The 72,089-nt window shown below is 46.4% G+C and overlaps 1 protein-coding gene across 1 annotated transcript; it reads right to left on the bottom strand.

Annotated features, from left to right (window-relative positions):
- Window positions 1-44,423: 44,423 nt before the first annotated feature.
- LOC139245437 (neuronal acetylcholine receptor subunit alpha-3-like) lies at window positions 44,424-59,444 on the bottom strand. Its single transcript, XM_070871170.1, has 6 exons — window positions 59,384-59,444; window positions 59,069-59,208; window positions 58,897-58,941; window positions 50,188-50,297; window positions 49,064-50,066; window positions 44,424-44,546 (listed from the first exon to the last, which is right to left on the bottom strand). Exons 1-6 carry the CDS (start codon window positions 59,442-59,444, stop codon window positions 44,424-44,426), a joined length of 1,482 nt encoding a protein of 493 aa, XP_070727271.1.
- Window positions 59,445-72,089: the final 12,645 nt, after the last annotated feature.

Raw genomic sequence — 72,089 nt, 5'->3', positions numbered from 1 at the left:
TGATTGTAACCTTATTGGATTTTCCAGTCCTTTGCATTCCGTTGTTCACCCCGGAGGGCCAGAAATGGTGGCGATGAGGGCAGCTTCCAGGGCCCCGCAGGCGGCTTTGGGGCTGGTTTTGCAGCGGCGCAGAGTAACATCACTGGAAGAGCTGCGCCGGTGTGCAACACCCCTGGTTGCAACACTGGTGCGAGTTTTGATTCCCACATGACAAGTACGCCCCGCAGTGACCATCTAGGCAACGGGCGGTCCAACCTATACCAACTGCAGAGAGGTAAGAATTGTCATCCTAAGGTAAGTGTGATTGTTTTTTCTTTTAATTTTTTTGTGATTTATGTTGTGGTGGCGTGGGCTATGTATTGGGAATGTTTTTGTGGGGCTTTATTTTTATTCTCCCCAGGAGTCTTTCAGAGTGCTGCCGGCCATCTCTACAGCTCAGGATTTTCCCAAGCTATAGCCCAAGAGAGGTGTACAATGCTCCCCGCCTTAGCGCTGCGCCCCAGACTCAGGGCCCAGCTGTCCAATTTTGATGACGGAGGCGCAAACTGTTCCCGGGTGCAAACTTTACCCCACCCCCCTAAGTCATCAAAGCCAAAAATCCAGCACCAATCTCAGCACTAAAACCGCTGCTCATTCGCTTGCCGTTCAACAGGTGGGCCAAATCGGGTCCAGTCTAATTCCCAGTCATGTATGGCACAGGATTTAATCAGTACTTTAAGGGAGGGGCATTGATGCCACAGCACCTCATTGTCATGTCAGTAGTGGCAACAGATGGCGGATCCTCAGCACACGGAGAGAGCCAAGTGTGGCACCAAGGAGCCCTAGTAAAACTGAAGTCAATGGGAATCAGGGGGAAAACTCTCCACTGACTGGAGTCATACCTAGCACAAAGGAAAATAATTGTGGTGATTGGAAGTCAATCATCAATGCCCCAGGACATCACTGCAGGAGATCCTCAGGGCAGTGTCCTCGGCCCAACCATCTTCAGCTGCTTCATCAATGACCTTCCTCCATCATTAAATCAGAAGTGGGGATGTTCCCTGATAACTGCACAGTGTTCAGTGCCATTCGCAACTCCTCAGATAATGAAGCAGTCCATGCCCGCATGCAACAAGACCTGGATGACATTCAGGCTTTGGCTAATAAGTGGCAAGTAACATTCGCACCACACAAGTGTCAGGCAATGACTATCTCCAACAAGTGAGAGATTAACCACCGCCCCTTGACATTTAATGGCATTACCAGCGCCGAATCCCCCACCATCAACATCCTGGAGATCGCCATTGAGCGGAAATTTAACTAGACCAATCACATAAATACTGTGGCAACAAGAGCAGGTCAGAGGCTGGGTATTCTGTGGTGAGTGTCTCACCTCCTGACTCCCCAAAGCCTTTCCACTATCTGCAAGGCACAAGTCAGGAGTGCGATGGAATACTTTCCACTTGCCTGGATGAGTGCAGCTCCAACAACACTCAAAAGCTTGATGCCATCCAGGACAAAGCAGCCCACTTGATTGGTAGCCCATCCACCACCTTAAACATTCATTCCCTCCATCACCAACGTACCGTGGCTGCAGTGTGTACCATCTACAAGATAGACTGCAGCAACTCACCAAGGCTTTTTCGGCAGCACTTCCCAAACCCACGACGTCTAGCACCAAGAAAGACAAGGGCAGCAGGCGCATGGGAACACCACCACCTCCAAGTTCCCCTCTGAGTCACACACCATCCTGACTCAGAAGGATATTGCAATTCTTTAACGTCACTGGGTCAAAATCATGGAACTCCCTCCCTAACAGCACTGTGGGAGTATCTTCACCACAAGGACTGCAGTGGTTCAAGAAGGTGGCTCACCATCACCTTTTCAAGGGCAATTAGGGATGGGCAATAAATGCAGGCTTTTATAAGTGACGCCCACATCGCAGGAACGAATAATACTTTTTTTAAAATTGAGACTTGAACCCACTCCAGGGACTTGACTGTGAAACCTATTATTAGTTTAGCGCATTTTGCAACAGAACTCTAAGAGGGCATTTAGATCGAATGGAAATGTCACAAGTCACAGTATGTGATGGTCTTCTTAGGTGGCTTTTAAAATATATTGTTGGGGTAGAGTGAGGAGAGCAGTGCCCTGCAAGTTACGTCATTTCTGCCCTTAGAATGTTTGATGCAAATCTTGGGTGCCTAATCTGGAAGTTTGTTGCATTGTCATGTGGTCTGCTTCACTTTAATGAACACAAAAGCCCACATAAAGGGTTCAATTTTGCCCAAGCCCGTTTTCTTCATATTGCCAGAGTTACGCCTGTTTTTCTAGGCCAGAAATGCACCGAAAATATTTTGCCAAAGTTGCCCCGATCTATAATTCAAATTTGGCGCCGCACAGTATGTCCAGTCGCATTGGGGGTGGGGTGGCTGTGGAGCCTGCTATCTGCACTGAAAAACAATACCACACCTTCTACGCATGTGCGACAAAAAAAGTTACATTTTTGATGTTGTTGCAATGGATGCCCTTGTGCAGTACAGCTCCAAGTTGGCAATCGGCCATTTTTAAAGAGCCAGTTGTGTGTGTGTGTTACAAGTGCTGTGTGAAAGCATTGGAAAAATCAGATTTGCAGCAGAATAAGATGCAACATGGAGCAAGGACCCAAAGTTTCTTGCAGGCTGAAGTGGAGACACTAGTTACTGTGATTGAGAACAGATGGCAGGAGCTGGTCACCAGCAGAGGTCACATAAAAGTTCCACCCAAAGAAATGAAGAAACGGTGGAACCAACTTGCAGAAGATTACTGTGCAATGGTGACCACCCTGAGATCTGGAGGCCTGTGTAAAAAGAAGTGGCAGGACCTTGGTCAAGTAGTTCGTGTAAGTAATAGTTTCATTTATTCAATGCAATTGCGATTATAAATGTGACCAGCTATATATGTCCCACCCAGCAGAAAGACATCCTCCCTAAAAAGTTGTATTTTCATCCTTGCAGAGGAAAGTGACACACAACAAACAAGTAAGAACTCGAACAGGAGAAGTCCCGGCAAATCTGCAGCCACTGACACCCTTGGGAAGGTCACTGCTTTGATGGGTCCTGCCTGGAGAAAAGCAATCACCACTGCACAAGCTGGGCCCATACTCAAGGGAGAGGGTAAGTCCTGCAAATTCTACAGTCTGGCTTTGCTAAGTGTTAAGTACTGCGCGGGCTAGCTATGCTTTGGTTGCTGTGCATGTCTCCATCAGCTATACTTCGGTTGATGCAATGTGCTATCATTCATCGTGGTCCGTCAAATCAGCCTGCTGCCTGGCCTGCGCTGTGTGAGCCTACTCATGTCACCCACCCTGGCCCCTCCTCTGCTGCTAACCATTTGTCTGTGTTCTGTTCTTTTTTGCAGAACTTGAGGCCGACCCTAACGATGTAGAAGAAAATTCAGACGAGGACCAGTCTGAAGAGGACCATCATCAAATCCAACCCTCCAGACCATGGGGGGGAGGGGGAGGGGGAGGAGATGGAGCTGGATGAAACCCGCACTGTTTTACTGACGTTGGAGGAGGTGCCACTCATTGCAGTGACAACCCCTTCCATGACGCTTGGTTTGAGTACTGGTGGGACATTCCATGGTTTCCAAATGTCCGAGGCTGTGGGTCCCAGTGGTGAGGTGCAGCGAGGCACACCCATGGCCCCACCTTCTGAAGTTGCTGGTCCCAGTGGTGGGGTGCAGCGAGGCACACCCAGGCTCCACCTTCCGAGGCTGTGGGTCCCAATGTTGGGGTGCGAGCCACACCTGTGGGGAGGAGGGGAAGGAGAGCTCGACCATGTTCTCCTGAGGTGCAGGATCTAACAGATGTAGTTCAGATGATGTCATTGAGTGCGGAGAGCATTGACCTTACCCGATCACTCCTGGACACCATCAGTGGGGTGAGTGATGAGGTAACGGGACTGTCAGGAGAAGTAACAGCAATGACACGACAAATGGAAATGATGTCCGGGACCATCAGTAAGGGAATAATGACCATGAGGGAGGGAATGTCAGAGGTAGCTGATGCACTGTCAGTGAATATCAGGGAGGGAACATTAGAGATAGGGAAAACACTGTCACTGACCATGAGGGAGGGAATGTTGCAGGTCGTTGAGACACTGTCAGGGCGCATGAGGGACGGCATGTTGGAGTTAGCTGCTGCAATGAGGGAACATGCCCAGACCGCGCGCCCATTGACAGAATCAACTGTCACTTCCACTCCAATTCCCACACCAGCCTCTGAAAAGCCCCAAGCTGGGCCCTCCACATTGCCTCTTGGGCTCTCCACATTGTTGCCCAGGCCCTCCATATTACCGCCTGCCCCCCCCCCCCCCCCCACCAACAGGTGCGCACTACCCGAGATCTTAGAAAGAATAAGGTTGGTACCACCCCCAGAAACACTGCGGCACTGCCTGCGGGCAGGGGTGGAGTCACCAAGATCTAGCGCGGCGGGCAATTAGAATAAGGTGGAGGAGAGATGGGTGCAGCCTTTCGTTGCTGATGTTGTTATTATTATTGTTACTGTTTTAACTGTTGTTCTCAAAGTAAAAGGTTTTTGTAAGTTATGTAAATTTACACATTTATTAGGAAGTGATCTTAAAGTTTTAAGTGATTTTAAAATTTCTAAGCGTTCCTAAAGTTTGTAAGTGATCGGAACTGAAAACTTTAAAGTTTGATAGAAGAATAATTTTATTAAAGTTAAGTTAAGTACAAACTGTTTGTTAAACTTTTGAATAAAATATATTTTACATTAAAACTGAATCATTTCCATTATTTGTTCGATTATTAAAACTTCTCTCTTCCCCCCCACCCCCCCCAACTAATTGCAGTCTAAGGACATTAGCTTGGATGATGTGTAATCTGTATGGGTAGAGCTGCGGAACACCAAAGGGCAGAAAACGCGAGTGGGAGTTGTGTACAGACCACAAAACAGTAGTAGTGAGGTTGGGGATGGCATCAAACAGGAAATTAGGGATGCGTGCAATAAAGGTACAACAGTTATCATGTGTGACTTTAATCTACATATAGATTAGGCTAACCAAACTGGTAGCAATACGGTGGAGGAGGATTTCCTGGAGTGTATAAGGGATGTTTTTCTAGACCAATATGTCGAGGAACCAACTGGAGAGCTAGCCATCCTTGACTGTGTGTTATGTAATGAGAGAGGATTAATTAGGAATCTTGTTGTGCGAGGCCTCTTGGAGAAGAGTGACCATAATATGGTAGAATTCTTCATTAAGATGGACAGTGACACAGTTAACTCAGAGACTAGGGTCCTGAATTTAAAGATAGGTAACTTCGATGGTATGAGACGTGAATTGGCTAAGATAGACTGGCGGATGATGCTTAAAGTGTTGATGGTGGATAGGCAATGGCAGACATTTAAAGACCACATGGATGAACTTCAACAATTGTACATCCCTGTCTGGTGTTAAAAATAAAACGGGGAAGGTGGCTCAACCATGGCTAACAAGGGAAATTAGGGATCCAAGGAAGAGGCATATAAATTGGCCAGAAAAAGCAGCAAACCTGAGGACTGGGAGAAATTTAGAATTCAGCAGAGGAGGACAAACGATTTAATTAGGAGGGGGAAAATAGAGTATGAGAGTAAGCTTGCAGGGAACATAAAAACTGACTGCAAAAGCTTCTCCAGATATGTGGAGAAAAAGATTCGTGAAGACAAATGTAGGTCCCTTGCAGTCAGAATCAGGTGAATTTATAATGGGGACCAAAGAAATGGCAGACCAATTGAACAAATACTTTGGTTCTGTCTTCACTGAGAAAGACACAATTAACCTGGAAATACAGGGGACTGAGGGGCTAGTGAGAAGGAGGAATTGAAGGAAATCCTTCTTAGTCAGGAAATTGTGTTCGGGAAATTGATGGGATTGAAGGCCAATAAATCCTCTGGGCCTGATAGTCTGCATCCCAGAGTACTTAAGGAAGTGGCCCTAGAAATAATGGATGCGTTGGTAGTCATTTTCCAATATTCTATAGGCTCTGGATCAGTTCCTATGGATTGGAGGATAGCTAATGTCACTCCACTTTTTAAAAAAGAAGGGAAAGAGAAAACACGGAATTATAAACCAGCTAGCCTGACATTGTTAGTGGGGAAAATGTTGGAATCAATTATTAAAGATGTAATAGCAGCGCATTTGGAAAGCAGTGGCAGGATCGGTCCAAGTCAGCATGGATTTATGAAAGGGAAATCATGCTTGACAAATCTTCTAGAATTTTTTGAGGATGTAACTAGTAGAGTGGACAAGGGAGAACCAGTGGATATGGTGTTTTTGGACTTTAAAAAGGCTTTTGACAAGCTCCCACACAAGAGATTATTGTGCAAAATCAAAGCACATGGTATTGAGGGTAATGTATTGACGTGGATAGAGAACTGGTTGGCAGAAAGGAAGCAAAGAATAGGAATAAACAGGTCCTTTTCAGAATGGCAGGCAGTGACTAATGGGGTACCATAAGATTCAGTGCTGGGATCCCAGCTATTTACAATATACATTAATGATTTAGACGAAGGAATTGAATATAATATCTCCAAGTTTGCAGATGACACTAAGCTGGGTGGCGGTGTGAGCTGTGAGGAGGATGCTAAGAGGCTGCAGGGTGACTTGGACAGGTTAGGTGAGTGGGCAAATACATGGCAGATGCAGTATATTGTAGATAAATGTGAGGTTATCCACTTTGGTGACAAAAACAGGAAGGCAGAATATTATCTGAATGGTCACAGATTAGGAAAAGGGGAGGTGCAACGAGACCTGGGTGTCATGGTACATCAGTCATTGAAAGTTGGCATGCAGGTACAGCAGGCGATGAAGAAGGCAAATGGCATGTTAGCCTTCATAGCGAGAGGATTTCAGTAGAGGAGCAGGGAGGTCTTACTGCAGTTGTGCAGGGCCTTGGTGAGGCCACACCTTGACTATTGTCTACACTTTTGCTCTCCTAATCTGAGGAAGGACATTTTTGCTATTGAGGGAGTGCAGCAAAGGTTCACCAGACTGATTCCTGGGATGGCAGGACTGACATATGAAGAAAAACTGGATCGACTAGGCTTATATTCACTGGAATTTAGAAGAATGAGAGGGGATCTCATAGAAACATATAAAATTCTGACGGGATTTGACAGGTTAGATGCAGGAAGAATGTTCCCGATGTTGGGAAAGTCTAGAACCAGGGGTCACAATCTAAGGATAAGGGGAAGCCATTTAGGATGAGGAGAAACTTCTTCACTCATAGAATTGTGAACCAGTGGAATTCTCTACCACAGTGGAATTCTCTACCACAGAAAGTTGTTGAGACCTGTTTGTTAGATATATTCAAAAGAGAGTTAGATGTGGCCCTTATGACTAAAGGGATCCAGGGGTATGGAGAGAAAGCAGGAATGGGGTACTGAAGTTGCATGATCAGCCATGATCTTATTGAATGGTGGTGCAGGCTCGAAGGGCCGAATGGCATACACCTGCACCTATTTCTATGTTTCTATGTTTCAGTCTTCAGAAGCCTTCCGATCGTCACCTCGCTCCCCAGGCTCAGCGCATAAGCCATCCGATTGGTCGGGACCTCAGTCTCTTCCGCCCCCACTCCCCACCTCCCTTACCCCCCGGGCTTGTTTTCCAGCCAAGCCCCAAGCCCCTGTGTCCGGGCACGGGGCCCATTCTGCCAGCCAAAGCTATGACCCTCCAGCCCTGCTTAAAGACGTTTAGTAATGACTTGTGAATAAGAAAAAAAATGAAAACTTCTAAAATCCAATAAACTTCCATTTAGTATGTTAACGGGTAAAAAAAGTTTAACTTTATTATTGATTTTTAGAATGTTCTTGATTCCCTCCAAAATCTTCAATTAAAAACAATGGTGTCTTTCAGTGCTGATTGTCAATGTGTGCTGCTTTTTGCTAACTCACCAGAAGGATTTTCGGGAGTGACCAGATACGCCGACCCAGGCGGAAATTTTTTTGGCCAAAGTGTGAAAAATTATGAAAACCAGCGCAGACATGAGGGAACGCCTCCTATTACGTCAAAAAAAACTCACCTAGAAAAATCGTAACCATCTCAGTTGCGCTGGTGCAGATCGCAGGGGGAAACTTTGAAAAAAATAAATACGCCAGAAAAAAGGCGCGCGCCAAAAAAACGGCACAATGACCTGGGAAAATTGAGCCCAAAAAGAGCAAAAGACACATATTTGTGAATTTTACAAAGTTCCACTCCTGCAGAAAAACCTTGTTTGACGAGGGTGCGGAGTTGGGAGAATTGGACATAGAGTTTCGCATGACCAATTTGCAGCACTCTCAATTTTCTGATTTTTAAAAGAAATCACCGGAAAAATCAGGAGCACCTGATTCTCCAATCCGTGCCCCAGTCAATGAACCTTGCCACCAGCCAATGTAACCATGTAGATACCAGTCAGGCCAAAGTTAGCACATAATGGAACAGATAGTTCAAATGACAGTGTGATTGGAATGGAAAACTTTATGGAGAAGTAAAACAAGTTTGAAACTGCCTGAACTTCAAATGCAAATTAGGTAAATTTGTTTCAGAAAATAATATTCTCCGATGCAGTATATGAGTAATTTGAGACATGCTGTGTGGTAAGTGCTTGGGCGTAAAACAGTGACTATGGTTCTCAAAGCTCTTCACCATTGAGGTTTTCCTCGTGTCAGTTTTTGGGGTCTGTGAAAGAGATTTATTGCTATGATTAGTCAACAACTTGACTAGAAGGGGAACTAGATGGACCTTAGTCTTTTTTCATCTAGCAATTCCTATTTTCCTGTAGAAGCCTGAAATTTACTGTCAACAGTGTTATACAAAAAAATAACCTGCTTGTATAAAGTTCCTTCTTGAGCTATTTGAACAGAGATTTAAAAAAAAATACGACTAGTGCTTCTATTGAAATAACAGAGAGAAATTTGAAATAAGTGGATTAAGTGAATAAATGATGGCATCTCTGACCGTAATTTCTAGCCTTTAGTGACTCAGATAGATGCAGAGTAGTAGATGATTGTATAGGTGACGCCTCATTATAACGGGCAACATTCTAGCGTAGTAACACCAATTGCGAGCAATAATAACATCGACTGACGAAAATTGATGAACTTCTTCATAGCAGACTTGAAGAATTGTCATTATTTACATTTCCAAATGTCTAGTGGCTGATTGTAATTCCAATTGGTTGCCATAGAAACGATCAAAGTCTCCAATTTGAATTGCCTATTGTTGGGAAATTATCCTGCTTCACATATTCACTATAGGATAAATTCTTTAATTTTGTTCAGAAAGATCATAGAACAAGGCCTGCCGATTTTAACGAAAATAACTCTCTCTTCCACAGTCCATTAATGGACCAATAGCATAGCCATATAGAAGTGAATGGAGCTGGCTGATGAGCCACAATCAAAATGCTGGTCCTTGGGAGAAAGAAAATAACCAAGAATCACAGAATTATACAGCAGAGAAGGAGGCCATTTCCCTATCATGCCTGTGCCAGCTCTTTGAAAGAGCTATCCAATTAGTCCCCTGTCATTTTTCTCTTTTTAAGTATATATTTGTAGTGTACTTGCTTCATGGGTTTTTGCCTAAGAATTCATGGCTACAGATTTCATAGAATCATAGACGTTTACAGCACGGAAAGAGGCCATTTCAGCCCATTGTGTCCGTGTGGGCCAACAATAGGCTATCCAGCCTAATTTCACTTTCCAACTCTGCAGGTTATTGTACTTCAAGTACACATCCAAGTACCTTTTAAATGTGGTGCAAGCTTCTGCCTCTACCACGCTTTTAGGCAGTGAGTTCCAGACCCACACAATCCTCTGTGTGAAGAAATTTCCCCTAAATCTCCTCTAAACCTACTACCAATTACTTTAAATTTATGTCCTCTGGGTGTTGACCCCTCTGCTAAGGGAAATAGGCTCTTTCTATCCACTATATCTAGGCCCCTCATAATTTTATACACCTCAATGAGGTCTCCCCTCAGCCTCCTCTGTTGCAAGGAAAACAAATCCAACCTATCCAATCTGTCCTCATAACTAAGATTCTCCACTCCAGGCAACATCCTTGTAAATCTCTGTACCCTCTCCAGTGCAATCACTTCTTTCCTGTAATGCAGTGACCAGAACTGCATGCAGTACTCCAGCTGTAGCCTATCCAGTGTTATATACAGTTCAAGCATAACTCCCCACCCTGCTCTTGTATTCTATGCCTCAGCTAATAAAGGCAAGCATTCCGTATGCCTTCTTAGCCACCTTATTTACCTGGTCTGCTACTTTCAGGGATCTGTGAACATGTACTCCAAGGTCCATTTGTTCCTCTACACTTCTCAGTGTCCTATCATTTAATGTCTATTCCCTTTCCTTGTTAACCCTCCCCAAATGCATTTCCTCACACTTCTCTGGATTAAATTCCATTTGCCACTGTTCTGCCCACCTGACCAGTTGATTGATATCTTTCTGCAGTCCGCAGCTTTCTTCTTCATTATCAACCACACAGCCGATTTTAGTATCATCTGCAAACTTCTTAATCATACCCTCTATATTCAAGTTTAAATCATTGATGTTACATTTGCTGTATAGAATTAGTTGGTTTATTATCAAAGGTTTAACAACAAACTGAACACGACCAGTTCATCTACCTGGCTCACAACAGCCCACCTCATCATGGAGAACCTGAACTCAATTAACAGAGGTTTTATTGCATCTTGTGCACGTCACATGACTGGGTAAGCCATTCACAGTGCAACAGCGCCACAACTATTTTTGTAAAATAATAAATCAAGTGCCCCCCTTATTAAAGGGGCACTAGAACTGACAAATTAAGCAATAAAACTTTTTAAACAATAAACAGTCAAATTAAAATTTGGTTGCCGGGCGTGATGATGCACTCCAGTTCCTCTGGCACCCACCTCTCGTGGAAGGCCGCGAGCGTTCTGGTGGACACCGCGAGCTCCATCTCCAGGGACACCCTGGCTTGAATGTAACCGCGGAAGAAATACAGGCAGTCAGGCTGAACGATCCCCTCGACCTCCCCGCTACCTAGACCAGTTAATGGCCACTTTGACCAGACCCAGGAGCAGTCCTATGAGGAGGTCTTCCTACCTGCCTGCTCCTCTCCGCACAGGATGCCCAAAGATCAGGAGTGTGGGACTGAAGTGCAACCAGAATTTGAGGAGCAGCCCCTTCAAATATTGGAAGAAGGGCTGCAACCTCACACATTCCACTTATACATAGAACAAGGACTCCTCTAGACCGCAGAAATTGTAGGTGGCCTGGGAGTCCGTGAATCGACTTAAAAACATAGTGCACGGGACTGCCCCGTGCAACACCCTCCAGGCCAAGTCCCCAATAAATAAAGGGAGGTCTCCCACGTAGACAGCACTCCATTGGGGACATCCACCTCCTCCGGACGGCAAGATAGTGCGCCATGGCGTGTCCGGACAGCAGACGAGGATGGCCAAGTGGAGAGTGTACAAGAGCAGCCCATACAGGAATCCCCTCTGTGCAGAACTGAAAGGCATAGAGGGGAGTTCCCGGAGGCGACTCAAGTTGTGAGGTGCCACCTCCCGAGGGAAGTTTCAGGGCTTGGCGCCAATGGGAAATTCCGTCCGGACGGGGGTCAGTTCAGACGGGATCTCCCCATGTGCTTGAGCCTCCTCGACACATCTAATCGAGTCAGGGCCCAGTGCTGTTTTAAGCAACTCGATGGCACTGGCCGCGCACCGGACGTCGACCCAGGATAGGCACCGTGCCAACTCGTCTGGTGCCATCCAGCCTGCTCCTCCACCATCCAGTAGGTCCCTGACCCTGGACACCTTGCCAAACACAGTCCTCTCGACCGCCTGCGACCTAAAAACGCGGTCGTGGAGGTACGGATTGCAACAGCTCCACAAATTTTGAAGTCGAGTATCCCGCCTTTGGGGACATTGCAGTCGGCAGCACACCCGAAGTGCAATGGGCTAGCCTCGTCCTGGGAGAACCACCTTCTTGATCACGGTTACTGCCCTGCGGCATGCTCACAGGTGCATACATTACAATATCCACTTCCCTTTTGAAAGTCACTATTGAATCTGTTTCTATCACCCTTTCAGACAGTGCAGCCCAGATCATAACAAATTGCTGAGGGAAAACAATTCTCCTCATCTCCTCCCTGGCATTTTTGCCAATTATGTAAATCAGTATCCTCTGGAACATAGGAACAGGAGGAGGCCATTGAGCCCCTCAAACCTGTTCTGCTATTCAATGAGATCATGGCACATATGCGACCTAAACTCCATAGACCTGCCATTCCCCCCCATCCTTTAATACATTTGGTTCACAAAAATCTATCAATCTCAGATTTAAAATCAACAATTGATCTAGCATCAACTGCTGTTTCTTTGGAAGAGAGTTCAAAACTTCTACCGTTGTGTACAAATATTTCCTAACTTCACTCCTGAAAGGTCTGGCTCTCATTTATGGCTATGTCCCCTAGTACGAGACTCCCCAACCAGCAGAAATAGTTATGCTCAATGTACCTTATCTTTTCCCTTTACTATCTTGAAAACTTTGATTAAATCACCCCATAAATTCTAAATTCCAGGAAATACAATCCTAGTTTGTGTAACACCATTCTGGTTACCGACCCTCCTGCCAGTGGAAACAGTTTCTCCCTATCTATTCTGTCAAAACGCTCCATAAGCTGAAACTTCACTTTCATTTTAGTTCATGGTGATTTAGAAAAGAAATAACTTCATTTTAAGGAAAACATTTGCTGAAACGTGCTGGGGTAATAACTGAAGTGTGCCCAACCCCGCCTCCTTCAGATAATTGCCAGCTTATTGGAGGCTATGGAGCCCCACTGAAATGTGTAGGTTGGAGCTATTAATAGTTGGAAGAGGTGTTATTGATATCAGGAAACTTATGAATAACTGATTAAAGGCTAAAAGTGTTTTAATAAGTTCAAAATGGAAAGGAAATGTTTCAGTCTTAGCAAAAAGATGGGAAATAAATACATTCCTCCAGAATGTTTTGATTTTAAGGCTTGGCTTCATAATTCACTTTGTTTAAAATAGTGGAGCAGGAGCAAGGATGTCTTTGAGAGAAAAGGACAAGCTGCTACAGACGAGGGCAGATAGCCACAGACAATTCAGTTCAGAATATATATCGTGCCATTTACAACGTCAGGATGATCCAAAGCTCTTCACAGCCCATGAAGTTCTATTGAAGTGTAATTATTGTTATAATGAAGAGAATCAAAGTAAACAATTTGTACATAGCAAGGTCCCACTAACAGCAATGTGACCAGATATTCTGTTTTAGTGATGTTGGTTGTTGACCAATTCCCCTGCTCGTCTTCAAATAGTGCCATGGGGTCTTTCACATCATCTGCGGGGGTTGCTAGTGCCTCGGTTTAACGTCTCATCCAAAAGATGGCACCTCCAACAGTGCTGCCCTCCCTCAGTACTGCACAGAAGTGTTAGCCTCGATGTGTGCTCAAGTCTGTGGAGTAGAGCTACAACCGAACATTTTCTGATTCAGAGACGCCTACTACCACTGAGCCAAGGCTGACAGCTGACAATAGGGAAAGGTAGTTTGAAAATACAAATTCAATTATTTTTTTAATCGGAAAATTTAAAAAAACTGCTATCTGTAAAAATGTAACCATGAAGCTGTCAGATTATCATAAAAACCCAACTGGTTCACGAATGTCCTTTAAGGAAGGAAACCTGCCACTCTTACCCAGTCCAACCTATACATGAGTCCAGTCGCACACCAATGACTCAACTGCCCTCTGAAGTAGCCTGGCAAGCCACAGTTGTACCAAACCACTACAAAGAAATGGACTGGAGGGGGGACATTTTGGCCAAATACTTTAAGGGCTGGATTTTCGGTTCTGCTCATTTCGGGGAGGTAATAGCGGCGGGGCGGTAAAGTTTGCCCCCGGGAACCGTTTGCGCATCAGTCAGCAAAATTCTTCAGCTGAGCCCTGAGCGTGGGGCGGAGCGCTAAGGGAGGTGTTCCACATCTCTTTTAGGGCACTAGACCGGCTGAGCAAATAAAATCCCGAGGTAAACAGCCGGCCTCGAAGTGCTCTAAAAGAGGCCTGGGCGAAAAAAAAACTGAAAAACACCCACCAAAAACATTCCCAATAAATAGCTCACACAACCACAACATAAATTGCAAAAACAATGAAATAAAAAACAATCATTCTTACCTGAGGTCACCATTACTTACCTCACTGCAGCCGCGAAGGCTTGGAACGCCCGCTTTCACAGGTGGTCCCAGCACAGCGCTCTACTGAGTGCTGCAGATCAGGCGGCAGCCAACAATCGAGCCGGTGTCATGGGCACCTCGATAGGGGTCCCCTTTAATCTGGATGAGGATTTGGAGGAGGACATGAGGCTAGACAGAGTAGCACCAGCTGCTACAGGAAAGAGGGACAGGATGGATACAAGGAACAGGAGGGCTCTCAGAGGGTCAAAACCTTGGAACTCCCTCCCAAACAGCACTGTGGGAGTACCTTCACTATAAGGATTGTAACAGTTAAAGATGATGGCTCACCACCACCTTCTTAAGGTCAATTAAGGATGGGCAATAAATGATGGCCTTGCTAGCGACGCCCACACCCTGGAATGAATTTTAAAAAAGGAGACCCTATTCACCCAGGTTCTTCAGAGAGCAAAATACTCCTATGTTCACATGGCCCAAGACCAGTAACCAGGAAGCTAAGTGTTGTGTATGAAGATAGAGTCAGACTGGACACTGTGAGGTCAAAGTAAAGTGTGACCTTAGTCTTTTATTGCAGGTCTCCAGAGTGCCTCTCCAAACTGTGAGGACTCCTTAAATACCTGTGTTCCCAAGGGATTATGGGATCCCTTGGGACACCAGTGGATGAGCTCTCTGGTGGCTGTACAGAGTATATACAAGGTTACAAATATAACAACATTCTCCCCTCCCCCCCAAAGTCAATAGTGTAACTATTTACAATGTGCGGCGATCTGGGGCCCTTCTTTCCCTGGTTGATTGTCTCGGGGCAAATGCTGGTATTGGTGAATCGTCTGTTGGGCCCTCGCTGGGCTGCTGTGCAGCTGGCCTTGCTGGGCTGCCTGGTGTGGTGAGTCCTGCTGGGCCACTGTGGATGATGGGTTCTGCTTCGTGGTCAACCGCGGTGTCGGTTGCCACTGGTGTGTATGTTTGGGGGTCAAAGAAGGTAGGGTTCAAGGTCGGTTGCTCAGGATAGTCCGTGAATCTGAGTTTGATTTGGTCCAAGTATTTCCGGTGAATGAGTCCATTTGAAAGTTTGACCCGAAACACCCTGCTCCCCTCTTTGGCCACAACAGTGCCGGGAAGCCACTTGGGACCTTGTCCATAATTCAATACAAATATAGGATCATTGACTTCAACCTCGCGTGACACATTTGCGCTATCATGGTATGTACTTTGTTGAAGCCGCCTGCTCTCTACCTGTTCATGTAGATCAGGGTGAACTAACGAGAGCCATGTCTTAAGTGCCCTTTTCGTGAGCAGTTCAGCAGGTGGGATCCCAGTGAGCAAGTGGGGTCTCGTGCGGTAGCCATGCAGGATTCGGGATAGGTGAGTCTGTAGTGAGCCTTCCGTTACCCTCTTCAAGCCCTGCTTGATGGTTTGCACTGCTCTCTCTGCCTGACCATTGGATGCTGGTTTAAATAGGGCAGATGTGACATGTTTGATCCCTTTGCGGATCACGAATTCTTTGAACTCGGCACTGGTAAAACATGGCCCATTGTTGCTCACCTGGACATCGGCTAGCCCGAGCATGGCAAACATGGCCCGCAGGCTTTCAGTGGTGGCAGCGGACGTGTTTGCCGACATTATCTCACATTCAATCCATTTGGAGTATGCGTCTTGTAAGTTTCTGCAAAACCAACTACGGAAACATGTGGCAGGGAGAATGGGAAGATGCCATGTTAAAAATGACCAACTGCAGCCAACAGCCTGTAAACTGCGGAGGATGATGGGACTCTGGCCACCCTGTACAGTAACAGACAATGTTGCAGGGGCACGGAACCAGATGGGGGATGAGCCAGCTACTGTAAGGGGGAAGAGTGTACATTCGGTTCTTCCAGGAAAATGGATACAAGGCAACTTTATATTTTAAAAGGACATTTCTCCAGCTTTTCGTGTAAAACCCTCACAGAAGAGGCAACATGTCCAGGCAAAATCTCCCCAGTATTACACAAGGCAAAACAAAGAGTGTCAGTTTGAATAATTAAACAAAGGCCCACAGGCCAGATGCAATCATTTTGGCCAGCCCACACAGAGTGGCACCTCTGTCGAGATAGTGAACAATTATCTTCATTCACCCGATCAGCGAGCGACAGGATACAGGAGGTGTGGCTAATCTCCCATTCCTGACAGATCGATACACATCGAACTGCCATTCACACCCCATTTTTATTCAAGGAAGACCCAAGACAATGGCATGCAGTTTTGGCGCGAAGATGAACGGACTATAAGAAAAGACTGCAAACACACAAGGAGGGTTCTTTGGAGGTTTTTTTGGTTTTGGAGGTTGGAGTTTGGAGTTTGGAGGTTGGAGGTTGGAGTCAGCTTTTTGCATTGAGTTGTAGAGTTGAGTTAAGAAGGTGGAGTCATTTTTCGTTGTAGTTCAGTTGAGTTAAAGGGGAGTTGAGTCAGCTTTTCACAGGGCCCTCTCTCAGGGGAAGGTGTGCTTAACTCCAGCAGCTTTTTGCGTAGGAGCCAACTGAGAGGAAAATAGAAGACACCAACGCAACATCGAGGAGGAAAACCGAACCGACCAACAATGTAAAACCCACCCCAGAGGGACCCCGAGCTGAAATAAGTGCCCCCCAGAACCCCGGAGTTGATAGGATTGTGAGTATAGACCAAACCCACTCACAGACTCAATTTAGGATAGGAATTGGTAAGAAGGGTGGAAGTGGGAGGTGTGGTTGTGTGTGGGTGGAATGTTTCAACCTCTTATCTTCTCCTTCCCTGTTGTGAGAATTTTTTGTGTTGTTGAGTGAGATTGTGCCATTTCTGCTATTTACGACCTCTTCCTATGCCCTCGATCTTTGTGTTTACTATTCTAAATAAACAACATTATCCATTTTGCACTCCTACCCTCTGTGTCTGGTGTCTCGTTACTCACCCATCCTCATAAACCGCACGTACAGAACCCCAGGGGAGTGTAGATTCGAACCCACACCCCAAACTCCCCTTACAATCTACAACCACTAGGAACATTTTACCCAAGAACGGGCCTGCATAGTCGACATGGACCCTAGACTATGATTTGGAGGGTCAAGACCATAAACTTAGTGGCACTTCCCTGGGTACATTACTTAACTGCGAGCATGTATTACATCTGTGCACACAGGACTCTAAGTCCGCATCGATACCGGGCCACCACACTTGGGATCTGGCTATCGCTTTCATCATTGCGATGCCAAGTGGGTGCTGTGAGGTCACTGATGAAGATGTCTCTGCCCTTCTTGGGAACAACTACCCGATATCCCCACAAAAGGCAGTCTGCCTGAATTTCAACTTTGCGCCGTAGGAACGGCTTTATGTCTTCCTGCATTTCCACTGGGACACTGGACCAGCTCCCGTGAAGCACACAGCTTTTGACTAGAGACAGTAAAGGGTCCTGGCTCATCCAGGTTCTAATCTGTTGAGCTATGACAGGTGATTGCTCACTCTCAAATGCTTCTATACCATGACTAAATCTGTGGGCTGCGCCATTTCCACCCCCGTGGTGGGCAATGGCAGCCTGCTGAGAGCATCGGCACAGTTTTCTATGTCTGGCCTGTGGCGGATGGCGTAGTTGTATGCGGACAACGTGGGCACCCATCTCTGGATGCGGGCCAATGCATCAGTATTTATCTCCTTACTCTCGGAAAACAGGGATATTAGTGGCTTATGGTCAGTTTCCAATTCAAATTTTAGCCGAACAGGTATTGATGCATTTTCTTTACCCCATAGACACACGCTAACGCTTCTTTTTCAATCATGCTGTAGGCTCTCTCAGCCTTAGACAGACTCCTGGATGCATATGCAACTGGTTGCAATTTTGCAAAATCATTAGCTTGTTGCAATACACAACCAACGCCATATGACAACGCATCATATGCTAGTACCAAACGCTTACATGGATCATACAACACAAGCAATTTGTTTAAGCATAACAATTTTCTAGCTTTTACAAAGTCATTTTCTTGGCTTTTGCCCCATACCCATTCATCCCCTTTACATAGTAAGGTGCGCAGTGGTTCTAACAGTGTGCTAAGACCCGGTAAGAAGATACCAAAGTAGTTCAGGAGTCCAAGAAATGACTGCAGCTTTGTCTCGTTCTGTGGCCTCGGTGCATTCTCGATTGCCTCAGTCTTTGAATCGGTGAGCCTGATGCCGTCCACTGCGATCCTCCTCCCCAAGAACTCCACTTCAGGCACCAGCACCGATCCCTGTGGAACCCCACTAGTTTCCGTTTGCCAACTAGAAAATGACCCATTTATCCCGACTCTCTGTTTTCTGTTAGTTAGCCAATCCATTATCCATACTAATATATTACCGCCAACTCAGTGAGCTCTTATCTTGTACATGGAACCTTATCGAATGCCTTCTGGAAATTCAAATACACCACTTCCACTGGTTTCCCCTTATCCACCCGGTTCATTACATCTTCAAGGAACTCCAGCAAATTTTTCAAACATGATTACTCTTTCATAAAATTATGCTGACTCTGCTTGACTGCATTATGCTTTTCCAAATGTCCTGCCACTACTTCCTTAATAATGGATTCCAGCATTTTCCCAATGACAGATGTTCGGCTAACTGGTCTATAGTTTCCTGCTTTCTGTCTGCCTCTTTTTTAAATAGGGACGTTACATTTGTAGTTTTTCAATGCGCTGGTTGTAATCTACCAGAATTCAGGGGATTTTGGGAGATTACAACCAATGTATCCACTATCTCTGATGACACTTCTTTTAAGACCCTAGGATGCAAGCCATCAGGTCCAGGGGACTTGTCCACCTTTAGTCCCATTATTTTACCTAGTATGTTTTCCTTAGTGATAGTGATTATTTTAAGTTCTTCACTCCTTATAGCACCTTGATTATCTATTATTGGGATGATTTTAGTGCCTTCTACCATGAAGACTGATACAAAATATTTGTTTAAAGTCTCTGCCATTTCCCTGTTCTCCATTATTAATTCCTCAGTCGCATCCTTTAAGGGACCAACGCTTGCTTTAGCCTTTATGTATACCTGTAGAAGCTTTTACTATCTGTTTTTATATTTCTCATACTCTATCTTCTCTCTCTATAATAGTTTTAGTCGGCCTTTGCTGATTTTTAAAAATTTCTCAATCCTCTGGCCTCCCACTAATCTTGGCAACTTTGTATGTAATTTTTTCAATTTGATACCATCCTTTACTTCCTTTGTTAGCCAGGGATGGTTCTCCCTTCTCTTAAAGTCTTTCCTTCTCATGGGAATATATTTTTGTTGAGAGTTATGAAATATCTCCTTAAATGTCTGCCACTGATAATCAACCGTCTTACACTTTAATCAATTTTCTCAGTCCACTTCAGCCAACTCTGCCTTCATATCCTTGTAATCGCCTTTATTTAAGATCAGGACACTGGTTTGAGATCCAACTTTCTCACCCTCCAACTGAATTTGAAATTCAACCATGCTATGGTCACTCATTCCGAGAGGATCCTTTACTATGAGATCATTTATTAATCCTGTCTCATTACACAGTACTGGATCAAAGATATCCTGCTCCCTGGTTGATTCCACAATGTACTGTTCAAGGTGGGACAGAGGATTGGCGCAGGAGGAATGAATCATGGCTGTTGTTAAGAAACCATGCACAGACCTGTATTATGCACTGCCTGTGATCGCATCCAAGCTGGACCTTGAAGGAGTGGTATCCGTTTTAATTGAAGATGATGCCAGGCTGGTAATGGGGAGCAAGGAAGGCAAAGTGAGTGCAGTCTATGACCCCTTGGACCCTGGCGAAGCCTGCAATGCATATGAAGCCCAGTGTTCTTTCATCCTGCTTTTCTTGGTCCTTGGGGAAGGAGATGTACATGTTTCTGATGGAGAATAGAGCTCCAGTCACCTTCCTGATGCAGCAGTGAACTGCGAGATATCGCTAATATCACCTGCTGCAGCTCGGAATGGCCTTGTGGTGTAAGGGCCGCAGTGACCTTGAAATTTACAGCACAGAGGGAGGCCATTTTGGCCTTTCGTGTCCATGCCGGCTGACAAAGAGCCACATGGCCCTTAGTCAGCAGCCCCAAAGGTTACATATAAACCTATGAACAATGACGGAAAGGCAAAGAGCACCCAGCCCAACCAATCCGCCTCACCACAACTGTGACACCCCTTATACGAAAACATTCTACACTCCATGTGCTCTCCTGGGAGATGCAAAAACAGAATAAAAACCCAGGCCAATTTCGGGAGAAAAAATCTCGGAAAATTTCTCTCTGACCCATCCAGGCGATCGAAACTAGTCCAGGAGATCACCCTGGCCATATTCTATTCCCTGCAGTATTTACCATTATATCTGCTCCGTCCAACAAAAGGTCATCCAGTCTAATCCCAATTACCAGCTCTAGGTCCATAACCCTGCAGGTTACTGCACTTTAAGTGCCCATCCAACCATCTCTTAAAAGTAGTGAGGGTTTCTGCATCTACCACTCTTCCAGGCAGCGAGTTCCAGATCCCCACAACCCTCTGAGTAAAGAAGCCCCCCTCAAATCCCCTCTAAACCTTCCACCAATCACCTTAAAACTATACCCCCTCGTAATAGACCCCTCTACCAACAGAAATAGACCCTTACTAACCACTATGCCCAGGCCCCTCAATATTATGTACACCTCAATGAGGTCTCCACTCAACCTCCTCTGTTCCAATGAGAACAAACCCAGCCTATCCAATCTGTCCTCATAATTAAGATTTTCCATTCCAGGCAGCATCCTAATAAATCTTCTCTGCACCCTCTCTAGTGCAATCATGTCCTTCCTATAATACGGTGACCAGAACTGCACACGATACTCCAGCTGTGGCCTAACCAAAGTATTATACAATTTAAGCATAACCTCCCTGCTCTTATATTCTGTGCCTCAGCCAATAAAGGAAAGCATTCCGTATGCCTTCTTAACCACCTTATCCACCTGGCCTGCTACATTCAGGGATCTGTGGACCAATGGTGGAGATTTGGAGGCGTGACCTATTCACTAGGAGCTCTGTTGCTGTGAGAGAAGGAACTCCCTGCTTTGCTCCTGTCTGGAAAGCCTAGAGTGAGCCCTGTGAAACAGCCCAGGAAGAGGAGGAGGGGGCTTTCTACATTCCAATCCATCCAGAGGGAGAGGAGGAGAGCAGAAAACTCAACAACTTTAATACTGCTACAGAGAGTTGGAGAGAGGGGAAAAATAAACAACTATCCAGTGTGGAAGGAGGGAGAAACTTCATCAACTAAAGGTGGGTGTGTTTTGGTGCATTCCCCGAAAGACTTTGTTGGATCGGTGGGGGGAGGAAAGAAGATATCTCGAGGGCCGGAACATCGCGGGGGGTGTGTGTGTGTGGAAGTGTGTGTGGGGGTCTTGCTTACAGCTAGGCCCCACACACCACTGAAGCACCCCTCCCCCATTGCCTAGCCTGGGATAGCTGGAGCTACCTGGCTGAAGAACTATTAATCACCTATTTAACATCGTTGGGAGTGTGTGCCTGGGTGGCTCCAGCTGTCCCAGGTGAAGACATCTTCTCCCCCCACCCGAAGACTATCTACAAAGACTGTGTTTGTTTCGCCATCATCTGGGGAGTGCACCCCAAGAAAAACAGCCACCCATCGCTGTGAGGGGAGACCTGCCCTCACAGCTTCCCTCTTTCCCACCCCCCACTGTCTTTCTCTCTCTCTCTGTCTCTCCCCTCTCTCTCTGAGAGCTCCTTTCCTCCTAATTGAAAAACCAATTAAGACAACTGAGCAGAGGGAGCAAGGCCCCTCCCCAATTGTCAACTAGGGGAGAGGTGTGCCTCTTTTAGAGCTCCCTCTGTTCAAACACCAACGAGGCCATTTAAGACCATTAAGGCCTGTGACTTTGGGGTGGGTGTAGCCCTTAAAGGGACCCCGTGATGGCGACCCCATCCACGCCGGTGGCAGGGCCAGCAAAGACATATGCGCAGGCGGCGTCCACATCCACGGCGCCTCCTGCGTCTCCTGCTGCCCTGCCACCGTTCAGACTTATAACAAAAAAACACGGGGTCAAGAGCATCGAGGAGTGCGTGCGGGCGATGGCTTGGGTAGTTGGCCCCTCGGCCGTTGTCGCAGCCTCCAAGCTGTCTGGGAAGGCCGTGTTCTTCCTGGGGTCGGAGCGGGCGGTGTCCCTGGCCCTTGAAAAGGGGCTCACGGTGGGCGGGACGTTCCTGCCGGTGGACCCTCTCGAGGCCACCGCGCAGAGGGTCATCCTTTCAAACCTCCCGCCCTTTGTTCCCGCTGAGCTCCTCCTCCCTCACCTACACCAACTGGGGGAGGTAAGGTCAGGGATCAACCCCATACCGCTCGGCCTCAGGGAGAACAGCCTGCGCCACGTGTTCTCCTTCCGCCGCCAGCTCTTTGTCCGGCTGGCGCGGAAGGAGACGACGGAGGGATCATTTAATGTGGTGCATGAGGGGACTGCCTACCGCGTCTTCTGGACGTCGGACGGCGTGCGGTGCCATGCCTGCAGGGAGGTGGGGCACGTTCGCAAGAACTGCCCCGCCTCCAAGACCGCCAAACCACCGAGGGCGGCCAAGGCTGGCGCCGCCGCCAACCCTCCCCCTAGTAGCGTCCGCGTGCCGGGAGCCATAGGTGCGCGGGCATCGTCGGGGGCCTTTGTTTTCACGGCCTCCGGCAGGGGGGAGAGAGAGCGTCCGATCGGAAGGAAGGCGCGGAGGAAGGCGAAACATCTCGAGGCGGGTCCCCTCAGTGCGCCAGACAGATTGATCACCGCGCTCAGCCCAACCCAGTCATCGGCGAGCGCGGGGTGCCCTGAGCCCGTGCCCGAGCCCTTGACCAATACCGCAGAGGGGTTCGGGCGCGGGCAAGATATGCAAAAGGGGGGAGTGGAGCGGGAGGCCTCGGCAGACATGGAGGTCTCCCTGCCTCCGCGCCACCTCAGGAACAAAAGGAGGCGCCGCTCCAATGAGGCGGAGGGGGAACAACATCCCTCCGCGGAGGAGTCGGTGCCTGCCGCGTGTCCCGCGTCCCCCACCAGCGCCCCCAAACTGCTCCATAGGCGAGAGGAGTCTGTCCCCGGGGAGTGTGAGACAGTCGAGGCTGCCCAGCCTCTGCCTCCCGGGGATGCCGTGGAAGATCTGCCTGTCCTGGGGGGCGTGGGGCCAGCGGAGGAATGCGTTGCCGCCAGGTCGAGCGTCCCGGGGACTGAGGCGGGCGGGGCCGAAAAGGCCGAACCTGAGCCCGCCCAGCTATTAACCAACTTCCCCCGGGAGTCGCTCGGCCCGGAAGAAACGGAAAATATGAACAATTTTAATGATTTTGCACACGCTGGGCCGGGGGGAGGCGGCGGGTAGGGGGAAGAACAACAACCCTCGCCCCCTACTTTGGAGCTGGGGTACTTGGAGGACCTGGAATATTTCTTTGACGGAGGAGGAACCCCTTCCGCTGTCGCTTCCTGACCCAGCACCGCTTTTAAAAGAGCCCAGTGGGGACTCCTCTGCCGACGATCCTGGGGGTGGGATCGGGGCAGAGCCAGGGACGGATGGAGTGGCCGGGCCGTTTGCCGAACCTCGTACGGTCGACGGGCCGGCTGCTGGCGGCGACCTCCCGGAGGGTGACGGGGACTCGGCGGGGGACTCGGGAGAAGATTTCGAGTCCATCGCCAGTGAGGCGGTAGATCTCCTCGTGCCTGCCGCTGAGTCCCCCCTCATTCCTGCAAAGGAACTCCGGGACTTTTTGGTCCAGAGCCAGGGTTGCCACAACCGAGCCCATCTGGCCCAGGAAAGATGGTCCGAGCCGGGGCTGCTCGTCGCGTCCGTCCGCGCCGCCGCTAAAACCATGGCCACAGGCGGGCCCTTATCAAAGGCGCAAGGCCTTGAGCTGCGCCGGCTCAAAAGGTTCCTCGCTGGGCTGCTGAAGGAGTGGAGGTCAACAAACGACTCCACTCCCCCCCCACAATAGGTTAGGTAGAGGTTGCACTATGCTTTTGCCATGAAGATAACCATAGCCAGCCTCAACATCAACGGCGGCAGAGGGGCACACCGTAGATTTAACAATTTTTCGCTCCTGCGGGAGGGGAAATATGCGGTGTGCTTCCTGCAAGAAACCCACACCGTTCCGGGAGAAGAAGCCACGTGGCTCCTGGAATGGCACGGAGAGGTCCGCATGAACCACCTCACTACTACTTCTTGTGGGGTGGCCATCTTGTTGGCCCCGCATTTTCAGCCGGAGATCTTGGGGGTCGAGGAGTCCATGCCAGGCCGCTTGCTGCACATCACGGTTTGCCTGGGGGACGTGCCGCTCCATCTCGTGAACGTGTACGCCCCTCAGCCCGGACCGCAGCAAACGTGCTTCTTCGAAGAAGTGTCCGCTCTTCTTGGCTCCGTTGACGTCGGCGACTGCATTGTCCTCGGGGGGGATTTTAACTGCACCCTCGAGGCGAGGGACCACTCAGGTGCCCCGCAGAGCATGACGGCGATGGAGAAGTTGATGGAACTGGTCGGGTCCTTCGACTTGGTGGACGTCTGGCGAAATCTCCATCCCGACTCCAGCTACTTTACTTGGGTGAGGCCTGGAGTAGGATGGTCTAGAGTCGACCGCCTTTACGTGTCTCGGGCGTACGTTTCATGCATCCTGGCGGCCTCCATGCAGCCGGTGCCGTGTTCGGACCACCACCTGGTGTGGGCGGAGCTCGCTTCGCTCCGCGCGAGGACGGGGTCTGCATACTGGCATTTTAACAACCAGCTGCTGGAGGACGTGCGGTTCCAGGACTCGTTCCGTAATTTCTGGGCTGACTGGAGAAGGAAGCAGGTGGGCTTCCCCTCCTTGAGGCTATGGTGGGACGTGGGCAAGACTCATGTCCGCGTCTTCTGTCAAGAGTACGCGAGGGGGTCGACCAAGAGGCGGGCGGCCAGGGTCGGGCGCCTAGAAAAAGAGGTGCTCGACCTGGAGTCCCGTCTCGGTCAAGTCGTCGAGGACCCGGCCCTGAGGATGGTGGACGAAGCGAAGAAGGCCGCGCTGAAGGACCTGCAGCTCGTCGGGGCCCGAGGCGCGTTCGTGAGGTCGCGGATCCGGTTCCTGCGGGATCTGGACCGCGGCTCCCCCTTCTTCTACTCGCTGGAAAAAAGACAGAGTGTCCGTAAGCAGCTCTTGACGCTGCTGGCTGACGACAGCTCTCTTGTCTCGGATCAGGAGGGCGTCAACAACAGGGCCCGTGAATATTACGGGGCTCTGTTCTCTCCGGAGCCGTCCAGCGAGGAAGCACGTAGAGTTTTGTGGGAGGACCTGCCGAATGTCAGCCCGGAGAGCGCCGAAAATATGGAAGCTCCGCTAAGCCTGGCAGAGCTGACCGGCGCCCTCGACCAGCTCTAGAGGGGAAAAGCCCCGGGGCTAGACGGGCTGACCGTGGAGTTCCACAGGGCATTCTGGGACGTCCTGGGGGGCGACTACGCGCGGGTCCTGGGGGAAAGTCTGGCGACCGGGGAGATGCCCCTCTCTTGGCGCAGGGTAGTCATCGTCCTGCTGCCTAAGAAGGGCGATCTCCGCCTACTTATGAACTGGCGCCCGGTCTCCCTCCTCAGCACGGACTACAAAATCTTCGCCAGGGCGATGTCTGCTCGCCTTGGTGCCGTGCTGGATCACATGATCCACCCCGACCAGTCCTACACGGTCCCGGGCCGGACAATCCACGATAACATCCATCTGGTCCGGGACCTCATCCATCATTCCCAGGAGGCTGGTCTGTCGGTCACCTTCCTATCTCTCGACCAAGAGAAGGCGTTCGACAGGGTGGGTCACGACTATCTGTTCGGAACTCTGCGCGCTTTCGGGTTTGGGACGCATTTCGTCGCCCGGATCCGACTTTTGTATGCCGCCGCAGAGTGTCTGATAAAGGTTAACGGGTCCTTGACGGCGCCCCTTCGCTTTGGGAGAGGGGTGCGCCAGGGATGCCCCATGTCCGGCCAGTTATATGCCATCTGCGTGGAGCCTTTCCTGCGCCTCCTGCGGATGAGGTTGACGGGACCCTCTCTGCAAGGGCCAGGCGTGGAGGTCGTCCTCTCGGCCTACGCCGATGACGTGCTCCTCGCGGTAGAGGATCCCGCTGACCTGCGGAGGATGCGTGAGTGCCAGGAGATTTACTCGGCCGCATCCTCTGCCAGGATCAACTGGGAGAAATGTTCCGGACTCCTGGTGGGTCAGTGGCAGGTGGACTCCCTGCCGGAGGAGCTCAGGCCTTTTGCCTGGAGCACGACCCATCTCCTCTATCTGGGAGTCTACATTAGCCCCGACGAGGAAGCCTGGCCGGCGAACTGGCAAGAGCTGGAGGCCAAGGTCGCCGCTCGCCTAGGGCGCTGGACAGGACTGCTCCGAGTGCTGTCCTACAGGGGTCGAGCGCTAGTCATAAACCAGCTGGTGGCCGCCATGTTGTGGTACCGGCTGGTCACTTTGACCCCTCCCCCTGTGTTTGTCACCAAGATACAGAAGAAGCTGGTGGACTTCTTCTGGAACAACAGGAAGCACTGGGTCTCTGCCGCGGTCTTGAGTCTCCCGCTTGGGGAGGGCGGTCAGTCGTTGGTGTGCGTCAGCGCCCAGCTCACGACTTTCCATCTTCAGACCCTGCAGAGATACCTTTACGTCGAGCCCCCTCCTAGGTGGCGTGCTCTGGCGACGTATTTCTTCCGCCAGCAGCACAGCCTCAACTACGACATGCAGCTCCTGTTTGTGAGCTTGGGGGGCGTCAGGACCGCCTTCCAGGAGCTGCCTGTCTTTTACAAGGAATTCACCAGGGTCTGGAACAAAGTCTCCACCAAGCGCAGCTCTCCACCGGCTGGAGTGGCGGCTGTCCTGCACGAGCCGCTGCTCGGGAATCCGTACCTCCACGACTGAGTTTTAGGTGGCGGTCGGACGAGAGGGCTGTGGCTGGTGAGGTGACCAGGGTCAGGGACATGCTCGATGGCGGAGGAGCGGGCTGGATGGCGCCAGACACGCTGGTGCGGCACCTAAATTCCGCCAACGTCCGCCACGCGGCCGATGCCATCGAGTCGCTAAAAACAGCTCTGGGCCCTGACTCCGTTAGGTGCATCGAGGAGGCTCAAGCACGTGGGGAGATCCCGTCCGAACTGACCCCCATCCAGACGGAATTCCTCATCGGCGCCAAACCCCGGAACCTCCCTCGGGGGCCGGCGCCTCACAACTTGAGCCGCCTCGGGGAAATCCCCTCCGTGCCTTTCAGTTCCGCGCGGAGGGGTTTCCTGTACGGGCTGCTCCTGCACACTCTCAACTTTGCCATCCTCGTCTGCCGTCGGACACGCCATGGCGTACCATCTTGCCATCCGGAGGAGGCGGGGGTCCCCGATGGAGGGCACTCGATGTGGGAGTCCTCCCACTATTTATAGGGGACTTGGCCTGGAGGGTGGTGCATGGAGCAGTGCCGTGCAACAAATTTTTAAGCCGGTTCACGGACTCCCAGGCCGCCTGCAATTTCTGCGGTCTGGAAGAGTCCGTGTTCCATGTTTTTATTGAATGCACGAGGTTGCAGCCCCTGTTTTATTATTTAAATGGGCTGCTCCTGAAATTCTGGCTGCACTTCAGTCCCACTCTCCTGATCTTTGGGCACCCTGTGCGGAGGGGAGCGGGTAGGTCCGAGGGCCTCCTCGTAGGACTGCTCCTGGGCACGGCCAAGGGTGCCATCAGCCGGTCCAGGCAGCGGGCGGTCGAGGGGGTCGTTCAACCTGACTGCCTGCCTCTCTTCCGCGCGTACATCTGCGCCAGGGTGTCCTTGGAGATGGAGCACGCGGTGTCCACCGGTACGCTCGCAGCCTTCCGCAAGAGGTGGGCACCGGAGGGACTGGAGTGCATCATCACGCCCGGCAACCAAATTTTAATTTGTATTTATGTTTTAAAGTTTAATTTGTTTGAATTGCCGGTGTTTTTTTTAGTGTCCCCCTCCCCTTTTATAGGGGGCACTTGGAGAAAAAAGAATATGGTTTTAGTGCCTAAAAAAACTTTTAAAAAAAACACAAAAAAGGGCCTTGTAAATGTTTAGTGTGCCCCCCAGATCGGGGGGACACGATTTAAGGATTAATGTTTTAGTTTCCTCCCAAAAGAGTTCTGTGGACAAGCACTCCAAGGTCCCTTTGTTCATCTATTCTATTAAGTGGCCTACCGCTTAATGTTTATACCCTTTCCTTATTAGTCCTCCCAAAGTGCATCACCTCACACTTCTCTGAATTAAATTCCATTTGCCACTGCTCTGCCCACCTGACCAGTAGATTGATATCCTCCTGCAGCCCATGACTTTCCTCTTCATTATTAACCACACAGCCAATTTTAGTATCGTCTGCAAACTTCTTAATCATACTCCGTATATTCGAATCTAAATCATTGATATATATCACAAAAAGCAAGGATCCCAGTACTGAGCCCTGCGGAACCCCATTGGAAACATCCATCAATCATTACCCTTTGCTTCCTACCACCAAGCCAATTTTGGATCCAACTTGACACTTTGCCCTGTATTCCACGGGCTTTAACCTTCATGATCAGTCTACCATGTGGGACCTTATCAAAAGCTTTGCTAAAGTCCATATATACTACATCGTACACACTGCCCTGATCGACCCTCTTGGTTACCTCCTCAAAAAATTCAATCAGATTAGTCAGACACGATGTTCCCTTAACAAATCCATGCTGACTGTCCCTAATTAATCCTTGCCTTTCCAAGTGCAGATTTATGCTGTCTTTCAGGATTTTTTCCAATAATTTTCCCACCACTGAGGTTAGGCTGACAGGCCTGTAATTACTCAGCCTATCCCTTTTTCCCTTCTTAAACAAGGGTACATCATTAGCAGTCCTCCAATCCTCCAGCACCATGCCCAGATCAAAAGAGGACTGGAAAATGATGGTCAAGGCCTCTGCTATTTCCTCTTTTACTTTGCTCAACAGCCTGGGATGCATTTCATCCCGGCTTGGGGACTTATCTACTTTCAAAGCTACTAAACCCCTTAATACTTCCTCTCTCACTATATTTATTTCATCCAGAATATCACAATCTTCCTCGATAGCAGTATCTGCATTGCCCCTTTCCTTTGTGAAAACAGAACCCTCCCAACATCTTCCGCCTCCACACAAAGATTACCCTCATGGTCTCTGATAGGCCCTACCCTTTCTTTAGTTACCCTCTTAATCCTAATATATTTAAAGAACATCTTCAGGTTTTCCTTAATTTTACTGGCCAAGAATTTCTCATGCTCTCTCTTAGCATTCCTAATATCCTTTTTAATTTTGCCTCTCAACTTTCTATATTCCTCTAAAGATTCTATAGTATTTAGCCATTGATCTATGACATAAGTGTCCCTTTTTTTCTTAATCCTCCCCTGTAAGTCCCTAGACATCCAAGGGGCTCTAGAATTATTTTTCCCAGCCTTTTTTCTTTAAGGGCACATGTTTGGCCTGAGCCTTCTGGATCTCCTCCTTAAATATCTCCCACTGTTCCGACACTGATTTACCCACAAGTAGCTGTTTCCAATCCACCATGGCCAAATCACTCCTTAACTTAGTAAAATTAGCTTTTCCCCAATTCGAAACTTTTAGCCATATTTTAGGCCTATTCTTGTCCTTATCCATAATCAACTTGAATCTCACTGAATTATGGTCACTGGCACCCAAGTGCTCTCCCACTAATACCCCTTCAACCTGCCCAGCTTAATTCCCCAAAACTAAATCCAAGACCGCCCCTCTCATGTTGGGCTTGCTACATACTGACTAAAAAAGTTCTCTTGAATGCCTTTCAAGAATTCTGCACCCTCTATACCCTTGACACTCAATTTGTCGCAATCAATATTTGGATAGTTAAAATCCCTTACTATTACTACCCTTTGGTTTTTGGACTTCACAGCAATTTGCCTACATATTTGATCCTCTAACTCCTCCCACTGTTTGGAGGTCTATAATACACGCCCAGCAGTGTGATCGCCCCTTTTTTATTTTTCAATTCGACCCATATGGCCTCATTTGATGATCCCTCCAACATATCATCCCTCCTCACCGCTGTAATACTTTCTTTAATCAGTACCGCAACCCTCCCCCCCCTCCTTCTTACCCCCCTCTCTATCTTGTCTAAAAGTCCTGTAGCCAGGAATATTGATCTGCCAAACCTGCCCCTCTTTCATCCATGTTTATGTAATGGCTATAATGTCATACCCCCAAGTGTCTACCTGTGCTCTTAGCTCATCCGCCTTATTCACTATACTCCTTGCATTAAAGTATATACCATTCAGCACAGGAAGACCTCCTTGCTTACTACTTACTAATCCCTGTTTCCTCTGTCTTACAGATTCACTTTCTAGATTCTTGCTATCCAATTTCAGCTTTACTTCCCTCTCTTTTGAATTCGTTCTCAGGTTCCCATCCCCCTGCCAAGCTAGTTTAAACTCTCCCCAACAGCACTAGCAAAACTCCCCGTGAGGATATTGGTCCCGACGCTGTTGAGGTGCAACCCGTCCGGTTTGTACATGTCCCATATCCCCCAGAAGCGGTCCCAATGCCTCAAGAATTTAAAGCCCTCCCTCCTACACCAACTTTCCAGCCATGTGTTCATCCTCTCTATCCTTCTATTCTTATACTCATTAGCACATGACACCGGTAGTAACCCGGAAATTACTAACTTTGAGGTCCTACCCTTTAATTTTCTTCGTAGGTCCCTGAATTCTTCCTGTAGGACCTCATCTCTTATTTTACCGATGTCGTTGGTCCCGATATGGACCATGACCTCTAGCTGTTTACCTCCCCAACCCCCAGGATGCCCTGCATCTGCTCTGTGACATCCTTGACCCTGGTACCAGGGAGGCACAAAACCATTCGGGAGTCACGTCTACGGCCGCAAAAATGTCTGTCTGTTCCTCTAACTATAGAATCCCCTATCACAAGGGCTCTTTTGTTCTTTGTCCCTCCCCGCTGTTCTGCTCTGGCTGCACTCCCCAAAGACACCATTGTCCTTACCGATTTTCAGAAGTGAATATCGGTTTGAAAGCGAGATGGACTCACGGGGAGACTCCTGCGCTACCTGCCTAGCACAGTTAATACATCTGATGGTCACCCACTTCCCCTCTACCTGCATGCCTTTAAGTTGCGGGGTGACCACCTCCTGAAACAATCTATCCACGTAGCTCTCAGCCTTGCGGATGCAACTTATTGACTCCACCCACTGCTCCAGCTCCGAAACGCGGAGCTTGAGCAGTTAAAGCTGGAGACACCTCCTGCGCACATGGTTGTCTAGGCTGCGCGAAGCATCCATCGGATTCTCCTGCTCTTAGACTCTCCCGAACTCCTTCCTGCACTTAACCTGAACACCTATGGAGCATCCTGACTCCAGACCCACAGCAATGTAGCTAGGGGCTTTAAACTAATTAGTGGGGGAGAGGGATCGGTGAGCGGAAATTTAAAAAGTCAAAGAGAAAGGAGAAGTTAATAGTGCTGGGTAGCGATAAGGGTAATGATAACCAGAGTGTGACAGGAAGGGACAGAATGTATACACATAAGAGTGCATCAGAAAGTGGGGTCAGAATAGGGATGAATGGTAAAAAGACAAAATTTAAAGTTCTTTATCTTAATACATGCAGCATTCATAACAAGATAGATGAGTTGATGGCACAGATCAAAATAAATAGGTATGATCTGACAACCATTACAGAGATATGGTTGCCAGATGACCAAAGCTGGGCACTGAATGTTCAGGGGCATTTGCCATTTTGGAGGAATAGGCAGAAAGGAAAAGGGTTGCTATGTTAATAAAGGATGAGATTAAGGCAGTAGTAAATTATATTGGCTGAGAAAATCAAGATGTAGAATCAGTTTGGCTGGAGATAAGAATAATATATAGGCCCCCTAACAGTAGCTACACTGTAGTCCAGAGTATAAATGAAGAAATAATGGAGGCTTGTAAGAAAGGTACAGCAATAATCATGGGTGATTTAATCTTCATATTGCTAGGACAAATCAAATTGGCAAAGGGCGCCTTGAGGAAGAGTTCATAGAGTTTATGCGGGTTGGTTTCTTAGAACAATAGGTTGCGGAACCAACTAGGGAGAAGGCTATTTTAGATTTGGTAATGTGTAATGAGACAGGATTAATGAATCATCTCATAGTAAAGGATCCTCTTGGGAAGAGTAATTGTAGCATGGTAGAATTTCAAATTCAGTTTGAGGCTGAAAAAGCTAGCTCTCAGACTAGTGTCCTGAACTTAAATAATGGCAATAACAAAGGTATGAAGGCAGAGTTGGCTAGGGTGGACTGGGAAAATAAATTAAAGGGTAAGACGGTAGATAACCAGTGGCAAACATTTAAGGAGATATTTCATAACTCTCAGCAAAGATATATTCCAGTGAGAAAGAAAGACTCTAAGAGAAGGATGAATCATCTGTGGTTAACTAAGGAAGTAAAGGATGGTATGAAATTGAAAAAAAATGCTACGAAGAATAGTGGGAGGCCAGAGGATTGGGACATTTTTAGAAACCAGCAAAGGACGACTAAAAAAATGATAAAGAGAAATAAAATAGTTTATGAGAGTAAACCATCAAGAAATGTAAAAACAGACAGAAAGCGTTTCTGCAGGTATATAAAAATGAAGAACGTAGCTAAAGTAAATGTTGGTTCCTTAGAAGATGAGACTGGGGAATTAATAATGGGAAACAGAGAAATGCCAGAGACTTTGAACAAGTATTTTGTATCGGTCTTCACGGTAGAAGAAGCTAAAAACATCCCAATATTAGATAATCAAGGCGCTTATAAGGAGGGAAGTACTTAAAATAATCACTATCACTAAAGAAAAAGTACTCGGTAAAATAATGGGACTAAACATAGAAACATAGAAACATAGAAAATAAAGGTGGATAAGTCCCTTGGGCCTGATGGCCTGCATCCTGGGGTCTTAAAAGAAGTGACATCAGAGATAGTGGATACATTGGTTGTAATCTACCAAAATCCCCTGGATTCTGGGGAGGTCCCAGCAGATTGGAAAACCACAAATGTAACGTCCCTATTTAAAAAAGAGGCAGACAGAAAGCAGGAAACTATAGACCAGTTAGCCTAACATCTGTCGTTGGAAAAATGCTGGCGTCCATCATTAAGGAAGCAGTAGCAGGACATTTGGAAAAGCATAATACAGTCAAGCAGAGTCAGCATGATTTTATGAAAGGGTAATAATGTTTGACAAATTTGCTGGAGTTCTTTGAAAATGTAACGAGCCAGGTGGATAAGGGGGAACCAGTGGATGTGGTGTATTGGCTTTCCAGAAGGCATTCGATAAGGTTCCATGTAAAAGGTTACATACTGCACAAGATAAGAGCTCACAGGGTTGGAGGTAATATATTTGCATGGATAACGGATTGGCTAACTAACAGAAAACAGAGAGTTGGGATAAATGGGTCATTTTCTGGTTGGCAAACGGTAACTAGTGGGGTTCCAAGGGATCGGTGCTGGAGCCTCAACTATTACAATATATATTAATGACTTGGATAAAGGGACCGAGTGTAATGTAGCCAAGTTTGCTGATGATACATAGATGGTTGTGAAACCCAGTTTTGAGGAGGACACAAAAAATCTGCAAAGGGTTATAAATAGGCTAAGTGAGTGGGCAAACATTTAGCATTTATATACTGTGGGAAAGTGTGAGGTTATCCATTTTGGCAGGAAAAATAAAATAGCAAATTATTATTTAAATGGAGAGAAACTATAAAATGCTGCAATACAGAGGGACCTGGGGGCCCTTGTGCATGAAACACAAAAAATTAGTATACAGGTACAGCAAGTAATCAGGAAGGCAAATGAAATGTTGGTCTTTATTACAAGAGGGATGGAGTATAAAAGCAGGGAAGTCCTGCTACAACTGTACAGGGTATTGGCGAGGCCACACCTAGAGTACTGCGTACAGTTTTGGTCTCCTTATTTAAGGAAGGATATATGGTTCTTGCATTGGAGGCAGTTCAGAGAAATTACACTAGATTGATTCCGGAGATGAAGGGGTTGACATATGAAGAAAGAATGAGCAGTTTGGGCCTATACTCATTGGAGTTTAGAAGAATGAGAGGTGATCTTATTGAAACATCTAAGACACTGAGGGGGCTCGACAAGGTAGATGCATAGAGGATGTTTCCACTCGTGGGGGAATCCAGAAATAGGGGGGCATAGTTTAAGAATAAGTGGTCATCCAATTATAACTGAGATGAGGAGGAATTTCTTCTCTCAGAGAGTCGTAAATCTGTGGAGTTCTCTGCTCCAGAGAGCCGTGGAGGCTGAGTCATTGAATATATTTAAGGTGGAGATAAACAGATTTTTGAGTGCTAAGGGAATAAAGGGTTATGGGGAGCGGGCAGGAAATGGAGCTGAGCTAACGATCAGATCAGCCATGATCTTATTAAATGGCGAAGTGGACTTGAGGGGCTTAATGGCTTACTCCTGCTCCAAATTCTTATGTTCTTATATTCTTATTCCAATCAGACAATCATGCCAGAGCCTGGCTACTTGGTGACAAGTAATCTCCCATCCAGATATGGAGCATGCCTCCTGTCAGGAATCCGGTACAGACACAGAGCAGGCCTACAATGAGACACATGTCATCACCAGAAATATCTTTGAGCAGACCAGTGGTGTGATTCCACTGCCTGGGCAATTCTGGAGGAGCTCTGTAGTACACCCCTGACCATATATTAACATTTGTTGTGGTGGGTTGCATGCTGCATAACTATGTTGCACAGATGGACCAGTCCTTACCACAATCTGGGAAGGAAGAAGTGGAGGAAAAGTAGGTGGAGGAGGAGCAGCAAAATGGGCAGGAAGAGCAGGGATCCCTAGTTGCCAGAACTCTAAGAGAACAACTAATACAAATTGGGCTCCACCTGAACCATCCTCCCCTCCCCAATAGACCAGCAGTCCTGCCGTCCTTAGAACCACCATCTGATTACCTCCTTCAGTCCAGCCTTATGGGTCTTGCTCTCATTTGAGTATAAATAATAACACCAAAACCAAATCCAGGTCAAAAATCTCAACTCCAGCAACTCAATTCATATTTATCTGACTTAACCTGCTGAATTAAGAATCACCCTCATGCAGGTGCTTATTGCCTGCCTTGTGTGCTCATTTACCTGTCCTAGTGCTCCGATGAAGTTTATCCCCAGTGGATATGGCTTGGAAGGCTGCTGAGCTTGCAATGAGGATACTTCAGATGACAGTGGTGGGCAATCTCGAGCAACTCTGGGCCTTGAGGGCTGGCCGCAGACAGTAACTTCTCGGCGTGGACCGGACCTGGGCAGTCTGGCCCAGCTGGGTATGTTGCACTGAATAGGGCACTGGAGGAGTGGCTAGCAAGGATGCAGCCATGCTGAGATCCTGAGAAGGACAACAGGTGGATCTTCCATGGAGCCAATGTCAATCTTCTAAAGCTGCACCTCAGCACTCCTCTTGCTCTTTGCTAAGTGCAGGAGTGATGTGATGTTCTGGAAGCCCCTATCAATGCTGGACCCCAGAGCCAAAATGACAACAGTATGAGCTGTCACCAGAGGCCCCATCATGGTAGGCCCCACTGCCGTGTTCATGGAGCTGATCGCTCTCTGAGAGTTTTGAGAGGTTGAGGTGCAGAGCGTGTAAGGAGGAGGAGAAGGTGGAGTTAAGTGTGGAGCAGTGATTATAGGAAAACGAAGGGAAGTGGGGAAAGGGAATGTTATGAATATTAGGGTTGCAGGTAGTGCAGGTTTGAGGAGAGAGTAATTGAGGTTAGAAAAGAAAAAATAAAGACTTGAATTTATATAGCGCCTTTCACGACATCTCAAAGCACTTTACAGCCAATGAAGTATGTTTGAAGTGTAGTCACTATTAGAGAAAACATTGTTACCATGGAAACTCTGATGAGGTCATTAAACATTTTAGGTTATTGCAGCCGTGTCCTGGGAACCTAGCTTCTTGTATCACCTTTTCACTTTATCTTCTCAGGTGTTGCCTGTAAGGCCTTCTGCCCCTGGGGGAACAAGATCTCCCTCCTCCTGTCAAAAGCCTGGACCAGGGCGTCCAATGCTGCATTGGAGGGCCCAGGTCTCCACTATGGTGCTCTTGCAGCCTCTTTAAAGCTGTCAGAATGTTTGGTGCTGTCTGCAGCCATAGGCACTTTCCCTTTAAGAGGTGCAGGCTGCCAGAGATACACAATTTTCACCTACCACCACCCATCCTCAACCCCCCAGGCACATAGCCAATAAACAATGCGAATAGCACAGGCTACAAGCCTGACTCTTTACAATGAGGTCCCAGCACCAATTTCCTGTGGTCCTTGTGACCACTTGAACAGCCACATGCAGTGCTCGCCCCACTCGTCCTGTGTGCTCAAATATCTAGGTCATTGTATGCCAGACACTGCAGTTCAGCCCCTTGGTTTCTGAGTGAGGCATAATAGAAGGCGATCAAAAAGAAAAAAAGAGGGCAGGAAGATTAATAGCATTCTCCAGAATCTTGCAAAAATATGCAAAAATATGCCTATCCCTCTTCGATGTGCACCAGGCAGTCTGTCACTACCATTCTTGTAGAATCAAAGCATGGGAAATGAAATGTTTATTATATGAAAGGTGTCATATAAATACACCTTTGGGCTAGACTTTCCACTTCACATCGCTCATTATCGCCCATATATCGCCCAAAATGGCCTTTTATTGCCCATTTTGCCAAAAAAGTGGAAATTTAGGTTGGAAAATCGCCGAAAATTTATCCCCACCCCCACTTTCGGCACATCGCCGGCACATCGCCGAGCTGATCACTGAGGTGATCGCCCGCACATTGTCCAGTCTAACTTTTGGCACATCGCCGGCACATTGCTGGGCTGATCACTCGCTGACAACATTGCTGGGAATAGTTGCTTTTCCCGGGCTTTCCCCTCAGAACTGGGCACTACGGACACCATTTTGACACCATTTTATATATCGGAGGATTTTAACTACAACAGCAACCCAAACAACCCAACAACCCACCCACCCACTCACCCTTCCACCCAACCTCCCCAAACAACACCCCAACAGTAAACCATTAACAGAAAGAACAAACAATATTCACACATCACCTGGGGCCACGTTTCCCTCACTGTACTTTAGCCCCACCCGCCCAATTTGGTCCCCGGGTGGCACCGAGACGTCGCGGGCTTACAACTGCCAACGGCAAAACTTCCTGCCGTGGTGGGGGAACTGCTGGTGTGATCGCCTGTTGGGAGTGTAAAGGAGGGGAAGGTGAAGCATGGGGATCGCCTTCCGAGTCAGAAGGAATTGCTTCCTCCTGACCCGCTTGTGTGCCGGTGTTTGCGGTCTGCGGCATCACGTCACGCTCAGGTGCAGCACCGTGTCCCGCCAACAATGCATGCCGCAAGGCATTGGTGGCGATGGTCTGCTGATGCATCTCCTCGAGCGACTGTTGTGATACCCAGGAGAAGGTCTCCGTGAAGACCACAAACACCTGGAGATGGTCGCGACTTATCGCGATGGTCTCCTCGCACAGTTGAGCCAAGCCATCCATGTGATCGGCCAGAGTGGGCATGTGCTCTACTCGCTGACTCAACCTCCATGGGGTCTGCGAGGGCACTAATGCTCACCTTGGCGCTGACAGTTGCACGTTGCTTGGTCCCGCTGCTTCTTCCGTCGAAGATGCCAAAGTAATGGCTGCAGGTCCCACTGGTGATTCCTGCTGAGGCAGAGGGATACTAGGCGCATCCTCCTCAGTTTCCACTTCCTCCTCCTCCGCCTCCTCCTCAGGCTTAGTGGTATCTTCCTCCTCCTCCTCCTCACCCATGGCAATGCCCACCAGCAATGGTGCAGGTTCAGGTTTAGGTCTGCCCATTGGTGTTGTGGGTATTGTGGGTCCTGCAAAACACCATTGAGCTTATTGCATTTATTAGAGCAGAAGGGTACACATTCTTGCACTGCCCTGGCATATGAAGGAGGAGCATCACTGCTGCAATAAATGAGACCAATAGACATTACATAACAATGCATCATATGTTAGTACATATGGTAGTACATCTATGCGGAATTGAGTAACACAGAGTTGTGGAGGCAGGATTAGTCTGAGATATACAGATTGATTAAGAGGATCGTACATTTGTATATTGTAATGGAATGACGTTACATTACTTTAACACTGCTTGACACATTACTCACGTGACACATCAGAGGGCTCGGCAGATCCATGGGAGGTGGCCGCTCGACTGTGGCTTCCCACCGGAGCCGCAGCACGCTCCTCAATCTCACTTAAAGGCTGTAAGGCAGCTGAGCCCCCTCCTGTGCACCTCTGCTGTGCTTGGTTGTTCGATACCTTCCTCTGCAAAAGTTGCAAAGTGCATGGCATAAGCTCTATAGTATAGGTACCATCATGGAAAGACATTTTAACAGTTATAACAAGTCTTGGGGATAGGAGCTAATAATTGACATGAACATATCTCTCTCTAATAGAATCTCCATTAAGGTCTGTAATGTCAGGAGCTAATGTACAAAAGTGTCCCACTGTGTACAAAATATATTTCAATCCAGGAGATAAGTAAAATTATAATTACAATGTTCATCAATACAATGTAAAATCGGTACTTACTCTTGCTGAGGCAACCAGGCTGTTCCAATGCTTACAGCATTGGTCGGACCCCCTCGCCTCGTTGGATGCCACAGAGATGATGTCTGAGATCTCCATCCATATTTTACGGTACGCCCGAGGTGGGGGTTTCCCATTGCTACCCTGGGTTAACTCGCCCCACCTTGCATAAACCTCCTGAACAAAGGCCTCGTTCGTCTCATCTGAAAAAGGTTTGGCCCTTTTGTGAGCCTCCTCCACACTCTCAGACAAGGATGACATCTTTAGAATATTGTAGAATATAATTTCAGTATTTACATTTTGAAATTTTGTACTGACGTTCTTAAATTTTATCAACTGGCTTCTAATTCTGTTCGTTTTGGATTTTAAGTCACTTTTCTATCTTTCTACTCTCTCACTCACCCCATTGCTTTCTCTCTCCTCCTTCACACTCTCTCTCTCTCTCTCCCCATCACAAACGGCCTTCTGCGCATGTGTGGATGACCCCTGACCTCCTGAAACGCGGGAAAAGCTGGCAACCGGAAAAAAAAATCACATGCGCAGAAGGCCGTTGCTAAGGAAGCTTTTGACTTCCACATCGCTGGCCGTTCGCTGGGGACACATAACATTGCTGACCTTTTGCATTGCCCATTTCACATCGCTGGCCTATCGCCGAGTGGAAAATCATGATCCAAAAAATGGGCGATATTCCAGCGATCGGTAAGGCTGAGACATCGAACATCGCTGGAACATCGCCCATTTTTTGGCCGATAGACAGCAAAGTGGAAAGTCTAGCCCCTTGCTGTTATCTATTTGCAAATTACTGTAGATAAGCCCATCTCTACCCAGATCAATACTATTATATAAACTTATTGTTGTGCTGCAAAATCATTGGAGGGAACACAAGCAAAAACACTGATCTTATTAATTAATTGCAGGTATATATTTTGTCGTCTTCTTATGTGTATGCCATGTGCTTATGTACACCTGAATTAATGTCTACAGTGGTTCCTTTTGCGCTCCCCATCCGGTAGCAGTATCACTGTAGGAAGGTGGTCTGTTGATTCTGGACCTTCATAAGGAATGTTGGAGAATTCAGTGCCACTCCTGCATAGTAGAGTATCAAGATAAGGAATGCCTCAAACATTTGCTACAGAGTTCTCTGACTTTCAGTGTGTCACCACAAGAAATGTGGGCAGAGCTGCATGATATCAGGAACAAGTTACTAGTATGAGTACCAATATCCTGCCACTGATAATGAGCTTCTTCTCATGACTGTGACTGATCTGTCTGAGAATAAATAATGTGCACCTTTGAACTGAGTAAAATTGTTGACTGTATTCCTTCTCCAAAAGGATCTAACCCTAATGGCAGATATTCCTGGATGGTACATCCTGTGTCACAGAGCAGCAAGCTTCCATTACAGAGTAGTCCTCCTAGGTTTCCCAGTCTCTTAGTCAATGAGACTTCCGCTTCAACCAATTGTTGGTGTAGTACATGATGAGTGTCAAAGATTGAAGTACTCTGAAATGCAGATATTCGGTTCACACATGTAGGTCTCTAATCTGCCCAATCTTTATTTTATTATAGTGTGCATTGCAACTGTTACATTGTGGTACTAATCATCCATTAGCTGCAGTTTGAATGTGCAGTTTGCCACTAATTTTTGTCTTTGTTCTATCTAATAGCAGTTGCTTTATGTCTTTCGGTGTGGAATTATGCCTGAATGAACCAGATTGTTCTGTGGACAAAAGACAGAGCTACATAGTATTTAGTTATGACAGTCTAAAGTATTCTCATGTGTATTCATAAAATATACAGCTCTTATTGCAGAACACTTAATATTAAGTTAGGCGCAAAGTAAAGGATACAGTAAAAAGACAGATGTGCTTATTTCTGATTGGCTTTCCATTATCACATGACCTATTGCTGATTGGTCCCCTTGGAGGATAACCCACACCCTGAAGTATATCTGGAATGTGTAACTGGAACCGCCCAGCCCAAGTTCTGACTGACTTTGCAAGGTGTAATTTGATCCATTCTGACTTCAGAAGCCAGAAAGGATATATCTCCACCAACCAAGCAAAAGCCTCCCAAGTTTCAGCCTTACCCCAGCGCAAGTGCTGTCTCACCCAGCTGATGGTCCTTATCCCAGCGCAAGTGCATGACCTTACCCACCCCCCCCCCCACCCCCCCCCCCCCCCACCATAGATGGGGCATTGTGTGTGGGTCACGGATTGTTAACAGGCTTATTTGATATAAAGTGAATAGTGACAATGTCGTGACTTCTGGATTTTATCCACTCCAACGATGTACCTTGGAACACACGGACTGAGCTTTTTGAGAAATCGGGAGGAGGTTGGAAGAACATGATCCATCTTTCCTGAGTTCTCTCTCTCCCTTCCACTCTCTCTCCCCCCACCCCCCCATGTCTCTCTCTCCCTGCCGTCTCTCTCTTCCCTTCCTGTATCTTTCTCTCTCACACCATGTCTCTCTCTTTACCCCGCCCGTGTCTCTCTCGTCCCCCGTGTGTCTCTTTCTCCCCTCCCATGTCTATCTCTATCCCTCCCCGGGATTTTCATTTGCTCAGCCAGCCTTGCACCCTAAAAGAGGTGTGGAACACATCCCTTAGCACGCCGCTTCACACACAGGGCACTGCTGATAAATTTTGTGGATGGTGACGCAAACCATTTCCCGGCGCAAAATTTACCGCTCCGCCCGGGTTAACGCAACAGAGGCGCAATCGAATTTTCACCCCTATAAGTTTTGGCATACAGATGCACAAAAGTCTTAATACATAGATTGCTTTTATAAATCTGAATCAATACTTTCAGAATAGTTTTTTGTCTGACATTTTGTTCTCCTTGTTCTGAACTCCGGCCTTTCATTCCATACACACGTGTTTAAAGTAATAAAGCTATTTTAATGTTCACTCCATTGCGCACTTCACATTCATATTATTCTGACTCACATAGTTTAAAAAATCATTTTCCCAAGATTTAAGAAACATATTTCTGAGGTTCAATCGATGTTTGTGAATTCACAACAATGTATGAATTGCCTGAAAAAACTATCAGCTCCAATCTCATCCCCTTATTCTTGCTTGAGTTTCTATGTCTTCAGTCCAACATCAGTTGGTCTTTTTTCCCCATTTTTTTTAAACCAGTACCATTGGTCTGTATGTACATTGACCTAATACTGAATCCAAAAGGAGTATTTATGAGCTCAAGCATGCAACTGTATTGCTTTAATGAGACGTATATCCTTTAAAGGCTGCTGAGTAGCAGAATAGAACATAATAAGAACATAAGAAATAAGATTAGAAGGCCATACGGCCCCTCGAGCCTGCTCCGCCATTTAATAAGATCATGGCTGATCTGATCATGGACTCAGCTCGACTTCCCTGCCCGCTCCCCATAACCCCTTATCTTTTAAGAAACTGCCTATTTCTGTCTTAAATTTATTCAATGTCCCAGCTTCCACAGTTCTCTGAGGCAGCAAATTCCACAGATTTACAACCCTATGAGAAGACATTTCTCCTCATCTCTGTTTTAAATGGGCGGCCCCTTATTCTAAGATCATGCCCTCTAGTTCTAGTCTCCCCATCAGTGGAAACATCCTCTCTGCATCCACCTTGTCAAGCCCCTCATAATCTTATGTGTTTCCGTAAGATCACCTCTCATTCTTCTGAATCCTCTCTTTGCAACATCTATAATCCATAAACAGAGGAACGAATCAAACCATCTTTCTTATTGTCATTTAGTATTCAGCTGCTTAACATATCCTTTATCCATTGCACAATTCATGGTCAGCCATGAGCATTACAACATTACAACAATGACTACACTTCAAAAGTACTTCATTGGTTGTAAAGCGCTTTGGGACATCTTGAGGCTGTGAATGATATAAATGCAAATCTTTTCTTTTCTATATGTGATCACATTTACACAATAACTCATGACAATTGTTGTGTTATGAGTTGTTATGCTGCAAAAATAAAGTTACTCTCCAAGGGGCTCAGGTGCCAAATGCACTGTCCAGTGACAAACTGAGCTATGCAGATCAGGCAGTTTCCAGTCTTGATCATTTAGTTCAGTTGGTTGATCACAGCCTGGTTCTTGTCAGGGTGAAACATTTGGCCTCAGCTCCACAACTAAGGAGAGGGGAAATACAACCAGGTTTCCCTAGCCTGGTCCAACTCAAGCTGAAAAGTGCATATGTCAGTTAAGAACATGCTTGACTGTGAAGCCTTCCAGAATCAAATAGCCTACAGATCCTCATAGTCTAGGTGCATGCATGAAGAATGATCACTTGGGCAAAATACAGGAGAGCTTCTGGTACTCATAGAATCATGACCTAGTGATGACAGGAAAGGAGGGGAAAAGATTGCAAAACAGCATTTGAAAATAAAGTAGACTAGGTAATAATTGTATTTCAGATCTAATACATTCAATGTGCATTATATAAAAATGTTGTAATGGTTGGAACCAACATTGCCAGCCACTTATTTTAATATCAGTGATCTTTAATAGTCCCATTTTTTGCAGTTGCTGTATATTGGAATCCATTCATTTTCTTCTCTAATCTATATCCTTTCACAAACATGCTTTTAAAATTACCTGTTGTTCTAAGTACTTTGGAGAAAGACATTCAATATGGTTTATCTACAATCTTTTTTAAATGTACACGTCAACAAATAAAAAAAATCTTTAAAAGTAGTTATTGGAAGAGAAGTACAATAAGGACAGATACAATCCACAATATGATTTCATGGTTGATACAGTTTTAAATGTTAACGGGGTGCATTTTTAATGAGGTAATCATTACATGACTCACAATATAGGAACATTGAACATGATGTACAGGTTGAACCCCCCTTATCTGGAACGCTTAGGACCTGGCCTGTACTGAATGAGGGCTATTTCCGGATAAGGGGAGGTCACGTGTTTTCAGCTGAGTCAGTCAGTCTCAGCTCACATTGGAGACCAAACTATTCTAGAGTTCTAGAGTTAGGATATTCTCAGAATCTATGGAATGGTTAGCTGATCCAAAATATTAAAAAGGTAAGTACTTTGAAAACATTTACGAACAATTTTTATTGGAAATTCCATCAGTGTGGTGTTGGCGGGCTGTCGGGCCCCGAGGTGTTGGTGGGCCCCGAGGTGTCGGAGGGCCCCGAGGTGTGGGAGGGCCCCAAGGTGTCGGTGGCAAAGTTGGGTAAATTTATTTTACATTGATATTTTTCGAGGATTTGTGGTAAGTTTATTGTGGGTCTGTAAGTGTAAATAGGCAAGTTTTTTTTTTATTGATATTTTTTGAGGATTTTAATCAGCCGTGTTGTGTGCCACCCAGCGGCCAGGAATGGCTCTGAACGAGGGGTGGTTCCATATAAGGGAGTTCCGGATAAAGGAGGTTCAACCTGTACTAGTATTATGATACAGTATTATGTAATACAGATGATTTATGGTTTCATACATAAATGGTCACAGGAACAGTGATTTGCTGACAGTCAATCTTTGTACGGTATCAAGGATGGAGATTCCAATGGAGTCATTCTTTGCTTTTTAATGTTGACATGCTATGTTCGACATGTATGACTTGACATACAACACTGGTATGATATACAAATATACACTATGTTTACTCTGCAGCCATCAGTGGCTGGAGAAACAATCCCGCAGTTCCCAGAACACAAACTAACACAAATACCCACAGGAATATCCTATCAATTACCAAAGCCACATATTTCCAATCATCTTCCACCTGCAAAACACAAACAGAGTATAGTATTACCTACCCACTTATTTCAAATATAGATAGTTAATAACCCCCCTATGCTTAGCTTTTGAGTTTTAGAAATGAAACAGAAGGCTTGGGACAGGATAAGGTGATTTATAGAATAATGGAAAAACCCAAAGCATCAAAATATATAGGGAGAATTTTTGTGTAATGTTATTGTTGAAAATAACCTAATATGACTGAAGCTCCACATCCAAAGTCTTATCTGGTGACATTCTCCAAGACATGATATAACCAGATATTAAAGAAACAAATGAGTAAATTGCAAACAAATTTGCATCAGTCAAGTATTTTAAAGTGTAGTCACTGTTGTAATGTAGATAAACACAGCAAAATGCCACAAACAGCAATGAGATAAATGACCAGAAATAATCTGGTTTTGGTGGCGGTGATTTAGAGATAGATATTGGCTAGGACTGTGAGAACTCCCCTGCTCTTCTCTGAATAGTGCCATGGGATCTTTTACCACCCAAGAGAGGGATTGGGCAGCTGAAAGACAACACCTCTGAAAGTGCAGTATTCCCTCAGTACTGCACGGGAGTGTCAGCCAATATTTAACTCTCAACCACCGCCACCAAAAACTGATTGTTTCAGCGTCATTTATCTCATGCTCAGGTCCCTGGAGTGGGGCTTGACTCACATGCTTCCTGTTAGTTTGTCTTACAAAAGTGGAAGTTATATTCTAGGAAAGGGACTGCAGTTATACTTCAGGTTTAAGAATGGTGAGAGTGACCAAACTGAATTATCTGGTTCTCTAGTCAGGGGGGAAAGTATGGTTCTATGCATGTGTACTTAAATCCACATCCAGCGTTCTTTTGACTGGTCTCTGGCTGGTAATGTTGGAAAAGAACTAATGGGATCATGAGGAGAGAGACCGTTCTTAAAAGAGATACAGTGGATCTTTACAAACATATAGGATGTGCTTTTTAAAGTTGAAAGGTTGACTTACCACCTGTGCAGTTAGACTGCAAATAGTGACAAACTAAAGTGATGGGAGTGGGTACCTTCTCTGGGAATTACATAGTCCAACAAAATAGAATCATAGAAACTTACAGCACAGAAGGAGGCCATTTCAGCCCATCGTGTCCGCACTGGCCGACAAAGAGCAATCCAGCCTAATCCCACTTTCCAGCTCTTGGTCCGTAGCCCAATGGGTTACAGCACTTCAAGTGCACATCCAATGTGGTGAGGGCTTCTGCCTCTACCACCCTTTCAGGCAGTGAGTTCCAGACCCCCACCACACTCTGGATGAAGAAATTTCCCCTCAAATCCCCTCTAAACCTCCCACCAATTACTTTAAATCTATGTCCCCTGGTTGTTGACCCCTCTGCTAAGGGAAATAGGTCCTTCCTATTCACTCTATCTAGGCCCCTCATAATTTTATACACCTCAGTAAGGTCTCCCCTCAGCCTCCTCTGTTCCAAAGAAAACAACTCCAGTCTATCCAATCTTTCCTCAGTCCAGGCAACATCCTCGTAAATCTCCTCTGTACCCTCTCCAATGCAATTATGTCCTTCCTGTAATGCGGTGACCAGCACTGCATGCAGTACTCTAGCTATGGCCTAACCAGTGTTTTATACAGTTCAAGCATAACCTCCCTGCTCTTGTATTCTATGCCTCGGCCAATAAAGCAAGTATTCCGTATGCCTTTTTAACCACCATATCTACCTGGCCTGCTACCTTCAGAGATCTGTGGAAAGAAATTGCTGAAGTGTTGCTGGTTCGGCTGCAACTGAGTGGCAGAAAACGTTTGCACTTAAACAAGATGTGCAGCGCAGCTCCACTGCTAACTTTAAAATAATCGCATCATGTAACCACATGACTAACTTTTTGGAAATGGGATTTAATTTGTCGATGGATTTGAAAAAGAACCTCAACATCAATCCCTCTGTGCTGGCGCTATGAAAGCCTTTGTCAGCTGCCATCCGTAAAGTTGTTGCTCGCTAATTGCTCTGCAATTTACTGTCTGGTTGTGCAACTCTGACATGCTGAAATTTGACTGATTAATTGTGCCATCTCTTGGTTTGATCAGACTTATTCATAGATACCACTGTTCGCAATCAACTGCAAAGTGACTCTAAGGATAATATTGAGCTGCATTTAATTGGGTACTTTAGTGGGTGAACCAAACAAAGCAGTTCAGTTCTCCATGCTCTTTTCTTATTAATGACAGATTCTTATTAAATGTAGAGAACCCAATAAACCCAATGTTTAGATGAAAAACACAAGAAAGAAAACTAGAATTGCCCACATATTCTTTTTTATTTAAATCCAAGTGTCCTATTCCCATTGCCTGAAATAAATGTGCAGAAGTTAACTACTGAAGGCCTTTTATACTGCAATGCTTGAAAAGATGTCAGCCTTGGCTCAGTAGTAGGTAGCATTCCCGCCTCAGTCACTAGGTTGTGGGTTCAAAACCCACTCCGGAGTCTTGAGTGCATAATCTAGACTGGCATGTCAACATGCTTTAAACTCTGTCCGGGAGACCTTAAACCCTGTCTGCTCTCCTAGGTGGACATAAAAGATCCCACAGCACTATTTGAAGAAGAACAGGGGTGTTCTCCCCAGTGTCCTGACCAACATTTATCCCTCAATCAACATCACCGAAACAGATTATCTGATCAATTAACTCACCGCTGTTTATCGTATCTTGCTGTGTGCAAATTGCTGCTGTGTTTCCCTACTTTACAACAGTAACTACACTTCAGAAGTAATTCATTGGCTGTAAAGTGCTTTGGAACGCCCTCTGGTCATAAAAGGTGCTATAAAAATGCAAGCTCTTTCTTTAAAAGGTACAGAAAATGCACGATGCAAATAGATCACAATATCTTAAGAATTATTTTAAGCACGGTTAATGGGAAACTATGTTTATATAACTTGTATGTGTTTAAAAGTAGGAAGGGATAGTAAGATGTTAATCTCTTGTGCCATTTTCACTGTTTACCTTATTGTTCATCTGAATGATTAGTATTATTAGTCATTGGGCTGTGACACTCCCATCCGCAACAGCAAAACACCCCCAGCTCCAACCTAATAGTGCTTGTAACATTTTGTTTTTTCTTGGTGACATCCAATAATTAAATAGACCTCATAATACTTCATACAAAACGAGCTAGCTCGCCCACATTAACCCTGTGAGAACCGGGCTTGTCAGTATTTGAATTAGTGAACAATCAGTACATTTCACAGAAAGGGACATTGATAGCAGGACTTATAGAACAAGAAGAAAATGACCTGAGTTCATAACAACATTTGCCAAGAATAAGATATAAATACAAAAATATAAAATAATAATAAAAATATAAATTAAATAAGCATAAGAAATAAACACATTAAGATACAAAACTGTAAATACAGAGAGTGGTTTGTGGATGTTTGGGGATGATTAATGCAGTTGTAATTTAATCCCTCCATTCTGATGATGACATAAATCACCAACGTAAAACTGCAGTGGGTTATAGATATCTGTGTGCATTTGAGAGTGGATTTGGCACTAAGGGGAGATTGCAAAAGACCATTTGCAAGGAGGTAATTCTATTATCCATCGATATTAAAATTACTCACCAATTGGTCACATTATTTTGACACACATTGCTTTTTTCTTCAAGTAATTTGTCTTTTTTCTGCCCCTTTGGTTGAATTTTGAATTGGGTAAATGGAATCCTTTACAGGTACTTGAGGCTTTGGTACTTCCTATTGGAATAATAGGAACTCGGGCGATGTGTGATTGTCTTTCTGCCTGGAAAAAATTCATTTTTATTTCTTCCTCATTAGTCAATGAGAACACATTCTAGCTGGGATATGCAAGTTTCTGTACATTAAAATCTGTCTAAAATGTTAACGTTTCTGTAAGCAACACTGGAGTGATATTGACCGAAGACTGTAAGAGGTGTATGATGATATGGGCAATGTCAAGGGACATTGTCAAAGTTTGACAGCAAGGTGCAATGGGGCATTTAGTGTACAATCTGGTCTCCATATTATAAATAGGATATAGAGGCACTGTAGTAGGTGAGAAAAAGATTTACAAGGATGATACTAGAACTGAGAGGTTATACCTATCAGGAAAGATTAATAGGCTTAGGAGTGGCCTGATAGAGGTCTTCAAGATTATGAAAGGGTTTGATGAGGTAGATGTAGAGAAAATATTTCCACTTGTGGGGGAGACCAAAACTAGCGGCCATAATTATAAGATAGTCACTAATAAATCCAGTAGGGAATTCAGAAGAAACTTATTTACACAGAGAGTGGTTAGAATGTGGATCATGCTACCACAAAGAGTAGTTGAGGTGAATAGCATAGATGCATTTAAGGGGAACCTAAACACCGGCATGAACGAGTTGGGCCAAATGGCCTGTTTCTGTGCTGTACATTCAGTGTAATTCTATGTAACTTGCAGCAAAGAAGCTAAATAGCAGGGCTGTTAAGATTACAGTACTAGACCTTATTGCTCGCCCATTAAACGGATGCACTCTACCTACCTCTTTGGCTGCATTCTGGCTCTTTGTGTTTTCTGCAATGTACTTGATACTCTCTATAGCCTGTCGGATTTCAGGGGAAAGAACCGAGACACCCAGCAGAGTCTCGAGTGACTGAGGACTGATGTGTTGGCTCAGGTTACAGGAAGCACCATCACTGGGCTCTTTGCAATACTGGCAGGGGCATTTTGTCTGGTCTTTGGCAAACCTGAAGTCATCGTATTCCAGATAGTTGGTACAGTCTGTTTGGGGACAGTTAGCCTTCGTTCGCCTGCTCCTCGACTTTTCAGCTTGCTTTTCATCTAAGGGCCTTCTCATCAACATCACTCTGGGTAAGAAGTGCAGGAAGACCCTCCGCACCCACTCTGGCATGATGTGAGTGGTTGGAGTTCGATAGTGGACATTCAGGACAAAGACTGTTATAACGATAGAGAGAGTTACGAAGATCATTGTAAATAAGAGGTACTCGCCAATCAAAGGAATCACCAGAGAGGTGGAAGGGATGGTTTCAGTGATAACAAGCAGAAATACCGTCAAGGAGAGAAGGACAGATATACATAGAGTGACCTTCTCCCCACAGTCAGAGGGCAGATAAAAGACTAGAACAGTCAAAAAGGAGATTAAGAGACAGGGGATGATCAGGTTGATGGTGTAAAACAAGGGCAGTCTTCGTATGTAGAATGAATATGTGATGTCCTGATAAATCTCTTCACAGCAGTTGTACTTGATGTCATGCTTGTATCCAGGAGCATCGATGATCTCCCATTCACCACTCTCCCAAAAGTCTTTCAGATTTACTTTGGACCCTATGATGGCTAGGTCAATCTTGGCTTTATCATGGGTCCAGGATCCAAATTTCATTGAACAGTTCTGATAGTCAAAAGGAAAATAGGTGATGTCCATTGGACAGGAGCTTTTAAAAATAGCAGGAGGTATCCAGGTCACGGTGCCGTCATACTTGAGTATCGCTTTAGTTTTGTCTTCAACTTGGAAATCCCCGACTGCACTGCAAAGACCAAGGGTCCAAAAGTAATCAGTGCACCTAGAAAACATCTAGAGAAACAGTGATTAAATACTCCCATCAGAATAAAGCATCATCGCCCGTTTAATGGTCATATGGAACTCACTTGTTATACAGTACAATGTCTGGTTTCCAGATCTTGTCAGACGGAACTCTGATGTATTCGATCCCATCATAATCTACTAGGTTCCATCGCAATTTGTAATCGTTCCAGATCTGTTAGAAGGACCCAGGGAAGAATGGAAATGTTGAGTTCGATGTAAATATATGCACAGTTGTTTTATCAACATTAGAAGTATTTATTAGGCATGGCCCACTATTAATTTACTGGAATGTTTTAAGACTAAAGTTACTCTATCATACGCACAATGGAGTCAGTGAACTCATAAAAAGACCGCAATAATCCCGAAAATCCATAATCCAGTTTTACAGGTGGTTCTAATTGTATCATTTTAACATTAATAAAACGGTGATAGTAAATACTATAATAATCAGTAAAATAGTTACGCTCCCGAAGAGGAGGAAAGCTTTCTGAAGGGGATTGACAGGGTTGGTGCTGAGAGGTTGTTTCCCCTGGCTGGAGTGTCTAGAACTAGGGGGCACAGTCTAAGGATAAGGGGTAGGCCATTTAAGACAGGGATGAGGAGGGGTTTCTTCACTCAAAGGGTTGTGAATCTTTGGAATTATCTGCTCCAGTGGGCTGTGGATGCAGAGTCTCTGAATATATTCAAGGCTGATATAGATAGATTTTTGGAGTCTAGGGGAATCAAGGGATATGGAGAACAGGCGGGAAAGTCGAGTTGAAGTCGATGATCAGCCATGATCTTATTGAAGGGCAGAGAAGGCACGAGGGGCCGTATGGCCTATTCCTGCTCCTATTTCTTACGTTTTTAAAGCAAGACTTTGCATCTGCAGTATCATGGTCCAGCATGTTTTAATAATGCCACTTGTGGCTGGAAAGATGACATTCTGCAGATTTCTGGGTAGTGAGCATGGAAGATCCAACAACAGGTTTTTGAGATATTTAAATCATTAACTTGTCTAACTGATGCAGCTTCTACACAATTGGAGAAGTCGAACTGAATGGGACAGTCCCATAGATCTCAAGATATTATCTACTGTTGTAATTGTCCCTTTGAATGTGGGGTGGGAGATGTGCAAATGTCATACAAGTGATGTTCTGATTCTCATTGTAAATCCCCACCATTACCCATAATATACTAACTGCTCAGGGTCTTTCAGATCGACCAATCTTTAAAAACCTACACCCAGGAATCATTGACAATAATTTAAATTGTCTTCAATGTTTCCTGATTGCAGACCAAGACTACATCTAGTGTGCATTTATAACTGTACCAAGTGAACTGATAGCTGTAAGATATTTGCTTCAAGGGTTCTTGCTTAAGAATTAATAGCAACACATAGCTTTAAAAAACTAGTTGGTTTATTAACAAAGGTTTAACAATCACACTACACATTACTAGTTCATCCACTAGGCTCATAACTGCATACCTCATCATGGATGACCTAAACCCAACTGACTGGTGTTTTATTGAGTCTTGTGAATATCACATGATTGTCTAAGCCACTCACAATGCAACAGCTCTGCAAACCTGTGAATATACTGACAGGTACATACATTACACTAGGGAATTGCTCCGCAGTTGCGTTGGGTTTGCAGAGCCAATTTACACTGACTCTTCCGCAACCTGATACTTACTTCCTGGTTTTAATCATCCCAAAGTCTGTTGAATTGATTCCGCAATGACTCGGATTATATGCATATATGACAGTGTTGCATTTCCGAATGGCAGAACACGTTTCGTACAATACGCAAGACCAACTTTTCATCAAATTCCCAATTTTATTTGCTGTGCTCCTTCTCCACTGTGAATTCTGGAAACCAAACTGCAGAAGATCGCGTTGGAACTTGCAGTTGAGATGTGAAGCAAGCAGCTCCCTGGGTTGTTTTGTAACATCAGATATCCCACTGTGATAGCTGGTCTCAATCTTTGTATAGCACATACCAACTTCAACACAACACAGCAGCAACTGGTGTATTGCAATGCATGTGTGTAAATGCTTTCCTTATAAGATAATAAGAAATAGGAGCAGAAGTAGGCCATACGGCCCCTCGAGCCTGCTCCGCCATTTAATACGATCATGGCTGATCCGATCATGGACTCAGGTCCATTTCTCTGCCCGCTCTCCATTACCCTTTATTCCCTTAAACTGCACTGCCAATCCAAAACCAGTAGCTGTAGAGTTTGAAAGCACGGGCAAGACGACCCAAATGACACTGCGGATGATCACTTTCCCCCTCTCACCAGCAGGGAACACAGTGGATCATAGAATCACAGAATGGTTACAGCACAGAAGGAGGCCATTCGGCCATTCGAGCCTATGCCAGCTCTCTGCAAGAGCACTTCAGCTAGTCCCATTCCACTACCATTTCCCTGTAACCCAGCAATTTTTTTTCTTTCATTTACTTATCCAATTCGCTTTTGAAAGCCGTGATTGAGTCTGCCTCCACCACCCTTTCAGGTAGTGCATTCCAGATCCTAACCAGTCACTGCATAAAAAAGTTCTTCCTTATGTCCCCATTTGGTTCTTCTGCCAGATACCTTAAATCTGTGTCTTCTGGTTCTCAACTCCTCTTCCAATGAGAACAGTTGCTTTCTATCTGCTCTCTATCTAGTCTGTCTAGACTGATAATGATTTTGAACACCTATGTCAGATCTCCTCTCAACCTTCTCTGCTCTAAGGAGAACAACCCCAGCTACTCCAGTCTATCCATGTAACTGAAGTCCCTCATCCCTGGAACCACACTCATTGGCTCCCGGTTAAGCAAAGCCTCGATTTTAGAATTCTCATCCTTATTTTCAAATCTCTCCATGGCCTCGCCCCTCCCTATCTCTTTAATCACCTCCAGCCCCACAAGCCCCCCACCCCCATCCTGAGATATCTGCACTCCTCTAATTCCTCTAATTCTGGCCTCTTGTGCATCCCTGATTTTAATCCCTCCACCATTGGTGGCCCTGCCTTCAGATGCCAAGGCCTTAATGCTCTAGCATTCCCTCCCTAAGCCTCTCTTCCTCTCCACTTCTCTTTCCTCATTTAAGACACTCCTTAAAACCTACCTCTTTGATCAAGCTTTTGGGCATCTGTGCTAATATCTCATTATGTGGCTTGGTGTCAAATTTTGTTTGATATCGCTGCTGTGAAGTGCCTTGGGATGTTTTACTATGTTAAAGGCGCTATATATGTTACGCTCATAATAAAGTGATGCAACTGAGTGCTGTATACAATGAGTAAGTGTGACCTTAGCTCCTTTATTTAAACTCCAGAGTGTTGGTACAGCATTAGAGGCCTGCTTATATACAGTGCTCCCAAGGGATGCTGGGATCCCTTGGGACTCCAACAGATAAGCCCTCTGGTGGTGGTATGATATAGATTGCCAAGGGTTACATACATAACATCACTCCCTCCCAAAGTCAATAGTACACTTATTTACAGGGTGAGACGATCTGGGGCTTTTCGCTCCCTTGTCGATTGTCTCAGTATGAATGCAGGTGTGGGTGAGTTGGTTGGTTCTTCACTGGGCTGCTGTGCAGCTGGCTTTGCTGGGCTGCTGGGGATGGTGAGTTCAGCTTCGTGGTCAACCGTGATGTTGGTTGCCACTTGTGTGTGTGTTGGAGGGTTGAAGTTGGTAGTGTCCTCTTCGGGTTGCTCGTGGCTGTTTGCGAACCGCAATTTGGTTTGGTCCAAATGCTTTCTGTATGTTAGTCCATTGGCCAGTTTGACCTGAAACACCCTACTCCCTTCTTTGGCTATGACAGTGCCAGAAAGCCATTTGGGACCATGTCCATAGTTGAGTACAAATACAGGGTAATTGACTTAAATATTGCATGACAAGTTTGCGCGATCATGGTACATGCTTTGTTAATGCCGTCTGCCCTCGACGTGATCATGGAGATCAGGATGGGCAAGAGAGCCTTGTTTTGAGCGCTCTTTTCATGAGCATCTCGGCTAGGGGAGCCCCGGTGAGCGAGTGGAGTCTGGTGCAGTAGCTGAGCAGGACTCGGGACAGGCGGGTCTGCAGGGAGCCTTCCGACACGCGTCTCAAGCTTTGCTTGATGGTTTGGACTGCCCGTTCTGCCTGGCCGTTAGATGTGGGCTTGAACGGGGCAGATGTGACGTGCTTGATCCCATTGCGGGTCATGAATTCCTTGAATTCAGCACTGGTGAAACACAGCCTACTGTCGCTGACAAGGACATCAGGCAGGGCGTGCGTGGCAAACATGGCTCGTAGGCTTTCGATGGTGGCAGTGGACGTGCTTACAGACATTATTACACATTCAATACATTTTGAGTAAGTATCCACAACAACCAAAAACATTTTGCCTAGAAATGGGCCCGCAAAGTCAACGTGGATCCTAGACCACATTTTGGAGGGCCATGACTACAAACTTAGCGGTGCCTCTCTGGGTACATTGCTCAGTTGAGAGCAAGTGTTGCATTGGCGCACGCAAGACTCCAAATCTGAGTTAATGCCGGGCCACCACACATGGGATCTGGCTATGGCTTTCATCATTACTATGCCTGGGTGGGTGCTGTGTAGGTCATGAATTAACATTTCTCTGCCTTTCTTGGGCAAAACCACACGATCACCCCACAAAAAACAGTTCGCCTGTATGGACATTTCGTCTTTGCGCCGCTGGAACGGCTTGACCTCTTCATGCATCTCTGCTGGGATGCTGGACCAGCTCCCATGGAGGACACAGTTTTTTTTACCAGGGACAGTAAAGAATCCTGGCTGATCCAGGTCCTGATCTGGCAGGCCGTAATGGGTGACTTTTTGGTTTCGAATGCATCAATCACCAAGAGCAAGTGCGCAGGCTGTGCCATTTCCACCCCGGTGGTGGGCAATGGTAGCCGACTGAGAGCATCAGCACAGTTCTCTGTGCCTGGTCTGTGGCGGATTACATAGTTGTATGCAGACAGCGTGAGCACCCATCTTTGGATGTGGGCAGAGGCATTGGTATTTATACCTTTGCTCTCTAAGAATAGCGATATGAGCGGCTTATGGTCAGTTTCTAGCTCAAACTTGAGACCAAACAGATACTGGTGCATTTTTTTCACCCCGTAAACGCATGCAATAGCTTCTTTTTCAATCATGCTGTAAGCCCTTTCGGCTTTAGACAAACTCCTGGACGCATCGGCGACCAATTGCAATATTTCCGATTTGTTAGCCTGTTGTGACACAAACTCGACCCTGTATGACGACATATCGCAAGCTAGCACTAATCGTTTACATTGGTTATACAGAACAAGCAGTTTGTTGGAACATAACAGATTTCTGGCTTTCTCAAAAGCAGCCTCTTGTGATTTCCCCCATACCCAGTTGCCTCCGTTGCGCAGTAGCACATGTACGGGTTGTGGCAAGATGCTTAACCCGGGTAGGAAATTACCAAAATAGTTGAGGAGTCCCAGGAACGACCGCAGCTCCGTCACGTTCTGTGGTCTCGGCGCGATATTGATGGCCTCCGTCTTGGCGTCGGTGGGTCTCATGCTGTCTCCTGCGATTCTTCTCCCCAAGAGGGCGCCCTCTGGCATCAGGAAAACATACTTTGAGCGTTTTAACCTGAGTCCCACGCGATCTAGCCGACTTAGAACCTCTTCGAGGTTCTGCAAGTATCCGATGGTGCCCTGACCTGTGACCAATATATCGACCTGGAAAACCACGGTGCGCGGAACAGACTTTAGCAGGCTCTCCAGGTTCCATTGGAAAATTGCCACGGCCGATCGAATCCCAAACGGGCATCTATTGTAGATGAACAGACCTTTGTGCGTGTTGAGGCCTTTCGATGATTCCTCCAGCTCCTGCGTCATGTAGGCCGAGGTCAGATACAACTTGGTGAATGTCTTTTCTCCAGCCAGGATCGCAAATAGGTCGTCTGCCTTGGGTAATGGGTACTGGTCCTGTAGCGAAAAACGGTTAATCGTTACTTTATAGTCCCCACAACTTCTGACCGTGCCATCGCCTTTGAGGACTGGAACAATCGGACTGGCCCACTCGTTGAACTCCACCAGCGTGATGATGCCTTCTCACTGCAGCCTGTCCAGCTCAATTTCCACTTTCTCTCACATCATATATGGCACCGCCCGTGCCTTAAGGTGATGGGCCGTTTACCGGGAACCAAGTGGATCTGCACCTTAGCCCCCGAGAAACTTCCAATGCCTGGTTCAAACAACGACAGGAACTTGCTCAGAACTTGGGCACGTGAGGCATCATCGATGGACGAAAGCGCTCGGATGTCGTCCCAGTTCCAGCGGATTTTTCCCAGCCAGCTTCTGCCGAACAGTGTGGGGCCATCTCTTGGTACAATCCATAGTGGGAGTTCGTGCACTGCTCCATCATAGGAGACTTCTACTTCTGCATTGCCAATAACAGGGATCAGCTCCTTGGCGTAAGTTCTTAGCTTGGTATGAATGGGGCTAAGCTTGGGCCTGCATGCCTTGTTGCACCACAGCCTGTCAAAGGCCTTTTTGCTCATGATAGACTGACTCGCACCCGTATCCAGTTCCATGGATACTGGAATTCCGTTCAGTTCAACTTTTAACATGATCGGTGGACATTTCGTGGTGCAGGTGTATACCCCGTACACTTCTGCCTCCTCGGTTCGAGTCTCTAGTTCAGCCTGATCCACTATGGATCGATCTTCCTCTGCAACGTGGTGGTTTGCAGGGTTTGCAGCTCATCTGCACATTCGCTGGAGGTGTCCCATTGTTCCACAGCCTTTGCACGCATAGTGTTTGAAGCAGCATTGATGGATTCGATGATCAACTCCGCAGCACCAACAAGGTGTTAACTGCCTTGCATTAACGATTGATGGTGGACTCTGGGTCATCTGAGCTCATGCAGCTGCCGGTGTGTACGTTCTGCCATATGCATTCCTGCCTGAAAACGACATTACTTTGTGTACAGTACTAGCCGAAACCTTTTTATGCTGCGAAATTTGTTTGGTGTTGTCGCTGGTGGACATAAATGTCTGGGCTATTGTTATGGCTTTGCTCAGATTCGGTGTTTCAATAGTCAATAGTTTGCGAAGGATAACCTCATGGCCAATGCCAAGCACAAAAAGGTCTCTTAGCATTTGCTAAAGGAATCCATCGAATTCGCAATGTCCTGCAAGGTGCCTTAGTTCGGCGACGTAGCTCGCCACTTCCTGGCTTTCAGACCGTTGACATATGTAGAACCGATACCTTGCCATCAATACACTTTCCTCGGATTTAGGTGCTCCCGGACCAGTGTACACAGTTCTTCATAGGATTTGGTTGTTGGTTTCACCGGAGCTAGAAGATTCTTCATGAGGCCATCGGTTGTTGCCCCACAGACAATAAGGAGGATTGCCCTTCGTTTGGCATCGTTCTCGTCCCCTTCCAGCTCCTTGGCCACGAAGTATTGGTCGAATCGCTCCACGAAGGCCTCCCAATCGTCTCCTTCTGAGAATTTCTCCAGGATACCAACAGTTCTTTGCATTTTTGCGTGGTTGTTCGTTATCTTGTCGCCAACTGTTACGCTCATAATAAAATGATGCAACTGAGTACTGCATACACTGAGTAAGTGTGACTACTGCATACAATGAGTAAGTGTGACCTTAGCTCCTTTATTTAAACTCCAGAGTGTTGGTACAGCATGGGAGACCCGCTTATATACAGTGCTCCCAAGGGATGCTGGGATCCCTTGGGACTCCAACAGGTAGGCCCTCTAGTGGTGGTATGATACAGGTTGCCAAGGGTTACATACATAACAATATAAATGCAAGTTATTGTTATTGTATTTTTTCAAAGAGTGATATTTGTTTGTAATAGTCTACCAGTAAAGTTAACAGAGGTAGAAAACGCTGGTTATTTAAAGTACAATCCTGTGTTATGATGGCAGAGTTAATGCATTAGAGCAAAGTTCAATGGAATGATCTTCTCTATCATTGACTTTTTTCTCATTGTATCATATAGGCCCTCTTTCCTTCGTACGTTCGTCATAGAATCATACAGCACAGAAGGAGGCCATTCGGTCCATCATGCCTGTGCCAGCTCTTTGAAAGAGCTATGCAATTAGTCCCACTCCGGGCTCTTTCTCCACAGCAGTGTTTTTTTTTACTCTGAATCATATTCGCTCTGAATCATCTGTTGTAGCTTTTAAAATTGCTTTGTTTCAAAGAGCCTCCCTCAAAACAAAATGCCCGTTCTGGTACTGAGTCTGGTGTTCCCAGATTGAACTGTTATAGTGCAGTGAACCAGACACAATGCTTTTATAAATCCTGTTCTTTAAGTAATTAAAGAGGATCAGATTTTCTGTTGCTGCTAATTCAATGCACATAACAAAGTACACTCTTTTGCTTTTGTTAATCACGGTGGACTGTGATGAAATTAAGGGCTAGAAGGGAATCAAGTTCCCAGAGACTGGAAGCAAATTGCAGAAATTGCAGCTAGCCCTGATTTTATGTCAGTGAGAAACTAGATTAGTTGACCATATACAAACCGCAATGTTACAGTTGTTGCACGAGATAAGCGTTTATTACCAAATAAGGACTTGCATTTATATAGCGCCTTTTACGACCACTGAACATCTCAAAGCGCTTTACGGCCAATGAAGTACTTTTTTGAAGTGTTGTAATGTAGGAAATGCTGCAGCCAATCTACGCACAGCAAGCTCCCACAAACAGCAATGTGATAATGACCAGATAAGTCTGCTTTTTAGTGATGTTTCAGAAGAGCATTGCTTATGTACAGTGTACCTGGCACAACTTACATGCCGCAGCCAAAGATTTGTCTCCATTATTTGGTTGACTTCGTCCTGCCAGAGAGATGATTGAAATGAAACGAATTACACTTTAAAAATGACAGCACCGTCCATAAACACAGGTGCAATTGAGTTCTAATATATAAATACATAGAGGCGCACTCGTAGTCTTTCCCCTTACCACTTTGATCAGCTGAGACATAGAGACCTCGAACTGTACTGTGACCGGGTCAGAAACATTCTCTACCGGCCTGATGTATCGATTATATCGGCGGAATATCCTCCGGAATAGTCGGTCTTCTGCTTTGGAGGAACAGCAACCTGCACACACACAAAAAATACATTTGCAAGCAAAGGGCGCAGAATATAAATTGCACCGTATCTCACTCACTGTAATCTACAGTATCAACAACATGTGTAATCATTCGGTTTTAGACTAATAATTATGCTCGCAATCTCTATTTTTTGATTGTGATTAAATAAATGGTGCCCTTACCGTGTATAAATAAGGGCAAAACAAGCATGATTAATGGATGCGGTTTCCGAACAGTTGTCATCTGTGCCCCTTGTGTGCTGCTTTGGATTGAAGTTGAGTTGCTGGAGGCAGTTCTGCTCAGAAGGGACGCTCACCCGGACTCTTCGGTGGGGCGAAGACGGACACAAAGCTCCGGGCTGTGCTCCACACCTTCAGATTTGAGTGCAGCCGAGAGCTCCTCGCCTCCTGTCAGTCATCCTCAAGGTACCCCGCCCGCGCTCCTCCCATAGCGCCAGCCCACTGCAGGCTGCAGGGCTGAATAGGATAAGAGCTTCACACTAACACACACACAACACACAGCACTATCGACCTGTGGGTCAGCAACTCGCCACCATTCTGCTTGGGCAGATATGGGCTGGAATTTCCTGTCATATCTATTACATCTGGAAATTCATACCAGCCTGGTGGTGCAATCTGGAAGTTGCCCCCGAAATATGCCCATTCTGCCGATGTCAAATTACGCTCGTTCTCCTTACCAGCCCTCACTTGCGGTCAGGTGGCGGGCGTGGATGGAGGTGGCAGAGTGCTGCATCCACAGTGCCCGGGGTGGTGGAGCTGTGCCTCAGGAAATTCAATGAGCTGACCAGAGCAGGAAAGGTAAGACACTCATCATGCTCCACCGTACTCCCTTGCCCACTGTAGTCACAGCACTCGGTTACCTGAGGTGGAACTAGTTGATCAGTGGCCTTTCAGTGAAAGCCCCCAGGGGGATGCAGACCAGTAGTTCCTCCAATTGTACCACACACAACTGCGAGCCTATTCTTTCTCTGTTTTTGTCTTTGCGGGACGAGAATGCGCACAATGCCCGGGAGAGAGTAAAGTGTGGGGGAGGGGTTTCCAAAACCTCTGCACTATGACCCACTACGAGGAGAAGACGATGAAAGTACTGGGTTGCTTCATCACTGTGGCCGCGGCGGGTGAGGACGGGAGTGGCTGGGGGGGGGAAAGAATCTGGAGCCAGGTACTAGTCCACTTGCCATTTCTCAATGATCCAGGACCCCTTTCCCCCTTGTGGGGCATTTCAGCACTGACAAGAAAGAAAGACTTATATTTATATAATATAGCGCCTTTCACAACCACCGGACATCTCAAAACTCTGTACAGCCTATTAAATGCTTTTTGGAGTGTAGTCACTGTTGTAATGTGGGAAACACGGCAGCCAGTTTGTGCACAGCAAGCTCCCACAAACAGCAATGTGATAATGACCAGATAATCTGTTTTTGTTATGTTGATTGAGGGATAAATATTGACCAGGACACAGGGGATAACTCCCTTGCTCTTCTTCAAAATAGCACCATGGGATCGTTTACATTCAGTTGAGAGGACAGACAGAGTCTCAGTTTCCCTTCTCATCTGAAAGATGGCACCACCAACAGTGCAGCACTCCTTTGTTTCTGCACTGGAGTGTTAACCTAGATTAACATCTTGGTGTGGGACTTGAACCCACAACCTTCTGACTCAGAAGTGAGATGTGCTATCCATTGAGCCACAGCTGACACTTTTATTTCTTCCCACAGGTCAGCCTAGACGCTGGAAGACAGCCGTTGTGGAGGAGGAGGGGTTGAGGGACAAGGAGGAGCAGGAAGAGGGCGTGGAGAAGAGGGAAATGGAGCAGTTTCTGCCAGAGATGAAGTGAGTAGACTCTGGCTTTGTCATGCAGCTTGCACGCATTGAGCTGCCGAATGAGAGGCTGATGGAGAGCCAGAGCTGCAGACCTCCGCTCTTTCCTGGGGTCACAGACTGTCCCCAACTTCGGGCCACCAACACACAGAGTCAGCGTGACCCAGCGCTTCTCAACTGGGTAACCAGTGCCGGCACTTTACCGAGGCGAGCCAGTGCTTCAATGCCGGATGCAGGCCCTCACTGTCCCTCGACTGATCCTGGCACCAGATTCCCCTGAGATGCCTGGAAGGACCAGATCTGCAAAGGTTGAGAGCCGCGGTCACTTTGATTTCCACAGTTCGTGGTTTGAGGAGTGGTGCAAAAGGGAGGGATTCAAATTTCTGGGACATTGGAACCGATTCTGGGGGAGGTGGGACCAGTACAAGCCGGACAGTCTGCACCTGGGCAGGACCGGAACCAATGTCCTGGTGGGAGTGTTTACTAGTGCTGTTGGGGAGGAGTTAAACTAACATGGCAGGGAGATGGGAACCTATGCAGGGAGACAGAGGGAAATAAAATGGAGGCAGAAGCAAAAGATAGAAAGGAGAATAGTAAAAGTGGAGGGCAGAGAAGCCCAAGGCAAAAAACAAAAATGGGCCACATTACAGCAAAATTCTAAAGGGGCAAAGTGTGTTAAAAAGACAAGCCTGAAGGCTCTGTGCCTCAATGCGAGGAGTATTCGGAATAAGCTGGACGAATTAACTGCGCAAATAGCAGTTAACAGATATGATGTAATTGGCATCAGGGAGACATGGCTCCAGGATGACCAAGGCAGGGAACTCAACATCCAGGGGTATTCAAAATTTAGGAAGGATAGGCACAGAGGAAAAGGAGGCGGGATGGCATTGCTGGTTAAAGAGGAAATTAATGCAATAGTAAGGAGGGACATTAGCCTGGATGATATGGAATTGGTATGGGTGAAGCTGCTGCATACCAAAGGGCAGAAAACGCTAGTGGGAGATGTGTACAGACCACCAAACAGTAGTAGTGAAGTTGGGGACAGCATCAAACAAGAAATAAGGGATGTGTGCAATAAAGGTACAGTAGTTATCATGGGCGACTTTAATCTATATATTGATTGGGCTAACCAAACTGATAGTAATGTGGTGGAGGAGGATTTCCTGGAGTGTATTAGGGATGGTTTTCTCAACCAATATGTCAAGGAACCAACTAGAGAGCTGGCCATCGTAGACTGGGTGATGTGTAATGAGAAGGGACTAATTAGCAATCTTGTTGTGCGAGGCCCCTTGGGGAAGAGTGACCATAATATGGTAGAATTCTTTATCAAGATGGGGAGTGACACAGTTAATTCGGAAACTAGGGTCCTGAACTTAAGGAAAGGTAACTTCGACAGTATGAGGTGTGAATTGGCTAGAATAGACTGGCAAAGGATACTTAAAGGGATGATAAGCAATGGCAAACATTTAAAGATCACATGGATGAACTTCAGCAATTGTACAACCCTGTCTGGAGTAAAAATAAAATGGGGAAGGAGGCTCAACTATGGCTAACAAGGGAAATTAAGGATAGTGTTAAATCCAAGGAAGAGGCATGTAAATTGGCTAGAAAAAGTAACAAACCTGAGGACTGGGAGAAATTTAGAATTCAACAGAAGAGGACTAAGGGTTTAATTAAGAGGGGGAAAATAGAGTATGAGAGGAAGCTTGCGGGGAACATAAAAACTGACTGCAAAGGCTTCTATAAATATGTGAAGAGAAAAAGATTAGAGAAGACAAATGTAGGTCCCTTGCAGTCGGATTCAAGTGAATTTATAATGAGGAACAAAGAAATAGCAGACTAATTGAACAAATACTTTGGTTCTGTCTTCACAAAGGAAGACACAAATAACCTTCCGAACGTACTAGGGGACAGTGGGTCTAGTGAGAAGGAGGAACTGAAGGATATTCTTCTTAGGTGGGAAATTGTGTTAGGGAAATTGATGGGATTGAAGGCTGATAAATCACCGGTGCCTGATAGTCTGCATCCCAGAGTACTTAAGGAAGTGGCCCTACAAATAGTGGATGCATTGGTGATCATTTTCCAACAGTCTATCGACTCTGGATCAGTTCCTATGGACTGGAGGGTAGCTAATGTAACACCACTTTTTTCAAAAGGAGGGAGAGAGAAAACGGGTAATTATAGATCGGTCAGCCTGACATCAGTAGTGGGGAAAATGTTGGAATCAATCATTAAGGATGAAATAGCAGCACATTTGGAAAGCAGTGACAGGATCAGTCCAAGTCAGCATGGATTTATGAAGGGGAAATCATGCTTGACCAATCTTCTGGAATTTTTTGAGGATGTAACTAGCAGAGTGGACAAGGGAGAACCAGTGGATGTGGTGTATTTGGACTTTCAAAATGCTTTTCACAAGGTCCCGCACAAGAGATTGGTGTGCAAAGTCAAAGCGCACGGTATTGGGGGTAATGTACTGATGTGGGTAGAGAACTGGTTGGCAGTCAGGAAGCAGAGAGTCGGGATAAACGGGTCCTTTTCAGAATGGCAGGCAGTGACCAGTGGAGTGCCACATGGCTCAGCGCTGGGACCCCAGCTATTTACAATGTACATTAACGATTTGGATGAAGGAATTGAGGGTAATATCTCCATGTTTGTAGATGACACTAAATTGGGTGGCGGTGTGAGCTGTGAGGGGGACGCTAAGAGGCTGCAGGGTGACTTGGACAGGTTAGGTGAGTGGGATTATGTGGATAAATGTGAGGTTATCCATTTTGGGGGCAAAAACACGGAGGCAGAATATTATCTGAATGGCGGCAGATTAGGAAAAAGGGAGGTGCAACGAGACCTGGCTGTCATGGTTCATCAGTCATTGAAGGTTGGCATGCAGGTACAACAGTCGGTGAAGAAGGCAAATGGTATGTTGGCTTTCATAGCTCGGGGATTTGAGTATAGGAGCAGGGAGCTCTTACTGCAGTTGTACAGGGCCTTAGTGAGGCCTCACCTGGAATATTGTGTTCAGTTTTGTTCCCCTAATCTGAGGAAGGACGTTCTTGCTATTAAGGGAGTGCAGCGAAGGTTCACCAGACTAATTCCACAGATGGCTGGACTGTCATATGAGGAGAGGCTGGATCAACTGGGACTTTATTCACTGGAGTTTAGAAGGATGAGAGGGGATCTCACAGAAACGTATAAGATTCTGACGGGACTGGACAGGTTAGATGCGGGAAGAATGTTCCCGATGTTGGGGAAGTCCAGAACCAGGGGGCATAGTCTTAGGATAAGGGATAGGCCATTTAGGACTGAGATGAGGAGAAATTTCTTCACTCAGAGAATTGTTAACCTGTGGAATTCCCTGCCGCAGAGAGTTGTTGATGCCAGTTTGTTGGATATATTCAAGGGGGAGTTAGATATGGCCCTTACGGCTAAAGGGATCAAAGAGTATGGAGAGAAAGCAGGAAAGGGGCACTGAGGGAATGATCAGCCATGATCTTGTTGAATGGTGGTGTAGGCTCGGAGGGCCGAATGGCCTACTCCTGCACCTATTTTCTATGTTTCTATGTTTCTATGACTCTGCTGCATGTGGACCGAGGCTTTATGCCATCTCTGAGCAAGTTGCACATTTGGTCAATAGTCTCCTTTGCAAAGTTGCAGCCCCTTTGTAAAATGTCAGCTGTGGCTCAGTGGATAGCATGCTCGCCTCTGAGTCAGAAGATTGTGAGTTGAAGTCAAACTTCAGAAACTTGAGCGCATAAATCTAGGCTGACACTCCAGTGCAGTGCTGAGGGAGTGCTGCACTGTCGGAAGTGCCGTCTTTTGGGTGAGATGTTAAACCTCAGGTGGATGTAAAAGATCCCATGGTGCTATTTTGAAGAAGAGCAGGGGAGTTATCCCCAGTGTCCTGACCAATATTTATCCCTCAATCAACATAACAAAAACAGATTATCTGGTCATTATTACATTTCTGTTTGTGACAGCTTGGTGTGTGCAAATTGGCTGCCGCACTTCCCAAATTAAAATAGTGACTATACTCCAAAAAACATTTCATTGGCTGTAAAGCGCCTTGTGATGTCTGGTGGTTGTGAAAGGCGCTATATAAATCCAAGTCTTTCTTTCTTTCTAATTCTCATCTTTGTTTACAAATTCCTCCATGGCCTCGCCTCTCCCTATCTCTGTAATCTTTTAAAACTATAGAACTAATGGGAACCTGTTCAACCTTCATCGCCTCCAAGCTAGATCCAAGGTCGTTCCATCGTCTGCCATTGAACTGCAGTAAGCAGACGACGCTTGACTCTGCGCACATTCAGAGGCTGAACTCCAAGCCATCGTCAACATCTTCACAGAGGCGTACAAAAGCATGGCCTTACACTAAACATCCGTTAGACAAAGGTCCTCCCAACCTAACCCCGCCACACAGCACTGCCCCCCTGGTCATCAAAATCCATGACATGGCCTTGGACAACGTGAGCTATTTTCCATACCTCGGGAGCCTACAGCAAGGGCAGACATTGATGACGAGGTCCAACACCACCTGAAGAAGAAAGTGTTTGTAGACCAGAATCTCAAATCTAGCACCAAGCTTATGGTCTACAGGGCAGTAGTGACACCTGCCCTCCTATATGGCTCAGAGACATGGACCTTATACAGCAGACACCTCAAAGCGCTGGAGAAGTACCACCAGTGCTGCCTCCGCAAGATCCTATAAATCCACTGGGAGGATATACACACCAACGTCAGTGTTCTCGCTCAGGCCAACATCCCCAGCATTGAAGCACTGACTACACTCGACCAGCTCCGTTGGGTGGGCCACACTGTTCGTATGCCTGACACGAGACTTCCTAAGCAAGCACTCTACTCGGAATTCCTACATGGCAAGCGAGTCCCAAGTGGGCAGAGGAAACGTTTCAAGGGCACCTTCAAAGCCTCCTTGATAAAATGCAACATCCCCACCGGTATCTGGGAATCCCTTGCCCAATACTGCCCAAAGTGGAGGAAGAGGTATCGGGGAGGGCATGTTGAAATCAAGTACAGACAACGGAAGGAGCGTGCGGCAAACCAGACTCCCCACCCATTCGTTCCTTCAACCACTGTCTGCCCGACCTGATACAGAGACTGTAATTCCCGCATTGGACTGTACAGTCACCTGAGAACTCACTTTTAGAGTGGAAGCAAGTCTTCCTCGATTTCGAGGGACTGCCTAGAATGATGAATCTCTTTCAGCCTCAAAACCCCATGAGATGTCTGCACTCCTCAAATTCTGCCCTCTTGAGTATCACTGATTATAACTGCTCAATTATCATGGCCGTGCCTTCAGCTGCTTAGGCCCTAAGCTCTGGAACTCCCTTCCTCAACCTTTCCGTCTCTCTACCTTTCTTTCCTCCTTTAAGGCGCTCCTTAAAACCTACCTCTTTAACCAAGCTTTTGGTTATCTGCTGCAATTTCTTCTTCTGTGGCTTGGTGTCAAATTTATCTGTTTTGTCTTATATCACTACTGTGAAGCACCTTGGGACGTCTTATCCCATTAACAGTGCTATATAAATAAATGTTGTTGTTGTTGCACAATCAGTTCCTTAGACAGCTCCGTGAGCATCAGTCGAGACCTTTAAACGCTCGTGGGACAGATGTCTCTGAATGAGGTGTTGTCTCCACTTGTTTCCAAAGTCATCCCATCCTCTGTCATCGAACTACAGTACACGGATGATGCTTGCATCTGCGCACACTCAGAGGCCGAACTCCAAGCCATCGTCAACACCTTCACCGAGGTGTACGAAAGCATGGGCCTTACGCTAAATATCCGTAAGACAAAGGTCCTTCACTAACCTGACCCCGTCACACAGCACTGCTCCCCGTCATCAAAATCCACGGCCTTGGACAACATTAACCATTTCCATATCTTGGAAGCCTACTATCAGCAAGGGCAGACATCAATGACGAGGTCCAATACCGCCTCCAGTGTAACAGTGCAGCCTTCCTTCACCTGAGGAAGAGAGTGTTGCAGACCAGGATCTCAAATCTGGCACCAAGCTTATGGTCTACAGGGCAGTAGTGATAGCCACCCTCCTGTATGGCTCAGAGACATGGACCATATACAGCAGACATCTGAAAGTGCTGGAGAAGTACCACCAATGCTGACTCCAAAAGATCCTGCAAATCCATTGGGAGGATAGATGCACCAACGTCAGTGTTCTTGCTCAGGCCAACATCCCCAGCATCGAACCATTGACCACACTCGACCAGCTGCGTTGGGCGGGCCACATCGTCCGCATGCCTGGCACAAGACTCCCTAAGCAAGCGCTCTACTCGGAACTCCTACACGGCAAACGAGCCCCAGATAGACAGAGGAAATGTTTCAAGGGCACCCTCAAAGCCTCCTTAATAAAGTACAACATCCCGCCAGCACCTGGAAATCCCTGGCCCAAGAGTGCCCAACATGGAGCTAGAGCATCCGGGAGGGCACTGAGCACTTCGAGTCTTGTTGCTGAGAGCATGCAGAAATCAAGTACAGACAGCGGAAGGAATGTAGGGCAAACCAGACTCCTCACCCACCCACCCTTTCCTTTAATCACTGTCTGCCCCACCTGTGACAGAGACTGTAATTCCTGCATTGGACTGTACAGTCACCTGAGAACTCACTTTTAGAGTGGAAGCAAGTCTTCCTCGACTCCGAGGGATTGCCTATGATGATGATGATGATGATGATGCTTTCTATCTCTGGTTTTCTTCCTTCTCTTCCTCCTCCTCCATTATAGCATTATCCAGAAGTGCCACCAAAAGAGACATTTTTACATTTTATTTCTAATATTGAGTGCAAAATGGCTTTCCGCAGTACCTACAGATGTGAATGCCTTCAGTGCTTCCTGGATCAGCTGATTTGCGCCTGGTTCAGGTGACTACAGGTACCGGAGCACCTGAAAATCTGGTCAGAATTCAAAGAGACCAATCGAACAAGCGCAGTTGCAGGAAACTCGCTTTTGAAAGTTGAGGGTATGGCCGATTTTTTGAGTGGAGGTGCTGATAGACAGCTGTACAGAATGAGGGGATTTAGGAGTATTGCGCATATATGTGTAACTCACTTGTGCGCAAAATTCCGCAATCGGTTATCCGTGTAACTAATTTGAAGCCTGGTCACGCAATTGCACAGGAAATTCAAAGTCAGCGTGTTCAAGAACCTGCAATCGGGGAAGCGTTCAAATCTTTACTGTGCACATTTGCAAGAGACTCGCATATAAGGTTCTGTAACTCAGGGGTGGAGCTATTATTATGAGCAGAGAAGCATTCATGCAGAGGAACCAAAAGAGGATTATAAAAAGTCGAGGACATTGCACTTATGCATGTAACTCACTTACACCCAAAATTCTGCAATCTTTTATGCCGCCTATGTGCAAATATGCAGGAAATCCCAGGCCTCCATTAAGTATGAACATTAAAGTCTGAAGCCATCCAACCATCATTCATTAAGCACAACATTTTGCCAACAATGTAAATAAGTGGGCCTTGGTTAGGACATGGGCAGCCGAGTTTGGATCACTTCTAGTTTAGAAACATAGAAACATAGAAAATAGGTGCAGGAGCAGGCCATTCAGCCCTTCTAGCCTGCACCGCCATTCAATGAGTTCATGGCTGAACAGGAAACTTCAGTATCCCCTTCCTGCTTTCTCGCCATACCCCTTGATCCCCTGAGTAGTAAGGACTTCATCTAACTCCCTTTTGAATATATTTAGTGAATTGGCCCCAACCACTTTCTGTGGCAGAGAATTCCACAGGTTCACCACTCTCTGGGTGAAGAAGTCTCTCCTCATCTCGGTCCTAAATGGCCCACCCCTTATCCTTAGACTGTGACCCCTGATTCTGGACTTCCCCAACATTGGGAACATTCTTCCTGCATCTAACCTGTCTAAACCCGTCAGGATTTAAAACGTTTCTATGAGGTCCCCTCTCATTCTTCTGAACTCCAGTGAATACAAGTCCAGTTGATCCAGTCTTTCTTGATAGGTCAGTCCCACCATCCCGGGAATCAGTCTGGTGAATCTTCACTGCACTCCCTCAATAGCAAGAATGTCCTTCCTCAAGTTAGGAGACCAAAATTGTACACAATACTCCAGGTGTGGCCTCACCAAGGCCCTGTACAACTGTAGTAACACCTCCCTGCCCCTGTACTCAAATCCCCTCGCTATGAAGGCCAACATGCCATTTGCTTTCTTAACCGCCTGCTGTACCTGCATGCCAACCTTCAATGACTGATGTACCATGACACCCAGGTCTCGTTGCACCTTCCCTTTTCCTAATCTGTCACCATTCAGATAATAGTCTGTCTCTCTGTTTTTACCACCAAAGTGGATAACCTCACATTTATCCACATTATACTTCATCTGCCATGCATTTGCCCACTCACCTAACCTATCCAAGTCACTCTGCAGCCTCATAGCATCCTCCTCGCAGCTCACACTGCCACCCAACTTAGTGTCATCTGCAAATTTGGAGATACTACATTTAATCCCCTCGTCTAAATCATTAATGTACAATGTAAACAGCTGGGGCCCCAGCACAGAACCTTGCGGTACCCCACTAGTCACTGCCTGCCATTCTGAAAAGTACCCATTTACTCCTACTCTTTGCTTCCTGTCTGACAACCAGTTCTCAATCCACGTCAGCACACTATCCCCAATCCCATGTGCTTTAACTTTGCACATTAATCTCTTGTGTGGGACCTTGTCGAAAGCCTTCCGAAAGTCCAAATATACCACATCAACTGGTTCTCCTTTGTCCACTTTACTGGAAACATCCTCAAAAGATTCCAGAAGATTTGTCAAGCATGATTTCCCCTTCACAAATCCATGCTGACTTGGATCTATCATGTCACCATTTTCCAAATGCGCTGCTATGACATCCTTAATAATTGATTCCATCATTTTACCCACTACTGAGGTCAGGCTGACCGGTCTATAATTCCCTGTTTTCTCTCTCCCTCCTTTTTTAAAAAGTGGGGTTACATTGGCTACCCTCCACTCGATAGGAACTGATCCAGAGTCAATGGAATGTTGGAAAATGACTGTCAATGTATCCGCTATTTCCAAGGCCACCTCCTTAAGTACTCTGGGATGCAGTCCATCAGGCCCTGGGGATTTATCGGCCTTCAATCCCATCAATTTCCCCAACACAATTTCCCGACTAATAAAGATTTCCCTCAGTTCCTCCTCCCTACTAGACCCTCTGACCCCTTTTATATCCGGAAGGTTGTTTGTGTCCTGCTTAGTGAATACTGAACCAAAGTACTTGTTCAATTGGTCTGCCATTTCTTTGTTCCCCGTTATGACTTCCCCTGATTCTGACTGCAGTGGACCTACGTTTGTCTTTACTAACCTTTTTCTCTTTACATACCTATAGAAACTTTTGCAATCCGCCTAAATGTTCCCTGCAAGCTTCTTCTCGTACTCCATTTTCCCTGCCCTAATCAAACCCTTTGTCCTCCTCTGCTGAGTTCTAAATTTCTCCCAATCCCCAGATTCGCTGCTATTTCTGGCCAATTTGCATGCCACTTCCTTGGCTTTAATACTATCCCTGATTTCCCTTGATAGCCACGGTTGAGCCACCTTCCCTTTTTTATTTTTACGCCAGACAGGAATGTACAATTGTTGTAATTCATCCATGCGGTCTCTAAATGTCTGCCATTGCCCATCCACAGTCAACCCCTTAAGTATCATTCGCCAATCTATCCTAGCCAATTCACGCCTCATACCTTCAAAGTTACCCTTCTTTAAGTTCTGGACCATGGTCTCTGAATTAACTGTATCATTCTCCATCCTAATGCAGAATTCCACCATATTATGGTCACTGTTCCCCAAGGGGCCTCGCACAATGAGATTGCTAATTAGTCCTCTCTCATTACACAACACCCAGTCTAAGATGGCCTCCCCCCTAGTTGGTTCCTCGACATATTGGTCTGGAAAACCATCCCTTATGCACTCCAGGAAATCCTCCTCCACCGTATTGCTTCCAGTTTGGCTAGCCCAATCTATGTGCATATTAAAGTCACCCATTATAACTGCTGCACCTTTATTGCATGCACCCCTAATTTCCTGTTTGATGCCCTCCCCAACATCACTACTTGGGGAGGTCTGTACACAACTCCCACTAACGTTTTTTGCCCTTTGGTGTTCTGCAGCTCTACCCGTATAGATTCCACATCATCCAAGCTAATGTCTTTCCTAACTATTGCATTAATCTCCTCTTTAACCAGCAATGCTACCCCACCTCCTTTTCCTTTTATTCTATCCTTCCTGAATGTTGAATACCCCTGGATGTTGAGTTCCCAGCCCTGATCATCCTGGAGCCACGTCTCCGTAATCCCAATCACATCATATTTGTTAACATCTATTTGCACAGTTAATTCATCCACTTTATTGCGGATACTCCTTGCATTAAGACACAAAGCCTTCAGGCTTGTTTTTTTAACACCCTTTGTCCTTTTAGAATTCTGCCGCACAGTGGCCCTTCCTGTTCCCCGCCCTGGACCTCTCCGCCCCCCAGCCCCCCCATCTCCCCTCCGTCTCCTGCCTCTGCCTCCCTTTTGTCTCTCTCTGTCTCCCTGCATTGGTTCCCATCCCCCTGCCATATTAGTTTAACTCCTGCCCAACAGCACTAGCAAACACTCCCCCTAGGACATTGGTTCCGGTCCTGCCCAGGTGCAGACCATCCGGTTTGTACTGGTCCCACCTCCCCCAGAACCGGTTCCAATGCCCCAGGAATTTGAATCCCTCCCTGCTGCACCACTGCTCAAGCCACGTATTCATCTGCGCTATCCTGTGATTCCTACTCTGACTAGCACGTGGCACTGGTAGCAATCCCGAGATTACTACTTTTGAGGTCCTACTTTTTAATTTAGCTCCTAGCTCCTTAAATTTGTTTCGTAGGACCTCATCCCTTTTTTTACCTATGTCGTTGGTACCAATGTGCACCACGACAACTGGCTGTTCTCCCTCCCATTTCAGAATGTCCTGCAACCGCTCTGAGACATCCTTGACCCTTGCACCAGGGAGGCAACATACCATCC

The sequence above is a fragment of the Pristiophorus japonicus genome, chromosome 1, assembly GCF_044704955.1.
Source record: "Pristiophorus japonicus isolate sPriJap1 chromosome 1, sPriJap1.hap1, whole genome shotgun sequence".
Taxonomy (NCBI): domain Eukaryota; kingdom Metazoa; phylum Chordata; class Chondrichthyes; family Pristiophoridae; genus Pristiophorus; species Pristiophorus japonicus.
This window is presented reverse-complemented; position numbering and strand designations above follow the sequence as displayed.

Coding starts and splice junctions, on each gene's coding strand:
- LOC139245437 (XM_070871170.1), bottom strand. CDS start 59,444: ATGACAACTGTTCGGAAACCGCATCCATTAATCATGCTTGTTTTGCCC. Junction 50,067..50,187: donor GACATTGTACTGTATAACAA/GTGAGTTCCATA, acceptor TGGTCTTTGCAG/TGCAGTCGGGGATTTCCAAG. Junction 44,547..49,063: donor GCCAGAATGCAGCCAAAGAG/GTAGGTAGAGTG, acceptor TGTGTTTTGCAG/GTGGAAGATGATTGGAAATA.